Source organism: Urtica dioica, chromosome 2 (assembly GCF_054948205.1).
Source record: "Urtica dioica subsp. dioica isolate 48M chromosome 2, U.dioica_male_clone48M_v1_H2, whole genome shotgun sequence".
Taxonomy (NCBI): domain Eukaryota; kingdom Viridiplantae; phylum Streptophyta; class Magnoliopsida; order Rosales; family Urticaceae; genus Urtica; species Urtica dioica.
Window position 1 is genome coordinate 39,011,944 of NC_142757.1, and position 71,480 is coordinate 39,083,423.

Sequence of the window (71,480 nt, forward strand, 5' to 3'; positions counted from 1 at the left end):
ACCGAAAACCGTGTAAGAGTTCTTCCACTCTTGGTGGTTCGCGAGGCTTATGAAGAACTCGGGCCCCGAACCGACCCACGCCACCGATCCCCTTCTGATCTCCGGACACGCCTCGATCGGCATCTTCTTGAACGGGGTCCCCATCGCTTCCATCGTCCCTTGAATCAACGCAAAAGGCGGTCCCAACGAAGCCTGAGCAATATTTTTTGACAAGCAGATTGAGCTCAAAATGCTTCAAGTTTGATATATATATGGGGCCAAAGAGATATAATTATAAAAATAGTTTCGTACAAAAATAGGGCCCTTTGAGCTAGGCCGCCCCTGGGACCACTACGACAAGCTGGGGAAACTGAGAAAGGAATAAAAATGTTTTCGTCCAATATGTTTTTTCTTGTTTATCTCAGATTAATACCATTTTTCATTGAAAATAAAATATAAAAAATAAAAAATAAAAAAAAATCTCCCAACATAAACAAATGTCTAAAAAGAAATACAAAAAATAGCCTTAAGTTTATTTACTGGCCATTCATAAGAAGAAGAAAAAATTATCCTTTGCCCCCCACAAAATCAATATCCTGGCTCTGCCACTGAGGGTGTAATTGTGAAGTGATAAATATAAGTACCGGGTATTGGAGTGTGGATGGACTTGATCAAATATATACAACAAAATTTTAAATATATATATATATAAATGTATGTATATGTATATATATATATATGTATATATTACAGAATTCGAGTCCTTATTACCTTTTCAATGTGGTTTCCTTTTGAATCCCATGATTCTCCTCGGCCCTCAGCACGGTGAAATTCACAACCAGCACAATGCCGTAGTCCCATTAAGTTGAGGATGTATGTCACAGAATATGGGGCACAATCCGGGAAAAGCTGCCAAAAAAACAAAGGAGATAATAATCGCTAATCAAAATGGTGGAACTAAAATTATAGATTACCTAGTAATGTAAGAAATCGATATCGGCATCTTTCCGGTACAATAATCGAACAAAATTAAAACGAAAAGATTTTTTTTGTTGTATATTCTTTCTCCCGACATCAGTTCTTCTCGGATTTTCATATCTTGGAATGGTCAATAAAAAATAAAACAAATCATAGAGTGCAAAAATCATCTTCTTTTAGTTAGAACAACTTGGCACGAATTATTTTCTAGTAAAAGCACATTTTCTACATGTCAAGCTAGTTCACTTCTAAAATGATCGAATTGGAACAACCAAGCAAATGCCATAATGCCTTTCAATCCTCCTAACCATTATCCTAGTGCAATAGTTCTTGCTATCATTCTGCTCTAAACATTATATCACAGACAAGAGGGTCTAGCTCAGTTGGCAAAAACCGCCAAAAAATAAAAAGAATTAAACATTATATCACAAGCGATTGAGGTTTATTGGAGCTGAAAAAAAGTTACCTTTATATGAAGGGTTCCAAGTTTGGTTTCCAATCCAATGATACCCTGAACAACAACAAAAACAACAAAATTATATAAATAAAATGAATTTGGACATGTAAAAGCTCAAACAGAGAAAGGAAACATGATTCAAGGCACAGTTCTTTTTATTTTCAAACGTTAGAATCATTCTTGAAAAATGCCCAATTTTTTTCTGTCCGATGTTATGTCATGAGCATGTGGTCATACTCATGTATGTCGTATAAGAGAAAAGGGGAGATTATCCATTATATCATACACCAAAAATGTTGCCATCATTGAATGATGTGTTAAGTGTGAAAATATTCATCGCGACGAACAAGTTGAAACTACGCACATACCTCTCCTTTACCAAAGATGATCCCTGAAGTCCAACTCACTTTTTCCCCTTCTTCTTGCCGATCAGGAGCCAGGGAATCCTTTTGTTTCTTCAGCCAACACTGTCATGTGACAAATACACTCAGAGATAATATATCGAAAAGAAAAGAAAAAGAAAAAAAAAATCATTTTCCTTAGTAAATCCATAACGAAATCATGCGTATAGAGAAAATGTACAGAAGTGGCTTTCGAAACAGATCTGGAGTTAATAAGCATGGTCAATCTTGTTGAAAAAGTTAAAACGTTAAAAATCACCTTGCATATCAAATAGGGCTTAATGTTTATGTCCCATGAAATTATTAGTGTATGACAAACCGTAATTATGTAAACATCGTGCCCTTCTCAAAAACAGACTAATAAATCAATTCTAGTAGCACCTACCAAATCTTCCACCACATTAAAGTAATATAGCGAAACTACTTATAACTCGAATACAAAGTGAAGAACGTACAACAAAACGGGCATTTAATGCACAAATGAAAATGTGGAAATAATGGATTATGATTAGTTACGGAGTATAGTTCTTGAATTCAGTCCAGATAATTGTTTATTGAAATTATGTTCTTATTTTATTATGTCTCTGTTGAAACTCATAAATATCATAGAGACGGTTAGGTCGACACGGCCTGATCCCGAGAAGGCCGAAAGCAGTAGATCAATTCACATCAGCTACATCTCATCTCGAATGCCAGATCGTCGACATCCAAGCTCGATAAGTTCGATATTTTCTACTACAGATTGAAAGAGAGTGTGGAAATTACATATTAGGATTAGTTAAATTCTTTTGTATTCTATCTTATCTCTCTGTTTGAAACTCCGAAATTCATCGAGTCGGTTACGTCAAAATCTTGCCTCTACTGGGACGTGTATATTTTTCTGTGACATTCATTATTTGAGGAATAAGAAAATTCCCTCTTCCATTCTGTTCTCAGATAACTACACAAACAATACATGGTAAAGAAACAAATGTAAACAAACGAAAGAGACTCCAATGCAGCGGAAAAAAAAAAAAAAAAAAAAAAAACCCTCAACTCAAGAAGCACTAATCAAAATAAGCACATGACTCAGATCAAATTAAACTCCAAAATCAAAATCACTCCTTACCATACTAAGCATTTCCAACCAAATCAAATACCAAAATAAACATCAAACTTGATGACAAAGTAAGAACTAATCACCAATCAAGTGAGACACATCAAGCGGTTGACTAAAAAAACATAAAGAAGAAGAAGAAGAAGAAGATGAACTGACCTCGCCAAATTTAGAGCCACAAGCGTCCTTGTCCCCACAAAACACCCACGTGTCACACAAACAAGGCCCTTCGTTGCCGGTGCACATTGCCTTGCAAGCCTTGCAACACTCTTCCGACGAGTTGGACTTGAAATCCGAGCCCCACTTCACCGCCGTTCCCCAGAGCTCCAAGTTATCGATCCCTCTGCAGCACTCTCCGCCCTCCGAATCCATTCTATTCTCCGTCGCCGAATCCGAGGAAGATTGCGACAGCGACGCCGTGTAGAGCTCGCTCGGCCGGAGGAACACCGAGAGGACGCCGTAGACCAGCGCGCACGAGATCAGAGCCAGACAGGCCAGCGAGAGCGACGAACACTCGGTTTGTCTCCGACCCATTTGAGAATCGGGTGTGAGGATCGAGACCCAGAAAGCTTTTTTTTTTTTTTTTTTGCAAGGGATTTTTGTTTTTTCAGTTTAACCGGGCATCTTCGGAGATTGTCTTTAGTTGGCGTTGACTATGAATATAATTACAGAAGAGGAGTGGAATCAAAGATGAAAGATATTTAAAATGGGATTGGATATTTATTTTTCAATAATTTGTCTTTTTTTCTTTTTCTGCCTCAGCATTCAACGGTCTTGAATGGGGGTGAGAGCTTGTGGAGCTTATTTGCCAAGCAGCAGCGTGATGATACAAAAATAATAATGATTAAATATTATAAATTGAATCTGATGATCGCATTCAACATTTTTATTTTTATTTTTCTAATCAATCATTGATTTGTATATATTGGGATAAATAGTATTTTTCCACCCCAAAGATTGTCCGTGTTTCATTTTAACAGTCATTTTACCCAATCAAATATTCCATATGTTTCATTTTTTTTTACCCTTAAATATGAAAACAAGCACTTTTGTCGCATGACTTGAGTTTTTCTTTATTTAACCGGTTGATTTATAAGTTACCATGAAAAAGTAAAATACATGCAAGCTTTTTTATAAATAAAAAATACATGCAATTTATAGGTGGATAATTTTTTTTTTTTTTTTATAACTCAAGGGTCAAAGTGAAACACGGGAAACATTTAAATTTTACCCTTGATTTTAGAACTGCAGGACACTACGAACCAAGTATACATATGTGGTTGTAAGAGCTCGCCTCCTCACCTGTAAATCAAAATATTGAGCTCGAGGCTCACGGACGGATTAATCTAATTACATCTTCATCTCAAAGACAGTAGACACACTGTAAAAAAAAATATAAAAAAAAATAATAATAATTTGAGACACACTGAAACTGAATACTTCAACCACTCCTCCTTGGGCTTGCATGCGTAATGAAATAAAAATAAGAATCCAAAAGACACTATTACTGAGGTTATATAATTATTTCATTTATTATATTATAATATAAAAAAGAGTTATTTTTTTGTATAGAATTAACTTAAATAGGGTAAAGTAGGGTTATTATTAAGACACTTGATAAGATAGGGAGTGTAAGAGTATTTCAAATGCATCAAACTCTATAAATAGAGTAAAAACTCTATTAACTTTATAACTTCATATTTGGTGTAACTTTTACACTGAATAAACAATGTTGCACTAAATTTGGTGACATTGTTCATTTGGTGTAAAGATTGCACTAAATAATTAAACATTATTTTAATCTAATTAATTTATAATCCTTAATTAAAAGTTCATATTTTAATTAATCCAGATTTAATCAGCATATTTTTAACTGTTTGGAGCTTTATTTATAATCTAAATTAATTTATTCAATTAGTAATATGTAACTTTCAAATTTATGTTTTTTAATGATTTATTATTTATTCTCTAAATTATTATTTATGCAATGAAGTTTATTAATTTTTTACTTTTATTAATTAAATTTTTTATTTTTAAATAATTTATTATTGATTTATATTATATTTGATATAAAACGAGAGAATCGTGAAAGAGAGAAGGGAGATTTGAAACTGGTCAAAAAATGATTCTCAGACTTCGTATTATGGAGAGATGAGTATTTATACTCATTCAAATAAAGCAAGCCTTACACGCTAACTCAGCATACAGTTTACCAATTTTAATAACCAATCAAATGAAGAACAATTGACACGCTGGCGTACACACTTAATAGTCCCCCCCCCCCCATGGTCTATGAATCAGAGACGGTGAATTTGAGGCAGAGAGAAACAAAAGTCGAGCCATACAAAGGTTTAGTGAACATGTCTGCGATTTTCTCAATTGCCGGAAGATGTTTGACCCAAAGTAGATCTTGTGCAACTTTTTCATGAACAAAGTATAAGTCAAGCTCGACATACTTTGCTCGCGTATGAAGCATCGGATTTGTAGAGAATTGAACAACACTACTATTATCACACCAAATGTCCGGTGGGCGGGTTTGGTGGATTTGTAGTTCAAAGACCAACGCACGAACCCAAGTTATCTTAGACACCATCGCAGCAATGCTATGAAATTTATCTTCAGTGGAGCTTCGCGACATAGTATATTGCTTCTTCGCAGACCAAGACACAAGGTTAGAACCTACAAATACACAATAGCCGAAATTTGAGCGACAAGTATCGGGATCAGACCCCCACTCAACATCACTATACCCGATGACATTCATATGGGAAGAACAGCGAAGCAACAACCCTAACTCAGTATACCCGGCAAGATAGCGCATAATTCGCTTGACCATTTTCTAGTGAGATACATGTGGGTTATGCATAAATTGACAAAATTTGTCGCGGCGAAAGAAATTTTCGGGCGAGTGATAGTGACATACTGCAGCGCCCCCACGATGATCCGATACAGATGCAGATTTTCGACACTTTGACCACCATAAGCAGAAAGCTTAGTGCCACTCGCACGGTGAAGAAGATTCTAGACATACTTGGCCTGAGACAATAACATACCTTGAGAGATATAGGTGACCTTAATTCCCAAGAAATAACGCATGACTCCAAGATCTTTGAGCGTAAACATCTGTTTGAGCTGGAGAAGCACGTAATCAATAGCTGATACTGAGTTTCCGGTGACCAAAATATCATCAACGTACATCAATACGAATAGAGATACTGAACCCTCGTGCTTTAAAAAGAGTGACTGATCAGCACGCGATACCCGAAATCCGAGAGCAAATAGAGTTGTTTGGAGCTTCTCATACTACGCACTCGAAGCTTTGGGCCATATAAAGACTTGTGAAGTCTATAAATATGATGAGGGAATTTAGGATCTACGAATCCCGGTGGTTGGCGCATATACACCTCATCGTGCAAATCACCGTTCAAAAACGCGTTATCAATATCGATATGTCGAACAGGCCACCCAGAAGAGACAGCTTGAGCGAGAAGAACTCGAGTAATAGTGTGCTTCGCAACCGAACTAGACGTCTCTCCATAATTGCAACCAACAATTTGACTACAAACCCTAAGCAACCAAGCGTGCTTTTAGCTTCAAAAGAGAGCCATTGGGGCTCTCTGTCACTCGATAGACCCACTTGCAACCGACCAAACGCCGTTCAAGAGGGGAAGGAACCAAAGACCACGTCTTGTTCTTAGCAAGAACAGACAACTCCGATTTCATGGCATTTGTCCAGCCACGATGCTCAAGCTCCTCTTTGACATTATACGGCTCTATGTGTGTCATAAACACCCGTGGTTTTATATACGTCGAGTTCCGAACGGGTGACCATAGGATATACGTTCACAGCTGGTTGACCAAAACATGATGAAGAAGCGAGACTAGTCAATTCTGGATCCGGTTGTGGTGTATCAACAACTCCACAACTGTTCTACGACACAATCTCAACAGAGACATTATAGGAAACATGATTAGCATTATCAACAATATTGGTCAACACAGGAGACTCGTGGGGGTTGGACATAGACTGGATGACAGGAATTTAAGTTGGACACGGACTGATGTGAGAGACAGTGGAATGGACACGAGAAACTTTATGAGGAAAGTGACGTTCATTGAAAATCACATCACGAGATAGGTAAAGACGACCTATCGGAAGCAAGATACTTATATCAACAATGATTGAGACTATAGCCAATGAACATACACTCGATATACCTATACTCCATTTTATGATTGTAATACGGTTTGAGATTAGGATAGCACGCACATCCAAAAACTCTTAAGATTGAGTAATCCTGTGTGATGCCTTCGAGAACTTCTAAAGGATACATGTGATTAAGAGTGACCGATAAGAGACAATTTTACAAATACACAACTGTACGAAAAGCCTCATCCCAATAAGACATGGACAACCCGGACTGATAAAGAAGAGTAAGCCGTTTTCAACGATGTGACGATGTTTATGTTCAACAGCACCGTTTTGTTGATGCGTATGAGGACAAGACACTTGATGATAAATGTCTTGAGACATAAGGAAATTTTTAAAGGCTTGAAACCCCCCCCCCCCCCCCCCCCCCCCCCCCCCCCCCCTTAATCGGACTGTAGAGATTTGATTTTGTGTGAGGTTTGAAGTTCGACTTGGATTTTAAAATTTATGAACATTTGTAAGGCATAGGATTTGTGTTTTAACAAATAGATCCAAGTGAACTTTGTAAAAGCATCGATGAAGGCTACTATATCCACTCTTAGAAACGATATGTGATGGTCCCCAAAGATCAGTGTACACAAGTTGCAAGGGTGTATTATAGGCAGTAGAAGAACTAGGAAAATGAAATTTATGAATATTTCCCAAATAAAACAAAAAAATGAATCGTCTTTATTGATATTTGATACATTACATTTTGAGAGAACAGACTTAACAACTTGAGGACTCGGATGTCCAAGTCTATTGTGCCAAATAGAAAAATCAACACCCTTAGACGATCTGGATACACTAAGAATAAATTTACTTGTGCAGTTTGACTGAGAATGACTATTGGATGACACAAATGACGAAGACTTTACGATTGACAATTGATCGGGACTGAAGGTATAGAGATCGTTGCTAAGCGTGCCTTCCAAGAGCGTCGTATGAGTATTCTGATCCTTGACAAAACAACGAGATAAGTGAAACTCAAAAAACACATCATTATCATAGAAAAATTGTGACACACTATGAAGATTTTTTTGTAATTTCAGGAACGTGAAGAAGATTAGACAGACAAAGTTTTTTTGGATGTAAAAGGAGAGGATCCTTAACCACGCGTGAAGCCTCCTCGAAACTGACTCTAAGTTTGCGATCTGTACGAATCGTCGAACCTATAGAAGCAGTCAAGAGCAGCATGTCCAACAAACGTCCACACACTTGGCACACAGACTTGGATCTAGTGTTGTTCCAGCCGCCTCTTGCAGATCGTCATGGCCACGATGACCTCGAACAGATGTATGTGAGGATTCGTAGTTCACCCATTGATTTTCGTTCTACTCAAATTTATTTTTCTCAGAAGAGAGAGAGAGAGAGAGAGAGAGAGAGAGAGAGAGAGAGAGAGAGAGAGCATGTACTAGCCACATTAGCAAACTTCGATGAGTCTAATTCTTGGATCCAGTCTTCGATTCTTACTTCTTGAGCGAGAAGCAAAGATTCAAACTTTTCAACAAAGTAATCATTAGGTCTCACTGTTATAGAGAACATGAACGTATCATACTCCAATGTCAAACCAGTACATATCACATCAACATGGTCGCGAATGCTTGTCTCATGACCAATCATGCTTAGCAGATCTATCACGTTTCGTATCTTCAAAAGATATTCGTTCATTGACTGCGAATTCTTCTTAATATGTCTAAGCTGAGTTTGATACTGCGATACCTTGGCTTTAACTTGAGTTGTGAAGTAGATCACTAATGTTGACCACCTTAGAGCTCGTTTCGCAGTTGATCATTTGTCGAAGAACACTTTCCGTCATTGATGAGAGCAACCAGGACATGAGAAGCTGATTATGTTGCTCCCAATCGTTGTAGGCCAGATTAATAACATCATTCTCCTTATCTGTTCTAGAAAGAAACTTACGAGGTTCAGGTCTAGTTCCAGTGAGAAATCTGTGAAGCTTGTAGCCTTTGACTGCTGCAAGTACTTGTTTTCGCCAAACAAGAAAGTTCGTAACATTATCGAGATCGCATTGCTGAATGCGATTGGAATCACTTTGACATATTCTGTGGATTGATCACCGGAGAGAGTCTTTTGAGCTCTGTCATCCATTGTTGTCGAGAAATTTCCTTCGCTAGTAATACCTAGCCTCTGATACCATGATATGAAACGAGAAAATCGTGAAAGAGAGAATGAGGATTTGAAATGGGTAAAAAAATGATTCTTGGACTTTGTATTACGCAAATGAGTATTTATACTCATCCAATCAAAGCAAGCTTACTCAACATACATTTTATCAATTTTAATAACCAATAAAATGAAATACAAATGACATGCTGGCGTATACACTCAACAATATTTACACATAATTAATAAATAAAATACAATTATATTTTTATATATGTATTTAGACATTACAAATAACTAATAAAATTAAGACAGTAAATTCAAAAGCAATTTACATTAAAAGATTTAATAAAAAGATATATTATTAAAATATTCTCTTTAGTGTAAGATATTGTATAATATTATTGGGAAAAAAAAATATTTAGTGTAAAAATGACATCAAATATCCATCGCAGCAGATAATAACTACAAAGTGGGACAACTGAGATATTTCAGAGGACAAAGACAAACGTAAATTTACCCATTTTTTTCCAACGCGTCGGCGCTAGTGTCATCAGAGAAAGGAAACAACTAGGAAAGCAAGTATAGTTACCCAAAAAAAAAAAGGAAACTAGGAAAGCAAGTACATTGGTTTTGTTTCTGCATCTTTATATATAAAACCAAACCCGGCTCTTTCCACAACCTAACTTCCTATTCAACTCATAACACGGCATTCCATAAAGAAGTTCGAAGGGCTTGTATTTGAGAGAGAAACCCTAGCCTCCTTGGACTCGAAACTCGTTGAGTTGAACGGCACGATCATCGTCTGTGATTCCGATTCCAAACCCTAGCCTCGAAAAGTCCGATTCGTATCTCCGATCCCGAGATTAACGATGTCTCGGTGCTTTCCGTTCTCGTTTCCGAGCTCGAGCCTCGAGGCCTTGATTAAGGTTCGTTGGGCTACTGGCTTTTCCTTCTGTGCTCAACTTTCATGTTCGTTTGCTTTGGTACCACCGATTAGTTGATTAGATTATTTTTTAAGACACCCAATTCGGACTCATGTGTAACTCATGTTTAAATTGAAAAACAACTTGGTAATGAACATAAACCTTTTTTTTCGAAAATATCGTCAGAAAATTGTTGAGGTTTTTGGTTGTAGTAGTATTAGTAAGATTTCCAATGAGGCTAGAAGGTTTAAATTTGATTTTCAAGACTGGACGTATACGCTTTCATGGTATGTGTGACCATCGAAACACTTCGGTCGGATAATGATGAGGCTTTGTGGGTTTTAGTCTGTATCACTATGCCCATTTTATGGAATGTAATTTCTGGTGCTTCTGATAGGCCCAGAAAGAGGAAAAGGAAGAAAGAAAGACACTGAGGAGAAGAGAGAAAGATACGATGAAAAAGACGAGGAAACGCTACTCGGACAAAGCAGAGAAGAGGCGCAGAAATGTCTTCACCGATGCCAAAGCGTCAAATCCGATCAAAGCCACCTCGGGTGTCTCGGAGAGCTCGCAAAAGAGTGGTCTCACCGAGGAATTCAAACACGGGGAAAAGAGGAAAAGAAGGGGAGACTCTGTCGAAAGTAAAAGTGAGCTCTGTTTCAATTTCTTTGCCTTGTGGGTGTTTTGCTGGGAAGAAACTAATCCATGGTCGTCCATTTGGACTTAATATCATTATATAGGAACCGAACTTAGCTTCGTACCATGCCTAGACTCGACGAGGACTGAAACCCATGATACAAAGCAATCCGGTGCATCTGTAAAAGGCTCGAAGATGTCAATGTATTCGATGCTGATTGAGAGCTGGGTTCCTCGTGGTCTCAGCCCGCCAGAGCTGATCGAGTGTGATGACGAAGATGATTGGCTCTTTGGGTCGTCGAGGAAGAAGCAACAATGTGAACCGAACTTGAAGAGGCAACGAAGCGGTCACGATGAAATGTCTTGTTCAAGAAGAGGCACCGCTGATTTGTGGCCGCGAGCAAAGTACCTTTCGGAAGTGGACTTGTATGCATTGCCTTATGCAGTTTCGTTTTGATTTATTCATTTATTGTTCTTTCTTTGCATCAAACGCAAAGAAATGTTTTGCTAACCTGAATTAGCCTGACAATAGAAACTTCATTAACTCCCATGAAAGGGTATTGATTTAACCATTGGAATGGCTGCACAGTTTAGAACACTTTTGTTTTGAATTATTTGCTGTGCCAAATATTGTAAGCGACGAGTTTGATAGTCAATAAACCGAAGTGGTTCTTTTTTTTTTTCTTGGACGAGATTTTCCTTTATATGCATCAATAAATGTGAATCGGTTTTTCAATTGTGCAAAACAAATTTGATACATTAGGGTGTATCGATGATCAAATTTAACAACCAAAATGTGTAACTTTTTAGCGTTTCATGATACGTATGTGCTGGACTTTGACTACACCATGAGATCTCGCATGAAAGATTATAAATTTTCATAATTGGAGGAACTTATTTAGATGAATTGTAATTGTTCCATCATCAAGAGTTTATTCTTTATTGGCGGAATATGATTGTGAAGTGGTACGGATGATCTGTAACAATATTTAATATTAGACATGGCACATTATAAATATAATTGACTAGAATATATAAAGTAATTTATATTATATGAATTGAAATGGAAAATATCTTCCTTTTTATTTTCGGCTATCCGTATTATGTTTTTCTATAGATAATCTTTTTTTTTCCCCAAATAATAGTATGAATGGCTGCACAAGATTATGAATGGGTTAAGTATTTATTGTAGTGTTTTAGAATATCCCAAGAGCTGAAATCATGGTATTTGACGTCTCTTGTATGGTTGATATTTGTGATATTTGTGATGTTTTTATAAGATTTATCATTTCCTATAAAAACAAAAAAAAATTACCAATCTAAGAGTTGGACTTTCTCTTTGACTAAGTCAAAAACTTTATTACCTTTTTTTTAACACCCTCTCATGCTTTCTTAATCTCTTTTCCTCTCTTATTCTCTCTCTTCCTCGTCCTCTCTCTCCATTTTGCTAATTCTAATAAATAGTAAGACGTAGACAACGAGATGACGAAAAACGTCCAAGAACTCAAAATTCAATTTTAACGCTAGAGTTGGGAGGAAGATATAATTATAAATAATCACGTCACTCGTGCATCGTATATACATAAATCACACGCCGAGCTCACTAAAACATATTTGTATATGTATAATGGATGTAGATTAAACACATAGATCACTTAAAGTTATAATTTAAAAAAATTATACGGACCAAACCACTTGAAACATTGAGATTTAAAATAATCAACATTTCAAGGATCTTTAAAAAATAGCCAACTTTGATATAGATGGTAATTTTTACAAAATTCTATACCGAATTTATCACTGCTTATAACATGTATTTAAAAGAAAGTAAAATAGCTGACAGTTTTTACCCGTCTCTCTCCCACGTTTTAAATAAACATAATTAAAAAAAAATTAACAAACAATTTTAAAGGAAACAAAATAAATGACCTCAGCGATCAAATTTTCAAATCTCATGAATCTCGTATTGATAATAGCATGCAACATATCAACCAAATACCCATATTTATTATTATTTTTCTTAAATTAAAAACTCAATTCGTTCTCTTTCAAACTGCACACTAAATCCAACCCTCCCTCTCTCTTTTTAGCGGCCACAATCATTGTTAACCTCATCGTAGTTGAGTTTTCGTAGTCGCAATCACGCTTTTGACCGCGGCTGGCTCCACAGCCATCGCTGGACTCTTCGTCGTCAGAATTGGTTTTGTTGTTGTTGGTATTATTGCTGGAATTGGTGGTGCGGGTGCAAGTGAAGATGGACAAATTGGAGTCTTTGTGAACAAAGTGGTCATTAAAGGTTATGGTCAACTGATTTAATGACTCATTTTTTATTTTAATTATGAAATATTTAATGAATGGTATTTTGGGTATTTGATCCTCGTTAGTCAATAGTTATTTTGCAAAATTAATAAAATACTGATTATCTAGTAAAACTCAAATTTGTTATTGGCTAATTATTTATAGAGCTTTAATAATATTGTATTGGACCAACTATCTTGTTGTAACTTATTCATTACCACATTGAAATTTCTTAAATAAGTAGCGTTATAACAAAGCGGACGCAGATTTTTGGGCTAATACGAAACAAGAACACGAGAATTAAATGGTTTCGGGTGGAAAACCGGAAGATAATAAAAAAAGACATTGAATTAATTCAAGAGTGGGAAGAAACGCCGTTTTCTCTCTGGAACATCTCTAACCCTCTTTTGCTCTGCCCCGTTGACCTCAATCTTTGTCGCTTCCTGAGGAAGTACTGATTGTTGTGCTCCACGGGTTTGCGGGTAGTTGAGGAGGGTTGTTTTGGTTCCTAGGCGCCTGCTTGTCAGGGTTCACGGATAAAGTTTGCAATCAAGTGTCATCGCTGGATCTGGAAGATGAGGACGCGGAGGTCCTGTCCATCGCGGATGTGGACGTGGATCGAGGCAACATTCCCAGGGACAACATCCTGCTCGGGAAGCTCATCTGCAACAAAACCTTCAACAGGAAAGTGTGTAAGGGCGCCTGCTTATCAGGGTTCATGGATAAAGTTTGCAATCAAGTGTCATCGCTGGATCTGGAAGATGAGGACGAGGAGGTCCTGTCCATCGCGGATGTGGACGTGGGTCGAGGCAACATTCCCGTGGACAACATCCTGCTCGGGAAGCTCCTCTGCAACAAAACCTTCAACAGGAAAGTGTGTAAGGCGGTCATAGGAGGGCTATGGCGGACATCTAGAAATGTGGCGTTCAAAGATTCCGAGGACAGAGTGTTCTGCTTCACGTTTGATAACCCCCTGGACAAAAGAAAAATTATTGAAGCTGGCCCTTGGCTTTTTGATAGGTCTCTTCTTATCCTTTACGATCCTAAGGGACGAGAAAACGAAAAACCTACCTTTGGGTCTGCTGATTTTTGGATCCAAATTCATGGCCTTCCGCTCTTATCCCGGTCGTCGAAATTGGGAGAGATCATCGGGAAACAATTGGGAGTTGTTCTACGGGTTGACAAGGATAAATAATGGAGGTGTCGGGATTCTTTTGTTCGGGTCCGCATCACAGTTGACGTGACTAAGCCGCTCCGCCGTGGAATGTTCGTGAAACTGGGCTCGACCACGGATAAATCCTGGATTGATTTTAGGTATGAAAAACTTGCGGATTTTTGTTTTGATTGCGGGCTGTTAGGACATAGCTGGCGCCATTGCCCGTCGGGTTCCCAGGGGCTGTCTAATGACGCCAATGGCGGAGAGGGAGGTGCTGATACGGGCACCCATCGGTTTGGGCCCTGGATCCGAGCCGACGCTCCTAACCGTTTTGCGAACAATACTTTCAAAATAAGGGGATCGGAGGAGAGTAAGCACCGGAGCGTGGCTTACCCGACGACGCGAATCTCACCCAAGCCATCGGCGACTAACCAACCGGCAGCGAACACCTCAGCCACCGAAGCTGTTGACGGAGGGACGAATGAGGCGGTAGAAAAAGACCGCCGTCAGCCTGGCCTGGACTCTTCGCCGGTACCCATTTCACGTGTGAGTGAGCCGTTGGGGAAGGGAGGCGTGCATAGGGAATTGGGGAAGCCTGGAGATCGAACCGCTCGCCAAGCCAATAGACGGAGGAGAAAAAAGAATTTTAGGGAAGAGAGCTTGAATGGGAAAGTGAAACCTAATCATTCTTCTGCTGGGGAAGACGCGAGGAAGTCGACTGGCTTTGTTGACACGTGCAACTCGGTAGGCAGTGACGTGGCTCCAACATCTGCGCTCAGCCCGATGGCTTTGGAGGAATTGGGCCCGCCTACTAAGCCCAAAACTTGGCTCTTGCTGCGGACCTCTCGAATGGGCCAGGTGAGCCCTCTGGCCATGGGCCTTTCTTCAACCCGCCTCCTAACCTACCTGGGCCCGGCAATACCCAGAAAGGGAAGCTGAAGAGCAGTCTGGACGAGGGGTCGATGACGACCAAAAATTCCCCCTTGGCGAGCGACGGAGACGGGGGAGCATTGACACCGGGTACGACCGGAGAAGGACATGTGAACGACTCTACATCCACGGGTGGGCCGCGCGATATCGGAGGGGACCTTGTGGAGAGACCGAACCCCTTCTCGGCGCTTCGGGTCCGGGGCGATGGCACGAAATGGAAGAAATTGGCGCGTGAGGATTCAGGCTCGGGCGGAGGCGCTGTGTTCTCGGCTCATGCTGCTACCAGGTTGGTCCTTTCCTCTTCAGGGGTGGATGGCAAGATGGTCTCGGGGCAGACTTTGGTGTTCTCGACAAAGAGGAACCAGTACGGGGCGAGCCATAAGAAAAAGGGAGGTAAAGGTCAAAAGAAATCTAATATCCCCCTCATTTCCCCTGAGACTATTCCTAGTTGCTGTCCGGGAGGAAGGTGGGGGTCGGAGATGGTATGGGGCCGGTGGTGTAAATGGCCCGCTGCGACGACCCTGGGGCCGCCAATGAAGACACGCCGCCTCCTGTGGAAGTGAAGCCTCCGCAGGAGATACCCGTTTTGGCTTCGACCCGTTCCTTGTCTTCGTCCGTTTCCTCGATGGTGGATTCGGCCGGAAACCCCTTGACCCTTGAAGCGGCGCCCCTCAAAGTTGAGGGCCGCCGAACGCAATGATAGGCGTTTTCTGGAACGTCCAGGGGCTGGGCAGCCCCCGGACGAGGAGGGCTCTTCGCTCTCATTCGGACTCCCATCATCCTGATTTTATTTTTCTCTGCGAGACTAAAATGAGGAGCGTGGCGGCCGAGAGAGTGAAAGTTTTTTTGGGGTACGATAACTGCTTTACGGTCGATTGTGTGGGGCGTAGTGGGGGCCTCATGATGTTATGGCGTAATTCCATTGGCTTCTCGGTGAGATCCTTTTCGAGGTTCCATGTGGAAGGGTTGGTTACAGATGAAGATGGGCACTTCTGGAATTTCTTGGGTATTTACGGGGACCCGATCGCTAGTCAGAGGAAGCTGTCCTGGGAGCTGGTCAGGAGGTTGAAGCCGTGGCCAGACGCGCCGTGGCTCGTTGAGGGTGATATGAATGAGGTGGCGGTGAACTCTGAGCTTAGTGGAGACCATTCGAGAGGTCCGATGCTTCTTGAGGATTTCCGAAGGATGATGGAGGACTGTGATCTCAATGACTTGGGTCTCGTGGGAGACTATTTCACTTGGCGGCGCAGCGACGCTCCGGGAAGCAGTGCGAGTAGACTGGATAGGTGCCTGGGTAACCCGGGATGGCTTTCCTTCTATCCTCCGGCTTCCGTTTGGCACCTCGAGTTCAGGGGCTCTGATCACTGCCCACTTCTGCTTACTACGTCTGGTGATGAGAGGAGAGATAAGGGACGGGGCCATAGGCGCCGTTTCTTCTTCGAGGAAGCCTGGTGCCTTGAGGATGGGTGCGAGGAGGTGATTCGGCTAGCTTGGGATCCAACCTTGGGAGGCGATATCGGAGACCGAATGGAGCGCTCTCTTAAACGGTGTCAAGAGGAGCTCCAACGGTGGGGGAAGGCGAACTGGAGGACTATGAGGGATCGCATCGAAAGACAAAAGGAGGCCTTCCGAGCGGCGAGCGATAAAGACGGTGGCAACAATGTGGAGGATATTCGACGCGAAGAACGTCAACTTGATGCGCTGCTTGAAAAGGAAGAGGTCTTCTGGCGCCAACGTAGTCGGACCACGTGGATGAAGTGCGGGGACAAAATTTCGAAATTTTTCCACCGCAAGGCCTTGGCGAGAAAGAAGAGAAACACGATTGAGGGGCTCTTAGACGAGGCGGGATCCTGGATGAAAGGTATGCATAATTTTGAGAATATTATTTCTACTTACTTTTCGTCTCTTTTTTCTTCTATGCAACCTTCGACCGAGGCCTTGGAGATGGTTGGCGATGCCGTGACCCCGACTGTAACCTCTGAGATGAACGAGGTGCTTCTTCGGCCTTTCTCGAGCGACGAGGTGAAGCAGGCGGTCTTCGAGATGGACGCGATTAAAGCCCGGGGTGCGGATGGTTTTCCGGCTCTTTTCTACCAGAAGTTTTGGAGTGTGGTGGGCGACTCTGTGGTGGAGTTCTGCTTGAAGGTGCTGAACGAAGGATACTCAGTAAAGAATATCAACAACACGATCATCACTCTCATCCCGAAGGTAGAAAAACCAGAGAAGGTTCGTGACTTCAGACCTATTAGCCTATGCAATGTTCTTTATAAGATTATATCGAAGTGTTTGGTGGACCGACTCAGAGGCACTATGGCTAGCTCTATATCAGAGAACCAAAGTGCTTTTGTGGGGGGACGCCAAATCTTTGATAACGTTATGATTTGCTATGAGGCTATCCATACTATGTCCCGCAGTAGGTTTGGTAACGGGTCTTGTGCAGCTCTTAAGATTGATATGGCTAAGGCGTACGACAGAGTGGAGTGGTCGTTCTTGGAATTCATGATGTCTAAACTCGGATATGATACGAGGTGGATTGATAAGGTGGTGAGATGTGTGTCTTCCGTGAGCTTCTCCTTCAACATTAACGGGGAGGTTCGTGGTCGTGTTATTCCGGAGAGAGGGCTACGCCAAGGAGATCCGTTGTCACCGTTTCTCTTCCTTTTTTGCTCCGAGGGGCTCTCGAGTCTTCTCTGGAAGCGGGAAGCCCAGCAGCTCATCAGGGGGGCTCGCTTCGGCATGAGTGATCTTTGCGTATCTCACCTCTTTTCTGCAGATGACAGCATCATGTTCTTCAGGGCCAACAAGGAGGAGTGCGAAGAGGTTGCGCGGTGTCTTGCGATGTACTCGGCAGCCTCAGGTCAGCTTATTAATTATGCTAAATCTGACATTTGCTTTGGTTCGGATGTGGATGAAGGGCTAGGGGCGGAGCTTGCAGAGCTGCTTCAAGTGTCGGTCACCTCGTGTCATCACCGATACTTGGGGCTCCCCACGAAGGTGGGCAGAAAGAAAGCCGATATTTTTGCGTTCATCAATGAAAGGATCTGGGAGAGGCTTAGCTCATGGCGAGGACTCTCCTTTTCGCATGCTGGCAAAGAAACCATTATTAAAGCGGTACTCCAAGCCATCCCCTCTTATGTGGCGAGCTGTTTCCGCCTCCCTCAGGGATTGGTTGACGGAATTCATTCTGCTATCGCGAGTTTCTAGTGGGGGGACACGGTTCAAGCCAAGAAAATCCATTGGTGCAAGCGGTCCGAGCTTACGAGACACAAGTCCGACGGGGGACTCGGCTTTCGGGATATTGGTATCTTCAACCAAGCTCTGCTTTTTAAGAGTGTGTGGAGCCTCTTCAGACGTCCGGATAGCCTCGTTGGAAAGGTGTATCATCAAAGCTATTTTCTAAACGGGGACCTCCTCAACGCTTCTTGCAACTCGACCGCGTCCTTTATTTGGAGAAGCCTCTGTTGGGGGAAAAAGATCATTCTTAGAGGATCGAGATGGAGGATTGGAGATGGAGAAACCACGTCGGTCTCGTGCGATCGTTGGATTCCTCGGCCCCCGACCTTCATGCTTCGAGATGCGGGCCGAATTCCGGAGGAGATGCGGGTTTCTGAGCTTAAAGATGTCACCGGAGCTTGGAATATCCCGCTTATTACTGCAATGTTCCCCCTGAAGATGTTGAAGCCATTTTGAGTATTCCGGAAAGCAGAGGTGGCGGACCGGATATGCTTAGGTGGCACTTCACTAAAGATGAGGAATACTCGGTGAAAAGTGGGTATAGAGTCGCCTTGGAGGCGACCATTTTGGAGGGGCCGTCTAGCCCGTCAGGGAATATCACATGGTGGAATAAGCTTTGGAGCCTTAAGGTTCCTCCCAAGGTGAAGAGTTTTGTGTGGCGGGTTTGCAGGGGGTGGATTCCGGTTCGCACGCTGCTTGGCCGTCGCCATATCATCACAGAGACTAGTTGTCCGGTGTGTGGGGCTGATAATGAGACCATTTTTCACGCGCTTTGGGGCTGCACGTGGGCTAAGAAGGTGTGGAAGCTTGGCGGGTTCAAGGATATAGTGAGGAAGCTTCGGCCCGGGGACATCATCGGCTCTCTTCTCCTTGCCTCGACGACTCTTAAGGTATGTGATCTTGAGTTTTTCATTATTATAATGTGGGAACTTTGGAATCAGAGGAACAATGCGTGCTCGGGGAGGAATGTGTGGACACCCGGAGCTCTTCTTGAATGGTCCGGGGGATTTATTCGGGAGTACCGGGATGCTTGTTATGGGACCAAAGGCGAGCACAATCAACCTAAGTCAAAAGTTTGGGACCCACCGCCGATGGATGTGGTGGCTATCTCGGTAGATGCGGCCATCCGTGCGAATGAAAGGCGTATAAGTCTCGGTATCGTGGCTCGGGATGATAGAGGAGAAATTCTAGGTGCGGAAACTAAAATTATACATCTTGGGCTCTCTCCTCAAATTGCGGAAGCGTTGGCGATTCTCCAAGGTATGCTCTTTGCGTTGGAGATGGGGTGGTCTAACATTATTATTCAATCCGATTGCCTTGAAGTTATATCGACTATCCGACGACTCGTGGCGCCAACTACGGAACTAGGTACGGTTATTAATGATATCCACTTGCTTTTGCATAGATTTGATAGCTTGGTTTTTGTGTTTCACCCCCGTGGTTGTAATAAGGTAGCTCATGTTCTTGCTACCTATGCTCTTAATTTTGTTTCGGGTGCCCGGTGGTTGGGATCGGCTCCTCCTTGTGTTTGTCAAGAGGCCGTGAATGACCTTCGGAGTATTATCTCGTGATTGTAACCACGGTTTTCCTCCGCCACTTAAGTGAGAGCTTTTAATATATTTCTCCCGTGGTCATGTCTACGGTTCTTCAAAAAAAAAAAAAAAAAAAAGTAGCGTTATAACAAAATGTATTCTTCCGTATTGGGAAACAAATAAGAATAAATCCAAAATAAGTATCTGAAATTACTTGGAATGCAAAACCTCACTGAATTTCATAGACACGTAGAGTAGCAAAATGTATTCTTCCACTTTGGTCTTTGGGACAGAATTAAGTGAATAAATTCAAAATAAGTAACTGAAGTTCTTAAACAAGTAGAGCTACGAAACGTAGTCTTCCAATATTGCGACACAAATAAGTTAATAAATTAAATTAAAAACTAAAAGTAACTGAAATTACTTGGAATGCAAAACCATACTGAATTTCTGGAACTGGGACGTAAATGTGTGAATTACAAAAATAAAAAAGCTGAAACTTTTGTTTTGCGTCTGCCGGGAGTCGAACCCGGGTCTATTGCTTGGAAGGCAATTATCCTAACCGTTGGACTACAGACGCTTATTTGCTTATGAAGTTACCTTTTTAAATAATTATACTTTACTTTAAAACACTCAGTCCCATGGCTGATCATCCGAAAAGCCATTCAAAGACAAAATGAGAGGAGGTTTTAAGTTTGAGAAACACTTGAAAGTTGAAACAATGTTTTCCTAACACAGTCTCTTTGATTTTTGTACATATTTATCGCTAAATTATCTTTTAGTTGTATTTTTGCCGTTAATGTTTGTTTTTGGCATTTATCCTTAAGCTGTTGCTTCAGTGTTGTTAGTAAAAAAATTGCATGCTTTATACTTATATCTAATTTTTAATGTATAATTTAGTAATATAACTATGTTATGTTATTAAATATAGTACTAAAATAAGACTACCATTGATGTTTCCAGAAATTTAGTTGTTTATGTTATGTTTTAGGGATGAAATTGTTAAAAGAAAACGTTCGAGGATCACATTGTTAAACTAACAAAATTTAGGGGCTAGATTTGCCGATAGACAGGTTGCTATTTCTTTTCTCATGATGTGCCACTTGGCAACACCAAAAGAGAGAATAAGGTTTTTTTTTGTTTTTTTTTTTTTTTTTTTTTGTTTTTTTTAATGAGAGGCTTGCTTCTTATTATTTTTATTTTATATAAATTCTAGTTTATAAATTTTCTGATAAAAAATTATTAATAAAACTCTTATACCATGAATATTAGAATCTTATCAGGCTTGTTAGTGAAAGTGTGAAACCATTTTTCCTTGGAACAAAGGTAAACGAGTTTGGAGGAGAAAAGTTATCGTCCTATAATTGACTCATTTTTAGTGATTTTGTCAATCAATTATAATGAGTTTGCTATGTCATTTTATACTCGTTTCTTATATAGATTATTTAATTGATGGTATATAATAATTACCCATAATTATTTGCTATTACTTAATTAGCTCTTTATAATCTTAAAATTATATCAGCTCTCACCACCGGATCCGTGGCGCAATGGTAGCGCGTCTGACTCCAGATCAGAAGGTTGCGTGTTCGATTCACGTCGGGTTCAAAACTCCCGAAACGGAGCTACCTACCCGGATCACCTTTTTAATTCCTAATCTATTTTTTTCTTCCCTTTTTTTAAAGGATTGCCTGCCCACTTTTTCTTCATATTTATTTATTTCTTCTGTCGTCTTTCGCTTCACACATTAGTCTTCTTCACTTTTTGCATCGTATTATTAGTTTTGTCCAATTTACCAACAGTTTTTGTAAGGAATAAATAAAAATGCTCTTGTAGTCATGTAATACACATTTTTGTCCTTTTTCTTGGATAAATACCCAACCTTCGTTTGAGGTTTTGAAGAATGAACAAACTGCGATTTCCTAGATATTGACTGAGAAATTTTGTGCGCGCAAAGGATAAGAAAATTACGTCTAAATTCCTAGGCAATAGTTTATGCTCGGTGTTCCATAAATTTATTATTAAAAATTAACCATTTAATATATAGGGCATATCTTAATATTACTACCAGTTTTAATATGATATTAATTAAAACACTGGAGAGAATGTGTATATAGATAACACATCAAATTCACAGCAATCAATATACAACGAAGCACAAAACCTGTGTTCAAAAAGTCGTCATACAAAAAGGGAATATTTCCCGGGTAAAAAATTTCCCTCACAAACTCGATCTCAGTCCATAACTCTTATTTAATTTGTGGCAAGTAAACAGGCTTGCGCGTGAATCAGATTGGCTGTACAAGAACGTAGATCCATGGTTTTGAAAGCATTAGAGAAGCGATTTTCAAAGAGCTCCGACGTAATCGCCGCTGAAATCGACCTCGGGCTCGTCGTCCAGGTCAGAGATTGAAGCCTCGAGCTTGGTTCCTTCAACGGGCGTCTTTGCCTCTTGAATTATGCGCATTATCTCTTGGATGCTCGGCTTTGGTTGCTCGTCTTCGAGTTTCGAATGCTCGGTCCTCTCTACCTCCACAAGCTCCTTCGGTAGATTCCTTAGGAACCAAGGATGCTCTTTTATTTCCGGGATAGAGATCCTCTGCAATGGCCAAACTTTTTTCAGTGCTAAAAAGGGATTAAAAAAAAAAAAATTATCCAAGGTTTTGACAAATACTAAAAAAGAAAATCACTTTTGCTCTCTTTCACTTATCTCTAATTTAGATAGAAAAGACTTGCTAATTAGCTCAGTTTATTACCAATTAATTTTGAGATGGAACCTCGTGATACTTAATATGGTATAAGACCCCACGAAGCTCAAACTAGCGTGATCCACCCGGAATCAAGGAAGTTATGAGTTAGAATCGTGAAATAATAAATGTTAAAAATGTGTATGATTTTTTTTTCATTGAGCAAGGTGTTTATGGACTTGTTTAGGTTTTTAATTGGTTTAACGACATGTCGTGATTTTATTCGACCACGCGAAAAAAAGTGCCAGTTAATGTTGAGGGTCTTTCTTTCTACCAATATTGGGACAACATGGATATCTTTGATGAAATATGGTATTCAATAAACAGAAAATGAATTTGACTGATGAAAATGAGATTTTACGAGGTCGATATTGAAATCGGGGTTCACCTTAGCGGGATCGGCAACGAAGATACGAGAAAGCAGGTGTTTACAGTCCGCCGAGACACGAACATAGTCCGGGATCGAGTATTGAACGCCCATAATTCTCTGTTTCATAACAAAACCTCTCACTCGGATGATAAAAAAAAAAAAAAAAATCGAAGACATGTCGCAGAAACGAAACGACACTTACCCCGATGGTCTTTCGGAAATTTTTAGGATCTTCGGGGTCCTCAAAGGGATATGCCCCGACCAACATCACGTATAGCGTCACGCCACACGACCAAACATCTGCGATCTATTTGACCGATCTTAGCAATCAAACATTAAAAAAAATGGGGGAAAAAAATTGAAGCTCCTGAAAAAATACCTTTCCGTCGTATTCTTTTCGAGACAAAACTTCTGGTGCAATGTACGCCGGAGTTCCCACCGTTGATTTAGGTTGCGAGTGCAATAAAGCAGACTAAAAAGAGTACAAACACATTTTATAACTCAACAATTCGCTATCGAGGACTAGATAATCTTAATTTCGACCAACCTTGGAGTAACCGAAATCGCAAATTTTGAGACGGGGCGTCGGACTCCCATCCAAGAGTGTGTTCTCCAGTTTCAGATCTCTGTGACAGATTTGCTGCACGGAAAAGTAGGTTGATGTGACACAAATATAAAAATTAAAATTTAAAAAAATAAACAGAAAAACCAAAACCGAAACTGAAACACTCAAGACATTATACCATCGAGTGACAGTAACTGACTCCCGATATCAGCTGCTGGAAGAAAAACCTCGCCTGCGGTAAAATAAAAATAAAAAATACTTCAGAATCAACCTAGATTAAATAGTATTTTAATTAACTGAATTGCAAAGATGTGATATTCATATGAAAAACAATTAAATGATACAAATTAATAATTTAATAGTTCATATAATATTTTCGCTACAAAATCAATAGAACGTTAGTACTTGATGACCGATCAAGATCAAATTTTCTTTAAAAGAAACCAAAAACACTAACCTCGTCTTCGCTGAATCTACCAGCAGTACATATCCTTTCAAAGAGCTCACCACCGGCGGCATATTCCATGACGATCGCTAGATGCGATGGAGTCAAACAGACCTATAAAATAAGGAAAATTCTCTGACCCATTTTCTAAGGAAAAAAAGCTACTAACAAATAAGCCTAAGACTTCCCTATAGGGCTGGAATATTTACCTCCTTGAATCTGACAATGTTGGGATGCTTCAAGGACCTATGGTTAATGATCTCTCTTTGTACATTCTCATCAATCTGTAACAAAAAATAGGATCGAAGATGTTATTCACACTAAACATGGATACATCTTAACAAAGTGACAATATACATAACTACATGTTTTGTACCACATGGTTTATTTAATACTAAGCCGGCTTCTGCGTGACCTTCATTACATAGGAAAAATATGTATTTGAGTAGGCATACAAAACTGGAATATTATGCTAAAAATTTGAAAAAATGATTTAATAAATAAAAGATGGAAGAAAAAATGAATCAAGGGCTTCGTTAATCCGCATAAACACTTGAGAAATTTTATTTTAGCATAAGACTAAAGGATCAATATATGTTGGCATCATAACTTAGTCTAGAGTAATTCAAAGTATAAATAGATTAAAACTATTGCCAAAATACCATTCGCATACTTTTTTTTTTTATTATTCAAAATAAGAATGATCCGATTTATGTAACCACTCTCACAACCAATGAATCCCCTATTATAGCTAGCTTTCATACAAAAGCTTTTCAACTAAATGATTGCCTATATTTCTCAACCAACCCAAATTTCAAGTAAAACTCAGAGCAACCCTAAATCATTCCATATGAACATGAACATTTTGACCAATTTCTCATACACAAAAAGCTCAACATGTAAAAAATTTAAAGGAATATATATATATATATATATATATATATATATATATATATATATATACCTTCTTCCCTCTTTCTATGTATTTGACTGCGACAAGCTCTTTAGACTTCTTATCTCTGACCAATCTAGCCACTCCAAAATTCCCAGAACCAAGCTCCTTCAACGCTTCATACCTCTCTTCCATAATTTTTCAAAAAAAAAAATCCCAACAACCAAACACCCAAAACAGACTCCTTAGATTACACCCAAACACCCACTGCAATAGAGAAAACAAAGTTGTCTTTTTATTCTTCTCACCGAACTGGTCAAAGTATATAACGACGTAAAATAAAACAAAGGAAAAAGCGAACAACTTGTAACTTCTTCTTTGGGAGCCAATACAGTCCAACAAACAACAAATTTATAGGCCGAAAGTGAGTGGGAGAGAACGCAATCCGATGACGAGTTTTGTGTATCTAATGAGGAATGAGGAAGAAAAAACGGAAAAACATTAAATTTATAAAATATTAAACCGAGTCGGAAGAGAGAAGTAGTGCACACGTAAGCCAAAGAGAAAAGTGTCGCTTATAAGTGTCGCTCGGAGAAGAAAGGAAAGGAGTCTGACAAAGAGACTTTTTAGTTTTTTATTTGTTTTTATATGAGAGAGACTTTTCCTTTTCTTTGCTTTGGCCTTTGGGTGCTTAAGTCTGTGTCTGTTTCTATGTGTGTGTCACTCTCTCTCATCTAATAGTTCTGCCACGTGGATCTTGCTTTTGTGCTTAAAGTAGGTCCCACTGACTCAACTTGACCCATATTTGGTAAAATTTTATATTTACGTCTCCTGGGTCCCACGCCGTTTCTTGGCATAATTCTGTTGTTGGGTTCTTCTCAGATTTTTTGTTTTTTGACATTCTATTCATGCCTAAAGTTTACACGACTTTTGATAGTAAGAATTATAATTCCTCCTAAACAAATATAAATATCTTTAAAGTAGCTTGGATTAATTATGGGTCGCGACTAACTAGTCATTTAAAACTTTAACCTTGACAAAATAGCTAATTTTTACAATTTGAGACAAAATAGCTCAAACTTGAAAAAACTCAATAATATCCGTAGACCCAAACAGTAAAACATCAAACCAGAATATTCAAACCATTCAATCTTCAAAATACCCAAAGATAGATCAAATAGCTTCGGAGACACCAGACCTTCGAACTCATTGAATTGGAGCTCGAGATACTTCAGACGAGGAAGTGAAAGCGTCGACGTCGGAAAATCGTCGGCGAATCGGTTGTTGGAGAGATCGAGCTCTCGTGAAGGATTATCAGACTTCGCGAGAAGCTTCCGATCTCTGGGAATCCTTCTTGCTTGAAGCATTTTTAGGGTTCCGATTCAAATAGGAGGCGTCCATGGAGAGTTGAGCCTTGTCCGGAGATTCGTCGACGCTGCTTCGAATCTTCCGACGAGAGCGACGATTGTTGCGATTTTTACGCGCGCAAGTGCACGTGTCGCTCAAGTAATATAGTGTATTAAGTACGAGTGTCGATCCCACGAGGAACAAGCTTAATTAACAAACAAATCAACTAACACGAATTGAATTAAAGATGAGATGGAAAGATGTCACAAATTATTGACAAGTTCTAATGCAATTAAATAATAAAATGCTCAAATAAAAGTTGTAAGAAGAAAGAGAGGCTAAGGACCAAGGCTTCACGGGCTTATTCAACGGTTTGGATACACGAATTTGACGCACAATCAATAATCAACTCACTACTCTTTGCTAACCATACTCACAGAATAATATTGCTAAATCTCTCTCGAGCATCTAACAACCTATGTCAAAATTAGGAAAATCTTCTCTCGATCTCAATCCCTAACAACAACATGCATTAAGATTAAGAGCATTCACACGATTCTATGGCAACCTAACTATCTCTAGCCTAGGTATGCATCATAGTAATTCAAACCAAAACACTAACAACCTAATCTTTCTCAAGCATCAAGTTGAAGTATAAAATCATGAACAAGGTAGCTAATCTCGATCAAGCATTAAAACGGATTTGAATTAAGCAAAGTAGTAGAGAATGAAAATGGAACTTCAATATATTAAATCATATCCATAACCGAATCCTAAACCCGCTACGCCATAGTTCTTAATGGAATTAGTTCACGACGTAGCGAGAAAACAAAAAAGAAAATAAAAGAATAGGAAGAAGAAGAAACCATAAGTAAAAACTAAATTGAAAATTAAAATACGGGAGTTCAAGAGTAAATGAGAAGAATAAAACTGTGATTGATGCGAATTGATGAAGAACGGCTCTCCTCTTTTTTCTCTATCTCTCCCAAATACTAAGTGAAAACAATAAAAAAAAGTGTTAAGATCCCTAAACAAGAGATTGAGAGGTGTATTTATAGGCCTAGGTTGAAATCCTTGGGTTCCTCTTAATTTTCGGAGCAGACTGGGTAATTAAAAGTGGTCCAACGGCTCAGATCGACTCCAAATCCGCATTTCCTCTTTTTTTGTCTCGGCGGACCTCGCGGCGCGCGGTTCGAGGGTCGCGCCGCGAGGTTGACATCCCGGCGGACCTCTCGTTCCGCGCTTCATGCTCGGAGATCGATTTCGGCGATTTTCGGAACCTCGCGGCGCGACCCCCTTGGGTCGCGCCGCACGCTTTTTCTTCCTGCGCGCACCGGTTTTGTAACGGCCATAACTCCTAGCTCCGATGTCCGATTCTTGCAAATAAATATGCGTTGGAAAGCTAAGAGAGAGCTCTATCCAATCATTGAATTGGATCATCCAAAATATTTACTTCAAAATCTCAGAATTGTTCACAAGAGGACGCTTTATTTCTTCTTTGGTCTAACTTGGCGAAAAGTCTTCGAATCTTCTCAAAATTGCTCCATTGCTTCACATGATGCGCTATTAACCTTTTTTTTATACCTCATTGGTCTCTAAAACCTACAAGTCTCTCAAAAACACACAAATAAACATCACAAATACTCGAGAACAATCACGGATTTAGTCGGAAAAATAGGAGTTTTCCGCGTGATTAACGCACCTATCAAATACCCCCAAACTTAAACCGTGGCTTGTCCTCAAACAACAAAACAAATAACACAAAATAAAACACAAAAAAGAAATTACCTACACTAAATTGGTAAATCTCAATGCTTTAAGTAAAATAACTGACTCATATTTGCCTCAATTTCAAACTTTTAGACTTACATCGACACGGAAATTCATGGTTTTAAACTCTAAGTCAACTACCAAATGTAAAAGAATCCATACAAGTTCGTGTTAGCTCAAGCCGTTTGCAATGTTATTTTGTCTCGATTAGCTTTCGATTCCCAAGTCTCGTAGTCTTTCACAATCCTAATATGCGACAACAAGAATCGATTCTGTTGAATGATAAGTTATTCGATTCGACACACCATAAGCCTTCTCTTCACCCTTGATCTCCACTAATGCGCACATGTCATTCCTAGCTCGTCAATAGGTCTTAAAGGCTTGTAATGTTTTAGGCTAGGGTCAAAGGTATGGAATGGAATTTTTAGTGGCTCAAACATCGACCTTAGCGACTCAAATCTCTCACCAAAATCACAACCCTCATACAAAGCTCATTCACTCACCCATCCCCTCATTCTTGGCATTAAATTTTGCCTAACAAGAACGTTTTACTTAGTCTTTTATTTCTCGTATTTCCCCCTCAAACTTCAACTCAACAACAATAAGCAACGAGTCTCTAAAACAAAAAAACATAGAACACCACGCCAAAATAAAAATGTATGACATAAATAAACATTTTTTTTTCTTTTTCTATTTTTTTCATTTTTTTTTCTTTCTTTGTTTTTTTTCTTTCTTTGTATTTTTTTTTTTGCATAACGATATAAATAATCACCGGCGTGGTGTGTCTAGTGGACAATGTAATATGTAGAGACGAGTCGGAGAACATGTCATAAAATAGAAAAAAAATTCACTCAACAATGTCACTCAAGAGTCGCTAAAGTCAATGAGGTTCTTTGTGGGATTCCAAAATTATTGGCTTGGCTTTTTCTGACTAAGTATCGAGAAGGGTAGATCGTTCGACTTTTTGTGAGTGAGTTCTTATTGATAAATATTCTCGGGTTGGCTTTTTGGCTCGACGGGTTATTCCTAATGCCTATATCATTCTTACTAGATCAATGTGCGCTCAATTTCGCTTCGACTAGGGATCTGAAAAGGTTCTAAATGTGTTCGGTGGTCACTTTTCAGAACTTAGTTAGACTACTACTCAAGGTTGTCTAAACATCGAGACAAACATTATTCGGGCTTTAAGTGATTACACAAAACTCAACAAGATTCTTTTTCACTCGGTAATTCACTGATTTTTTTTCACATGTCTACGGCTTAAGACTATCCATATCATCGGCAAGCATTTATTAAGTCAGTTAAAGCACACAAAACACCAATTTCTACCAATTATCCTAAAACAAAACAAAAACAACTTAGATAATTAGCTACTAATGTACAAAAATCCCCCGCAAGACAAAGAATTATCCCCCCCAAACTTAAAACATTATTCAACAAGATTCTTTTTTCACATGTCGTCTAAACATCGAGACAAACATTATTCGGGCTTTAAGTGATTACACAAAACTCAACAAGATTCTTTTTCACTCGGTAATTCACAGATTTTTTTCACATGTCTACGGCTTAAGACTATCCATATCATCGGGAAGCATTTATTAAGTCAGTTAAAGCACACAAAATACCAATTTCTACCAATTATCCTAAAACAAAACAAAAACAACCTAGATAATTAGCTACTAACGTACAAAAATCCCCCCAAAGACAAACAATTATCCCCCCCCCCAAACTTAAAACTTACATTGACCCCAATGTAATTGTGCAAAACATGGATATAGGGACTTACCTTGCGGGGGTGGTCGAACTCCCCTACTCGTGACCACCGCACTCAAGCGGCAGTGGATCTTCATTTTCATTATGGTGCTCTGTTTTCTTCCACACCTCTTTAAACGATGTTGGCCATTGTCCTCGCGTCGGTTTGATTGGTGATTTCGGCGTCGCATCCTTTCTCTTGCCTTTTGTAGTTTTGTCCGGAGGAGTACGTGGTTGTGATGGGAGCGGCAGAGGTTTGACTTCGTCTGTCTTGAGGAAGACAACCTCTTCTTTCTCATTTTCGTGCTTTCGGGCTTTGTAGATCCCGAACGTCTCTTCCTCGTTCTTCACTCGCGTCTTCAGTTCACCTTTTGTCACGTCCATGAGAGCACCACATGTGGCTAAGAAACCTCGTCTCAAGAGTATGGGGATGTCGCGGTTCTCGTCCATGTCGATGATGTAGAAATAAGCAAGGAAAGTGAATTTTCCGACTTTGACGAGGATGTCTTCCGCGAAGCCGCGCGGACACCTTACGGACTGGTTCGCCAGTTGGAGAATGGTGCGCGTGGGTTTTAGTTCACCCACTTCCAGCTTATTGAAGATGGCCACAAGCATGAGGTTGATGCCCGAACCTAGATCGCACAAAGCGTTGTCGATGCAGATGTCTCCAATGGTGCATGGCAGCGTGAATTGGCTGGGATCCTCCAATTTTGGTGAGAGTTCTTGTTGTAGAAGCGCGCTACATTCCGCGCAAAGTGCCAGTGTGGTTCTTTGCGGGAGCGGATGTGGCGGCTCGTGGATTTGGACCGGCGAGGGTGGCTTCGGAGCTACAGCGATCGGGACAGCTTTTCCCTCATTTTTCTTCGAGTTTTCGACAGCTGCAACATGATGATGTGAGATAGCGTTGCAATGCTCTGTTGGGTTTACCTTGGAGGTGCTAGGATGTGGACTTTGGGTTCTCGCATGGAAATCCTTGGCTAGTTGCCCCACCGTCGTCTCGAGGCTCCGGATTTGCGCCTCTTGATTTGTCATTCGCGTTCGAGACTCGGTGATGAAGGAGGTGAGGAGTTCTTCTAGCTTGTCTTTGGGAACGGGCTGATTTTGTTGTTGGCGCAGTTGAAACCCTTGTTGTTGCCCCTGTTGTTGATTTTGGAATGCTGGTGGAGGCCGGTTCTGCAGGAATCCCTGATGTTGTTGTTGTTGTGGCTCTCTCCACCCGTGGTTGTATTGGTTGTTCCAGACTCCATTGTTGTAGTTGTTGGAGTTTTGGAACGGGGGCCCTGTAACATGGCTCCTGAGTTGTATGCCTGACATTCACGGCGGCTTTCATCTATTTCATCTCTCTCAACTCCTTTCGGAGATTTGCCATCTCTATCGCCATCTGTTGCATTGTCTCCGGATCGATCGTGGTCGCCGTGGCTTGAGCAGTGGCGGGACCGGCCTTCATGATTCTCTTCTCTATCGGGCATCGGTCGTTGGATCGCACTAGTTCTTCAAGGAGAGCTTGGAACTCTGATGGCGTCTTAGTTAGCACCGTGCCTCCCGCGGCGGTGTTAACTAAGGTCTTGGTCGAGTTGAGGAGTCCGTAGTAGAACGTTTGAAGTTGGACCGGCAACGTGACCCCGTGGTTAGGACATTTTCGGAGCATCTCCTTGAAGCGTGCCCATGCTTCGTGGAGGGACTCGCCGTCCATTTGCGTGAAGCTGTGAATGGCGTTTCTTAGGCGGGCCGTCTTCTCGAATGGGAAGAATTTGGCGAGGAAGGTATTGCATAGCCCCTCCCATGTGGTGATGGAATCGGGGGGAAGCAAGTTAAGCCATGATTTTGCCCGGTCACGGAGGGAAAATGGGAAAAGTCGGAGTCGGATGGCGTCCGCGTTGATGATGTGGATCTGGAATGTCCCGCACAACTCGTTGAAGTTGGAGATGTGCTCGTTCGGATCTTCATTCGGGGCTCTGGAAAATTGATTTTGCTGGATCATGTTGATCGTCCCCGTCTTGATCTCGAAGCTTTGGTTCCCTCCGATGGCTGGATTGACAATGGCCGGACGATACCCTTGAGTGGTGGGTAACACATAGTCGAGGAGTGGTCTCTCTTCGTTGGCCATGATCTCTTCTTCAATGACTTCCTCGTCTATGTTTTGCTTATTTTCCTTTCGATTTCTCTTGCACGTTTTCTCGATTTTTGAATCTATCGGAAAGAGACTCGAATCACCATTTTTCGCATCAACCTTCAAAAGAGAAAGACAACGCAAAAACACGTGAGACACAGAAAATAAAAGAAAAAATTCAAATTGAAATCTAGTTAATTGAGTTGCAATTAAAAACTTAGTTCCCCGACAATGGCGCCAAAAACTTGTTCCCCGGCAACGGCGTCAAAAACTTGTTGCGATTTTTACGCGCGCAAGTGCACGTGTCGCTCAAGTAATATAGTGTATTAAGTACGAGTGTCGATCCCACGAGGAACAAGCTTAATTAACAAACAAATCAACTAGCACGAATTGAATTAAAGATGAGATGGAAAGATGTCACAAATTATTGACAAGTTCTAATGCAATTAAATAATAAAATGCTCAAATAAAAGTTGTAAGAAGAAAGAGAGGCTAAGGACCAAGGCTTCACGGGCTTATTCAACGGTTTGGATACACGAATTTGACGCACAATCAATAATCAACTCACTACTCTTTGCTAACCATACTCACAGAATAATATTGCTAAATCTCTCTCGAGCATCTAACAACCTATGTCAAAATTAGGAAAATCTTCTCTCGATCTCAATCCCTAACAACAACATGCATTAATATCAAGAACATTCACACGATTCTATGGCAACCTAACTATCTCTATCCTAGGCATGCATCATAGTAATTTAAACCAAAACACTAACAACCTAATCTTTCTCAAGTATCAAGTTGAAGTATAAAATCATGAACAAGGTAGCTAATCTCGATCAAGCATTAAAATGGATTTGAATTAAGCAAAGTAGTAGAGAATGAAAATTGAACTTCAATATATTAAATCATATCCATAACCGAATCCTAAACCCGCTACGCAATAGTCCTTAATGGAATTAGTTCACGACGTAGCGAGAAAAAAAAAGAAAATAAAAGAATAGTAAGAAGAAGAAACCATAAGTAAAAACTAAATTGAAAATTAAAATACGAGAGTTCAAGAGTAAATGAGAAGAATAAAACTGTGATTGGCGCGAATTGATGAAGAACGGCTCTCCTCTTTTTCTCTATCTCTCCCAAATACTAAGTGAAAACAATAAAAAAGTGCTAAGATCCCTAAACAAGAGATTGAGAGGTGTATTTATAGGCCTATGTTGAAATCCTTGGGTTCCTCTTAATTTTCGGAGCAGACTGGGTAATTAAAAGTGATCCAACGACTCAGATCGACTCCAAATCCACGTTTCCTCTTTTTTTGTCTCGGCGGACCTCGCGGCGCGCGGTTCGAGGGTCGCGCCGCGAGGTTGACATCCCGGCGGACCTCGCGTTCCGCGCTTCATGCTCGGAGATCGATTTCGGCGATTTTCGGAACCTCGCGGCGCGACCCCCTTGGGTCGCGCCGCACGCTTTTTCTTCCTGCGCGCACCGGTTTTGTAACGGCCATAACTCCTAGCTCCGATGTCCGATTCGTGCAAATAAATATGCGTTGGAAAGATAAGATAGAGCTCTATCCAATCATTAAATTGGATCATCCAAAATATTTACTTCAAACTCTCAGAATTGTTCACAAGAGGACGATGTATTTCTTCTTTGCTCTAACTTGGCGAAAAGTCTTCGAATCTTCTCAAAATTGCTCCGTTGCTTCACATGATGCTCTATTAACCTCCTTTATACCTCATTGGTCTCTAAAACCTACAAGTCTCTCAAAAATCACGGATTTAGTCGGGAAAATAGGAGTTTTCCGCGTGATTAATGCACCTATCAACGATCGGTGGTGGTTCAATGATAGATCGACTTAGGGTTTGATTAAGATCGGATTTTATCGACAAATATGAGGACGAGAAGAGCGGCTTGAGATGCTCCGATTGACAATCGGAAAGTGGTTTCAACGTCGATCGTCATCACCACCATCTTCTTCTTCTTCTTCTTCTTCTTGTTCTTCTTCTTGGTTTATCGAAGAGTGAATTAAATTTTTTGAAAGCGAGATTACATTTTTTGACATCTTATCTTTCTTCGTCTTTTTCATCTTTTGGTTTATAGAATAGTGGATTAAATTTTTTAGCAGCATGATTAAATTTTTTGAAAGCGAGATTACATTTTTTGACATCTTCTCTTTCTTCTTCTTTTTCATCTTTTGGTTTATCGAACAGTGGATTAAATTTTTTAACAGCAGGATTAAATTTTTTGACATCATTTTCATCTTTTTTTTTTCTTCTTCTGATTTATCGAAGAGTGGATTAAATTTTTTGAAAATATGATTAAAGTTTTTTACATCTTCTTCTTTTTCTTCTTATGGTGTATCGAAGAGCGGATTAATACAGAAAGTGCACTGGATTAAAATTTTGGAAGCTTAGATTAATTATATTGAAAATAATTAAGGGTATATTAGTACTCGTACATTATAAGTGGCTAAAATGTATCAACTTGTGAAATCTTGGCCATTTTGCTAAACACTATGTTTGAAAGACTAGTTCATACAAAAATTCCATTAATTATTAATCTAATATTATCTTCAGGACTCCGACGAGCTATTCTGCGATCTTTGAAACCCGAACAAGCTATTCTATGGCCTCTGAAATATGGAAAAGTCATTCTATGGTCTCTGAGACCTCGACAAGCCACTATGCGGTCTCAAAACCCCGATGAACTACTTCGCGGTCTCTGGGATCCCGATGAGCCATTCTACGACTTTCGGGACCCGAAAGCCTGCTCTGCGATATAGAGACCCCGGGAATCACAATACGGCCTCCGGGACACCCCACCTTCCTACTCCACTAAAGGCTTGGAGACCAAGCTCCACTAAAAACTTGGAGCCCAAAAATCAAGTCTCCTATAAATACTCCACTCATCTTAGAGTAAAAAAGGACAATTAATTCAAGAGAGAAAAAAAAGCTATCAAATTGACATCACATTCTCTCTCTCTCTCTCTCTAAAAATACTAAAAGCTCTCACAACGTTCGACACACTCAAAATCCACAAAAAATAAAGTGAAAGAAGAAGACGAAGAGAAGATAAAAAATCAAGGAATCAAGACCAACAACAAAAAAGAACTCAAAAAAGGAACTCAAGAAGGAAAGAAAGTTGGGGCACTCTTTTTTTAATATATCCAAAGCATTCACACTCATGATATTGGATGCCTTTAGCTATGTTAGTATTGTTAAAGTTGTATTCGTCGTCGTTTCGACCATTTTTTAGCATATTTTTCCGTTTTAGAACTATTGTTGAGGAAAGTTGTCTCTGACATCTTGAGATGCATTCTTTCCAGACAGCATATTAATATCATCATCAGAGTCAGAAAATCCTGCTCTCCCTGATCAGAGATAGAGCTTTTGAGAGCCAGACCCTTGTGTTTCTTTTCAGACTTAGGAAAAGACACTTCATAGGTCATAAGTGAACCAATTAGCTCATCAACCTTCTTTTTGGACAAGTCGTGAACTTCCTCAATGACAGTGATCTTCATCTTGAGTCTCAGAGGGAGAGCTCTTATAATCTTACGAACAAGCTTCTCATCACTCATGGGAACTCAAAGAGAAAATGACTCATTAGTAGTATCTCGAAGACGCACATTGAACTCACCAATAGTCACTTCTTTAAACATGCTCAAAGCTTCAAAGTTTGTGGTAAGAAGTTGAAGCTTTAGAGTCGCGAACCTTGGCAATCCTTTCATATGCAAAAACAAGAATCGCTCATGCTTCCTTGGCGCTTGTACACGTGTTTATGATCCTAAATATGTTTTTTGTCAACGTCATTGTAAATAGCATTAAGAGCACGAGAATTACCCAGAGTAGCTTCATCTTCAGTAGGATCCTAATATTTCTCTGGTTTGAGACCTACAACGACACATTTACATTTTTTCTCGTAGAAGGAGACCAACCAGTTATGACAGCCTTGCATGTCTTTTTATCCACTAATTTCAAGAACGTGTACATCCGAGCTTTCCAATAGCCATAATTAGTTTCGTCAAGAACAAGTGGACAGTTAACAGATTGTCATTCCCTGAAACTATCCATCACAACAGAATTGATTAATCACACAAGGATCATACCCTCATATCTGGGTGCCCGCTCTGATACCAATTAAAATTTTGTTTAGTCAGAGACATGATGTCATACACAATGTAGAGTCAATGTATGCGACAATCTGTTATGATGCAAGTATGGATATGTAAAACACAGTGTATAAATATAAATGACACAGAGAATGGTAACTCAGTTCGGTGCAATGTCACCTACTCTGGGGGGCTCTCAGCCCAGTCGAAAGGATATTCAATATATCAATAAGTAGTCAATATTACAACAATGGACTTATATGAACAACACTGGTCTCAATGCCATTTTTTCTATTACTACCCGTGAATTCCAAATCAGGCTCCCCTAAATTTGAGACCCCTCTCAATTACACTCTTCAAACACTCTCTCGATATTTGGACGCCTTCGATGTCAACATTCATGAAACTTTCAATCACGAAATTACAAAACCCAACAACTCTCTGACACTCAGATCTCTGAAAATGTGTTTAGAGAATCACAACACACGCATCAAACAAATACCTTCTTAGTCCGCCAGTCGAGCACATCTAAGAACTCTAAACGTTTGATGAATGTGTCAAGACTACTAAGGGTGAAGCGCTTGGCTTTTATAGTATCAACATCTCTGGAAGTCGATCTAAGGTTTTGTTACCCATACACGCGTGAAGAACCAATGTAGAAAGTCTTCCGCGAATCATTATGTCGAAACAGAAAACTTGCCAAAATATAGTTCTGCACATAGTGTTCAACCTATCTCAACATATCCTGGAGCATGTTAGCCGACATCTTGCCAATCCAACTTGCAGTAACAGATAAGCCAATAACACACGTAACAACACTTTTAAATGGCCAAATTTATTTTAAGTCACATAAATAGATAAAACGTAAATAAATAAAGGAGTAATTATATTTTTGCCCGATCAACTCTGACGGGAATAATGATTTGCCCCCTAATGTTAAAAATCATACAAAACTGGCTTTGTAATCATGCATTGTAAAACTGGCCTTCTATAAAATTTATCATATTTTAAACCTATAATGCTTAAGTGGAGTAACATTTAAAGGTAAAATTGTAAATTCAATTTTAAGTTATTTTTTTTAATTTTTTATTCACACATATCACAAACACATTTAGAGCAACTCTAAAGGGGGTTGCTCGTGCTTAGGTGGAGTTTAGGTGGAAAACACCTTAAGTTGCTATTGCATTGTGGGTAACTTAGAATGTCATAATCATTAGGCCAATGGTGCTTATATATGACACCGGTGCTGACTAATATTTTATACAAAATAATACAAAATTGATATAAAATAAATAAAAAAGAAATAATATGCATTAAAATAATATTATAGTGGGCAACTTTTTTTTCACTTGTCACAAATTCCATAGAAAAGATTTCAAATTATAGATGGACTCGTGAGACTTAGCAGTTACACGGTATAAGATCTTATAAAGCTAAAACCAGCATGTTCCACCCGTATAAATTACGAGTTCGTATGGGGAAATAATTTATGTTAAAAAGTTGTGTAATTAATTCTACTAAAATCAAAGTGTATAAGGACTCGTTTCCTATTTGAATTGGTTTGACAACATGTCATAATTTTACTTTGCACGACGTGGAAAAAGTGCCTTATAATGTTAAGGGAATTTCTTCAATGAAATACGGTATTCAATGAAAACAAAATGGATTTTGGTATCGTTAGTCGCATCTTGTCTTGACTTATTTTTTGAAAAAAATCCAGTCTTCAATGTGTCGAACTAGAAATGAAAATCGGCTTTGGATTTGGCTGATGAAAATGAGATTTTATGAAATCAAAATCCAAATCAGGAGCTTACCTTAGCTGGATCGGCGACGAAGATGCGAGAAAGCAGGTTTTATAGTCCGTCGAGACACGAACATCGTCTGTGATGAGTATTGAACTCCCATAATCGTCGGTTGCATAATGAAGCCTCTCACGCGGATAACAAAAAAAAAAACATTCGAATAATATGTCACAGAAATGAAATGACACTAACGCCAACAGACTTTCGCAAAATCCTATGATCTTCGGGGTCCTGAAAAGGACATGCATTAACCAACATCACATATAGCGTCACGCCACCTGATTAAGCATTTGCGATCTATTCGATCGATCTTAACAGTCAAACATAAAAAAATAGGAAGAAAAAAAATTAAAAATTTGAAACATCCGAAGAAAATACCTTTCCTCCGTATTCTTTTTGAGACAAAAATTCTGGTTCAATGGTCACCGAAGTTGCCACCATTAGTTTGTTGGGAAACGAGGGGGGCTATCGGACACAAACGATTGCTCCGACACAACTCGTAGGTGAAGCATGTAGGATATCAGACACTTGTTGGGAAAAGTAAGTAGGTATCAGACATGAACAATCGCTTTAATACCACTTGTTGGAGAAGCACGAGCGGTATCAGACACGAACAATGCTCTAATACCACTTGTTGGTGACGAACGAATGGTATCAGACACAAAAAATCACTCTGATACCACTTTTTGTAATTATGTGCTCACCTTGATAACCTTATAAGTTGCAGAATAAATTAATTACACTAACAAGAGCTAATGTATGGTTATCTAACAAAATCTAGATTTATTTTATTAATTAAATAATGAAAGCATTCTAACATGTCAAGCAACCAATAAGAACAAAGAACAAGGTTCATAGAGAACTTACGGATTGAGCTCACGAACAGAAACTTCAAACTTTCTCAATCCGTCTTCAAACACCTTGATCTTCTTCTTCAAGCTTTCAGATCCTTGTCTTTGAACACCTTGATCTCCTTCTTCTAGCTTCCAGATCCTCGTACTCCTCTTGATGACACCGTAGTCTTCCGAAACGTAATCTTTAGACGAATAAAGAAATACGGCGTGAGACCACACTCTTTAATCTCACACGATCAAGAAACAAATGTTGTTTCAAGATCTCACTCTTATTTCTATGAACGGAATAGAGCAATTCCAAGGGAGAGAGAGAGAGAGAGAGAGAGAGAGAGAGAGAGAGAGAGAGAGAGAGAGAGAGAGCCAAGAGAGAGAGGGAGAGATCTTGGTCGAAAATTCTAAAGCACAAAAGTGTATTTATCTCTTCTCATGAACCCCCTATATATAGTAGTGGAAATAGTATATTCTTGGTAGTTTCCAAAATATATTATTTTCTTTTATTGTGTTCACACTAGTGAATCAAAGCTTGGCCCTTGGATCTCATCTCATGAATCCTACTTTCTCTCTTAGCCATCATATCAATATCTATGAGATTTTATTTTATGTTTAAATAAAGAATATTTAATTATGAGAGAATAAAGGAAATATCTTATTTCCTTTTAAATGTTATTCTCTCATAATATTCATGAGAGAGAATAAAAGACAATATCTTATTTCCTTTTAAATAATTTTATCTCTCCTTAATTTAAACAACTAAAGAGAAAATATTGATTACTACCAATATGACATGGATGAATTTTATGGCACACGGCCAAGGGTTTTTGCACAAATCCCAGTGCCTGAAACCCTAAAATTCGTCCACCTCATTTAGTGCAAGATTCAATTGCTTAAGCCAATTAATTATTTATTTACTTAGTCTAACAATAAACAAATAAGTAATTGATTAATTATTTACTTGATCAAAGAATAAATAAGTAATACCACCATAAATAATTATTTAATTATGCAAATACTCATATTTCAGAATTGATGATGTCAATCACAATTACAGCTAGTGAGATTATAATAATGAAACACATTATTATTAGAGGTTCTTCATTCGTCTTATCAAAGCCGAATCGGAGACTATGAACCTAGTAATAGAAGCTTAACAAATCCGATGAAACAAAAAAGTCCTTTCTCTTTTCCACATCGATTTATCTAATCTTGGCCAGACTCCACCTAGGTATGCCAAGACTAAACTCTCCTTTATACTAAAATTATATTTATTCGTCGTGACGAGTGTCCACTTATCTAGTCAGTACGTGATCAAGATTCTTCAGGTTCAACCCGTATCGAGAAAGGTCAATTAATCCGTTATACCTTTCTCGATACATATATACCCTAAGCAATGTTGTTTCCCCAGCGAAAGATTCTTTCGAACATACATACTTCGAAAGTGCCGGCAATCTATCAGTTCTGGAGTCAACCCTTAGGTGAGTGAATATTGACCTTCATTCAGGAAGGCTGGATTCCGAATCTGTCAACCTTCACTAGTGTTCCACATATATGACTTTAGATATAGATGTCCAGGCATGTATCAGTCATCGACCATGTTTTAGCAACACCGCCCGAACTCAGGTGCCCAACACGTGACTTAGTTTAATATAGAGGCTATGAACGATAGTTGTTATTGATTATGATATTCAAACCTCAGCCCACTAATCATATGATGCTAATAAAGTAAACCATTATTCTATTTAGTAATAATTTATTTATTATCTCTCGTGGGCAAGAATTCCTTACATAGTTTAGGTTGCGAGTGCAATTCCGCGGACCAAAGCACGTACAAATCAGTGTTATAAAGCAAATAAACATGATAAGTATAGATAAATGCGAATCAATCGATTCGCTATCGAGGACTAGATAATCTTAATTTTGACCCATGTTGGAGTCACCGAAGTCCCAAATCTTGAGACGGGGCGTCGGACTCCCATCCAAGAGTGTGTTCTCCGGTTTCAGATCTCTGTTATACATTTGTTGCAAAGAAATGTAGGTCAATGATCCAAAACTGAAATAAATGGTTAGAAAAAAACACAAAAATCGTAACCTTCGAGTGAAGTAATTAACTCTCGATATCAGCTCCTAGAAGAAATACCTCGCCTTCCATAATATAAAGATAAAAACGTACTTGAAGATCGATCTATATCAAATGCTATTTAAATAATTTCATTGCTAATATTTGACACTAATGTGAAAACATACTAAATGCTACAAAATAATTAATTTAATAGCTCATGGACTATTTTCATTAAGAGCATTGTAGCGAAATAGCCATTGACAAACATAGATTTTGCAAACTAACCAATATTTAGTTAATATTGCAATCTTGCTATTAACAAAAATAAGCAGCGGAAAAAAAATATCAGAATGCCCTTACGGTTTCAAGTTTATATTTATGGTTATCAACCCACGTTTAAAGGTAATTGAACAATAAATATCAAACCATTAAAAATGAAACAAAATTATTAACTTACCAATATTTGAATACCATTTTCATTTTTTGAATCCGCGGTTCCCATAATTAAAAGAAAACCCAATGTATCCCATTAATTATTTGCTTTTTATAAATAAAAAATATAAAATAAGAATTTGTTGCAATTAACCAATCTTCTAACTTCTTTTAAGATTCTAGTTAAAATTTCATTTTATTAATAAAATAGCCCACCAGGCCGGAGTAAATTGAATCAATTGTTTTAGTTAATGAAATTTATTTCAGCTTGATGGGCCATTTTGTTAATAAAATGAAATTTTGATTATTTTGTTAACTGATCTAATTATCCTAATATAAAAATCGGTTATTAAACACGTTATAAACATATATAAACACAAATAAACAAAAATAAACTCATGAATACTTCGAAATCACCTCATCAGTTACGAAATGAGGTGATTTCGTGACACATCTGTCACAAAATGATGTAATTTCGTGACACATCTGGCGTGAAATAACGTTAATTTTGTTGCTTTATATATCATTCTTATCAATAAACCTAACACTAATAAAGTTCTAAATATTGAAAATGGAATACATACCAAAACACAAAGGAAGTTCTAAACATTAAAGGATAAACAAGAAAACATAAAACAAGATACATGTCGAATTACAAACCAAACTAATGACCCATCCCTAGAGCTCTCCTTTCTGGTGGAATTGGGTTGCGGCACGTAGCTTTATTGTGGCCTACATCTCCACATCCGGAACATTTGCGAAGCGGGACATCAGATTCTCCCAGAGAGGGAATCCTTCTCTTCTTAGGTCTACCTGCCGGACAACCTAAGAAGTTACACGGATTTACTTTGATCTGTTTGATTTCGTCGGGAAAATTCCATGACGATTCACTTCCTTGAGGATGAATAACTGCTGCATACGCCGATTTCCAATACTCGGTCGTATAGTACTCTGCACAATAACTCTCAATAAGTAGGTTGCGTAAGCGACAAGCCGCAATAGCATGTGCATATAAAAATAAATTAGTTTGAAATTCTCGACATGAGCACGTGTTATCAATCAGGTTCACTGCCCATGGTGTTCCATATGTGTCTAAAACCTCAAATTCGTACACTGCAGAATGTCGGACTTAAAACATAAGAAAAAAAACTTTAAACATAAGATGTGTCACTAATTTATTTCACTTCGTGACATATGTGTCACGGACTATACGCATTCCGTGACAGATGTGTCACGGACTATGCGCATTCTGTGACAGATGTGTCACGGACTACATCGGGTTCGTTACAAACGTGTCACAGGCTAAAACATAACATAATAAACAAAATTAAATACCAAAGATACATATACCTGCATATTTGCTGAGACACCAAGTTTTTTTTTATCATTTCGTTATGATATTCCACTGACAGCATACTTTGAGTTGATGATGCCTTTTCTCTTCGTTGGTAGAACCAAACTTGCACACTCTCCCACAACAAATCAAGGCACTTTACTATTGAAAATGATCTTGCTTTGACGATTAGCGCATTCAAAGACTCTGCGTTGTTTGAAGTCATGATCGTATACCTTGAGGTCTTGAAGAAACAATGTGCCCACTTCTCATTTCCCGCTTCCTTCACAAGGTATGACCGTATCAACTGGTCTTCCTTGTCCAACATGCGCATAAACTTTTGATATTCAAATATAGTCTACGCCTTGGCTGCACCGTAGAACTTCCACTTGAATTTCTTGCCAAGTGTTTTGACTTTTTTCCTTGACGTTATTCTTCACGTGGTATGCGCAAAAACCATGTTCTACTCTTGGAAAAAAAAACTTTCTTCGCGGCTTTAATGATCCTGGTGTTTCGGTCATATACGATGACCATGTTATATCTCTCCTCTAATGCTTCCTTAAATTTGTTGAAGAAGTAAAACTAGGACTTTGAAGTTTCCGACTCACCAACACCATGGGCAAGCGAGAATATTTGCTCATTCGCATCCATCGCGGAAGCGGTATACATGCTACCCTTGTGATAGTTTGTCAAGAAGGTTGCATCAACAATAATGATAGGCCGACAATACTTCCATCCCTCTCTGAACGGAGCCAAGGAAATGAAAAAGTATATGAAATATTTATGAGGATCAGTTTTTAGGTCGATGCGAGAACCTGGATTCTTTTGCTCTAACATGTATTTGTATTTTGCAATTATGACTCATCCTAAGTCCCATATAAGGACGATATTGGACATTCTTTTGCCTTCCATGTTTTTCTGTATGAAATATTGAATCCAACCTCTGTTCGCATGTAATTCTGGATCTCTTTTGGGGTACAACTATGTATACTTGGATCAATAAATTTGTGTTTCACCCTCTCTCTAAGCAAGATTACAGTAGCTTACGGTTGATCTTTTTATCTGTCCTCCGTAGAACAAGTGTGCTTTGGATTATATCTTGAAACATAAGGATGTACACACGGTCAATTACATTTTGTTACTTTTTTGGTTGATTTCGTGACACATGAGTAACAAAATTGCCGAACTTCGTTACATAAAATGCATCCATTTATGACAGAAGTGTCACGAAATGAATCCATAAGTGTCGCGAAATGAATCCATTTCGTGACACATAAGACACAAAGTGCATCTATTTCGTGATAGATGTGTCACGAAATGCATCCAATTCTTGACACATAAGATACGAAGTGCATCCATTTTGTGACACATCAGTCACAAAATGCATCTATTTCGTGACTAATGTGTAACGAAGTTAGGAAATTTAAGATCAAATAAGTTTGAAATGATATGAAATTTGAGCGGAGATGAAATTTTACCTTCTAATTTCAAAACAGTCTGTGTTCTTCCGCTTCACTGCCCAAGCCGCTCAATCACAATTTTGACCCACACGAATGACATGAAGTTTGAGCGGAGATAAGTCCCATGCACATGACTCGGATATAGGACTCGACATGTTTGGAATGATCCTGGTTCGATTGCCAGCAAATCTACTCTCGTTTGTGTTTGGTGTTGGAGTGGATCCAACCCGTGGAGAAGAGGTTCCATTCATTTTTTATCCACAAATGTCTCTTGACTAATCTCAAGTACAAGATTCAACTTCGTCCGATTCAGTTGGTTCTTTCTCAAATGCAAATAACATCGTAAACTTTCATTGTTGTCTATGGTTGGCGGTATGAGACCGTCAGCTTCGTGTTTGACGACGATTGAATGCTTTGCAGGGTCACATTCAATGGAGCGTAGAATGTTTGCATCAAGCTTGGTAATTCAAGTTGGTAGGTAGCAAATGCGTAAGAGTACCACCCTCTTGGTATACGCCAGTTTGTACCCACAACCAGCTATGCTTAGTCTATAAACATATTCTGCCATCGTTGTATACATTCGGTCATATTAGATATAAGTATTAAAACAAGGTTATTGTTTACATCGAAATACATCCATTTCATGACACCTGGAAAACTCGCGAAAAAAAAAACTCCATTTTTGGTGAACTAATCACTCAGAAATGCTTTGGAACCACTTTCAAAATGAATGAAATCCCTTGAACTTGTTTTTATTTGTTAAAAAGACAACGAACTAACCAAAATATTGTTGATGTTGATTTTGGGATCGTCAACAATCACAAATTATAATATGATATAAATTTGATTTATTTAAATATGGGTCTCAGAAGACTTCGTATAAGAAACAAATATTTTAGCTAGAAGAAATGAATAAGGATGAGTAAAAGACTAGATAATATCTTTATTGATAAACGAATAAATTACAAATGGGCGAAGTGCCGATGTCGAGATGGCGAACTCAACAAAGATCAAAGAATTCGAATATAGATATTAAGGATTGAGTCTCCAATTATATGTGCGTCAAAATGAATACAACAATTACTATTTATAGGCGAAGAAATGAACATCTCTTGGACACGTGTTGATTAGCTCGCCCTCGCCACGTCATAGGTTAGTCAATTCTTAGATTCGGTCTTCTCGGAGATTACTCAGCTTGACCACGACTTCGCTACTCACTGTTTCAACGTGGGCAATATGTTCTCTTCGACGACTTGGGTTTGGGCTCCTTGCTCGGATCCGGGCTGAATCGTTTATTGGGCTTTGGAAACAAGGCCCAATAAATAATAAAGATTTAAAAAATTGTATACCCCCACAATTAACCCCCAAATATTTCCAAAATATTCCGAGTATTTTGAAAATATTTACCACGAAGAACTCAAACTACTTCGAATTTAAATAGGGAAATTAAATCTTTTTTGACACGTGGCGTCGCGTGGAGATGCGTTTCTTAACACGTGGCGCGATATGATCACACTCCAAAAGTCGAAGTCGAAGAGTCGCGGGCGTCTGTTGATATCTTCGAAGATATCAAGGGAATATTTTCGATTTGATTAGATTTTATTCAAAATTATTAGATTTTCACGGGATTCGGATAAACATAGAGTTGCATAAATAAGCGCGCCGAAGAGTCTCTTTCCTCTCATTTATATTCTTGTCATTCGCGGTAAAAGGTAATTCTTTCTTTTCTTTCTTATTTTGAACTCGAGTTCTCTCTCTAAGTCATTTGAATTTGTTTAGACTTCGGTTGTCTTTCGTTCTCAGTTTGACTAGCGAACTCAAACAAATTCATACATTTAAACACTTCGTCCTTAAGAACTTTAGTTTTAGATGTCGAGCTCAGGACTTCGTCCGTCAGGGTCTCAGCCCTTAGGAAATGAAGATATTCTTTTACCCTCTGCCGTGACCTCTGCCGACCTTAGGGGAATCCGTGAAAAATACCAAATCCCCCAAGAAACTCAAATCCTTCTTCCCCATCCCGGAACCAATACCAACACTGTTGTGGAGGGTTTTTTGTTGTATATACGAAATATGGTTGGAAAAATGCGGGCCGAGATTTCCGATTTATCCACTTTTGTTCGATTTCGTCCACGCTCTTGGGCTGACCCTGCCTCAAATGTTCCTGAACTTTGTTAGGATAGTATTGGGTCTAATAGTTGTAGCCTATGAGCAAAACGTCGAACTCACACTGATGGACCTAGTTTGTCTTTGTGTCGTTAAGGCGAACTTGAAATACGATCCGAAGTGTTTCTATCTATCAAAGGCTGTGGGCAGGGGAGTGATCTCGGACCTTCCTTCGAAGGACAAGTATTGGGGAAGACGATATTTTTACTTCGCCGCCAATGAGCATTCCCTCGGGAATCGAGCTCGTTCTTTCTCGTCGAAGTGGGCGAGCTCGCTGAATATGCTTGGATTCGTTATTTTACCCCTACTATTTTAGCAATTAGCAAAACGGGCTAAAGTTTGTTTATTTTGTTTTTCAGAAAAAATCAGGGCACCATCTCAAGGAGAAGAGTTCGCCGAGAAACTCTCAAAGTTGCAAGAGGGCCTTGGAGATTGTCGAGCTTCACCTCTTATCGATTTATTTCGGCTAAACTTTGGCCGCATCCCCCGACCGTTTTAGAAGGGGATCCGAGGAAGGTTAGCTCGTCCTTCTTCTTTTTATCTTTCACATATATGTATTTTCGCCATTTTGGCTAAGTTTTTTTTTAGACGTATGAGACAACATGAACACCCCAGTCAGTGCTCGCGAGGCAAGAAAAAATAAGAAGGGAGGCGTTGCCTCGACTTCGACCCCGGCCCCGTCGGTGCCCATCACTGATCCCGAGGTCGAAGTGACCAGGGTTTGGTGACATCCGAGATCCCGGTCGTCCCGGTGCCTTCGGATGAGTTGCCCGAAGCAGCCGAAACTACGCAAAAGGTCATCTGGGGAGCCGAAGCCCCTGAGATCGAGGCGGGTCGCATCGCTGGGGGTGCCGAGATCGCGGCGACACCTAAGAAGAGAAAGATGCCACCGAACCGAAATGCCGAGGGCGGAGTGCCCGAAGACGGGGAAAAGAAGAAGAAGAAGAAGAAGAAGAACAAGAAGAAGAAGAAGAAGGACCAAGTCCCGGACCCCGTCAGAAGGGACGAAGAGGAGCCCGCCCTTGAAGCCCCCCGGTCGTGGTGGCCCGGGCCGACAAGGGCAAGCCAGTTGCCGAAGGAAGCAGGGCCTCCTCGAAGTCGAGGGCTAGGGGACGAGCTGACTCCGCCCCGTCGGCATCTCGAAAGAAGAAGAATCTCGTCAACTTCCACTATGCGCAGGATCACATGTTGTGCGACGATATTTATTCTTTGGCGGGGTTTCTCCATCAGCTGACCTGCCCAGACATGGGCCTCCCTAAGGTGCCCGAGCTCGCCGAGGCGGATTGGTACAGGATGATGGCTTCAGTCATCCCCGGGGTAAGTATCTTTTTCGTGTATATCTCCCTCTTTTTTTAGTAGTCGATCTAATATACTTGGTGAATTTCAAACTTCTAGAATTATCTAGTCGTCGAACTGATGAGAATTTCATTATGTTTCAGCTTTCTACCCAGCTGAATCGGGGTGTGTTTCGTTATGAGAAACGCATTTGTGATACTAAGGCCGAGCGGGATCAGCTGGCCGAGGTTCAGCAAGGGACGGAGTCCCTCCAGGGCGAGCTCAAAGAGATGAACGACAAGTTCGTCATCCTTCAAGACGACCTCCTAGCCAAAGACGCTCTTTTGGAAAGGTCGAACGGTAAGATAGAACGTATCGGCGGAAAGGTTCAATTCTTATATGTTGACCTCGATGACAAGAAGGAGAAGATCAAGGGATGGGCGGCTCGTTCTGATGGCCTCCAAAGGGAGAAGGAGAAGCTGGCGGTTGAATTGGCCGCCCGGGACAAAGAGCTGAAAGATGCTCTGGAAAAGCTCGCACGGACGAAGAGGGTGGCGAAGGCGGATTGGGACCGGGCTGTTCACGCGGCGAAGAAGGCGACTTCTCTGAAATACCGGGAGTAGATATTCAGGTATCGGGCGCAAAAGGAGAAGACGGACGAGGCTGTCCTCGTCCTGAAAAAGCTCGTGTAGTGCCGGGGGAACAAGGAATTGATCTCGAAAGTCATGAAGGACGAGATCTCGTATTGGGCGGGCGAGATGAAAGATACTAAGGATGACATCGCTCAGTACGAGGCCGATTACGTGGCCATCTCCATCCCCGAGGTCGAGGACATCCATTTCACCCCTATTCGGATCGGTCTCCTACTAACGCCCCTGCGACCGAAGTCGAGGCCGCAGTCATCGACGAGCATGGTTCGATGCTCGATCGTACTAACGAGGTTCTCAACTTGATCCCGGAGGGGAATGAAGACGTGGCGGCGTTCACGCCTACTTTAGAGCAGCGAGATACCGAGGTCGAGCCCCGAGATCAAGCCTGAGCCCATCTTCATTCTCCGGCCATGAGTCCTTTTTTTTTGTTTCTTTTTGAAGTTATTATCATTTTTGTTTTTGGGGCCCGTTTGTTTTGGGCGAAATATCTATTTATTTTGAGACAATTATAGGGGGGCTTCGATACCCCTATCTTATTCGGATTATTTATTATTTTATGCAGTCTTCATTTCTTAAATTTTGCCAAGTCTTTTAGCTCGCCAAATTCTTCTATGAATGCGTGAATGTTTATATATCTTATCTAAATTGCTCAGGTCGTCCAACCGGTCTGAGAATTTTCACTGTATTATTTTATTCGATCTTGAGATAACCGAGACTCGCAAAAATCTATTAAGTCTTTTAGATCGCCGATAATCGATCCAAAATGTTTCCCTTAAGATTTTATGTCGAAGTCGTATATGAGAATTTTTCAAAGAATTCACTAAGTCTTTTAGATTGTCAGAAATCTAAAGCGTTTTCCTTAGGCCGAAGTCTCGTAATGGCTTTATGTTCAGAATCTGTCAAGTATTTCGGATCGTCGATGATATGAAACGTTTCCCTTTAGATTTAAAGCCGAAGTAAACAAATGAATTTAACCAAGATTTTGTTAACTCTTTTAGATCGTCGGAGATCTAAAAAGTTTCCCTTAAGATTCTCGGACGAGGTTGACTTTTCGGAGTGCGGCCTCTAATTCGGATCTTGCCACAGGCGTCGTGAGGTATTTGCATTGCTGGCCTAATCCGGGGTCGGGATTTTTGGCTGAGGTGCGAGCTCCGTAGCTCAAAACATTTTGTTTTTTTTATATTTCCTTTAGTCCTTATGCAAATATCAAGTCTGACGTACCCTTATGCAAATATCAAGTCCAACGTAGTTCAATTCTTACTGTGTTAGCAGTAGTATTTTTTTAGGTTGATTATGTTCCATGATCTCAAAACGGGAACTCCATTGAGCGTTTCGAGCTCATAGACCCCAAGGTCTGCTACTTTGGTGACCTTATAGGGGCCTTCCCAATTCGCACCAAGTTTTCCGGCATTTGCCTCAGCAGTGTTTTGGAAGACTTTTCGGAGGACCAAGTCCCCTACATCAAATCTTCTCGTGTTAACGCCTTTATTGTAGAATCTGACAATGGATTGCCTACAATGGGATAGCCGTACCAGGGCTGAATCCCGTTTTTCCTCTACAAGATCCAAGGCGTCACATAGTGATTCATCATTTTTTGGCCCATCCTCAGGCGCATGCATCACCCTAAGGGCTTGCACTTGGTGTTCGACTGGGATGACTGATTCGACTCCATGGACCAGAGAAAATGGAGTTTCCCCTGTCGGCCTTCGTGGACTACCCAGAGCACACCAGGTAACTCTTCTGCCCACCGTCCTTTCATAGCATCGAGCATTTTCCTTATGGAATCTACTATGGTCTTATTTGCTGCCTCCGCATGTCCATTCTCTTGAGGGTATCGTGGTGTTGACATCCTCACCTCAATGTTTTTGTGGAAACAAATATTCCTGAATTTTTTTATATGAACTGTGACCCGTTGGCCGTTATGATCTTGTGGGGAGTTTCATGCCGACAGATTATATTTTTCCAGATGAATGATGTGACGTCGACATCTTTTATCAAGACGAAGGCGCCTGCTTCTACCCATTTCAAAAAATAATCTGTTAAGATTAATAAAAATATTAGTCCGCCAGGGACGGCCGGCATTGGTCCCACGATGTCCATAGACCATTTCATGAATGGGTATGGCGCTGAGATGGAGGACAACTCTTCTACGGGTCTCTTTATGTTAGGTGCATGGTGTTGGCATTGGTTGCAGTGGCGCGAATGCGCCTCGCAATCTGCCAACATGGTCGGCCAAAAGTAGCCTTGCCTCTTTATATTGATGGCGAGTGCCCTTCCCCCTGCGTGACTTCCGCATTCTCCCTCGTGCACGTCTTCTAGGATTCGTTTTGACTCATCCGTTCCAACGCACTTAAGGTATGGTCTTACGAAGCTTCTTTTGAACAGATTTCCGTTTATTACGCTGAATCTTGCACTTCTCAGAACGAGTTTGAGTTTCGCCATTTTGTCGGACGGGACCATACCAGTCATGATGTAATGTATAATTTCATCTCTCTAATCCCCCTTCTATAGTTATTACTGCGGTGACGGTGATGGCTATGGAAGGTTGTTTGATTTTTTTGACTTGTATGATCCTTTTAAGGTTCGGATCCGAAGTGGACGCCAAAGCGGCCAGTGCGTGTGCCGAAGTGTTTTCACTCCTAGGGATTCGCGTTAGAGAGAATTGTCTGAACTGCACCGTAAAGTCTTTTACGACCTTTAAATAGGCTTCCATTCGCTCGTCCCGCGTCTCGTATTCGCCGGAGTATTGATTTGCTACGAGCTGAGAGTCGCAAAAAGCTTGTACTTGCTTAGCTCCGACATCTGTAACCAATCTTAGTCCGCCTATTAGTGCTTCGTACTCGGCCTCATTGTTGGATGCAACAAATTCGAGTCTGAATAATTGCTCGATGACCTCGCTGTGGGGGGATGTTAGGTGTATTCCTACTCATGCCCCTTGTTTTAACGATGCGCCGTCCACTTTTAGTGTCCAGGTGCCCTTGTTTTCGGTCATGGTTGGGTCTTCTCTTAGGATTCGATGAGGAAGTCCGCTAAAATCTAAGATTTAGCGCACGTCCTAATTCGATACTCGATGTCGTATTCGCTCAGTTCTACGGCCCATTTGGTCAATCTCCCCGAATGATTAGGGCTGTGTAAGAAACTTCTCAACGGTTGGGTCGTCATCACTATTATGGAGTGGGATTGGAAGTACGGCCGGAGCTTTCGTGCGACGGAAACAACAGCTAAGGCCAATTTTTCCATAATAGGATATCGAGTTTCTGCATCGACTAACGACTTACTCACACAATTGGTCCCCTTGCTCTTCCCTGACAAGCACTCCACTAACCGCCGCTTGGGATCCAGTGACGTATAGGTAGAGTGGTTCTCCTGCCACGGGCTTTTCCAGAATTAGGGGTTTTGATAGATATTCTTTTAGTTCTTTAAATGCTTTTTCACATTTTTCGTCCCATTCGAGTTTCTTATTTCCTTTGAGGAGTCGATAGAATGAGAGACATTTTTTTGTGGATCGAGAGATGAAGCGATTGAGGGCGGCGATTCGGCCTGTAAACCTTTACACCTTGCGCCTGCTTCAAGGTGAGGGCATCTCTCTTAGGGCATTCAACTGGTCTGGGTTTGCTTCAATTCCTTGCTGGGTGACTAAGTACTCGAGGAATTTCCCGGAGGACACTCCGAATGAACATTTGGTAGGGTTCAGTTTCATTTGATACTTATTCAGTACCTCAAAATATTCCTCCAAGTGTCTTGCATGGTCATTTTCTGTCATGGACTTGACGAGCATATCATCGATATACACCTCCATCGTTTTTCCTATTTTTTTCTTTGAACATTTCGTTAACTAACCTTTGATAGGTGGCGCCAGTGTTTTTTAGTCTAAATGGCATGACCTTGTAGCAATATGTGTCTCGGTCTGTTATGAATGCCGTTTTTTCTTGATTGTCCGGATGCATTAGGATTTGGTTATATCCTGAGAATGCGTCCATAAACGAGAGTACCTTATGTCCCGCGGTTGCCTCGACCAGTTGGTCAATATGCGGCAAGGGGAAGCTGTCTTTGGGGCATGCTTTGTTCGGGTCCGTGAAATTGATGCATACCCTCCATTTTCCATTTTTGTCTTTACGACGACAGTGTTTGCTAACCAATCCGGATATTTGACTTCGCGGATTGAATCCGCTTTGAGGAGTCTTTTGACTTCGTCGTTGACTACTGATGCTCTATCGGGACCGAGCTTGCGTCTCTTTTGTTTCACTGGTTTGAAACTAGGATCAACATTAAGCCGGTAAGACGTAACGTCGATACTAATCCCTGGCATATCTTCTGTCGTCCATGCGAAGGTAGATTTGTTTCATTTCAGGAAACAAATCAGTCCTCGCCGTATATTTCCCTTGAGCTCGGCTCCAATTCCTACGTAGTTTGAGGGATCGAGGCCGTCGAGCTATATTTGTATTGTCATCTTAGTACTTGGGGAGTCCGATTCTTCTAGCTTAGAGCTTTCTATCTTAGTTGTCTCTACGTTCATTAGTTGCTATTGTTTCTCATTGGCCTCTTTAGCACTTTTCTTGTGGCTAGTGAGATATCAGCTACGGGAGGTAGCCTGATTTCCTCTGATCTCTCCTATCCCTCCAGGCGTGGGAAATCGAATACACTGATGAAAGGTCGAGGGAACGACCCTCATCCTATGTATCCACGGTCATCCCAGGATGATGTTATAGGGGGATAGCGTTGGAATTGATCTAGGGTTTAAGAAAAAGTTTAACGTTTCGGTAAGCGGCGGAATTTTAAAAATTTTCTTTTGACAAGTAAAATGATTTTACTAACCTAGACAAAGAGCAAGCACATGTAAATAAAAACTATTATGAGCTTTAAAGATTACCAACCTTTTTAGAAGCTTGAACGTTGAGAAGCTTTTGGAAAGTTGCAACGTTCGTCTCCCCTTGTAGCACGTCTCTCTTCTTTCCTCGGCAACACGAGCAACCACGATGGTTTCTATCACAAGAATCACTCGAGAGAAAAGGAATTAGTGAGTGGGCACTTTTAAACACGACGACTCAAGAACAAGTCTTAAAGTCGAAGAGCTAAACTCGCTAGGTCAAATGTGGACCTAGGTGCCAAAACAAAAACGAAAAGAACTTAGAGAGAGAGAGAGGAGTGGGCGGCCACAATGTCTAGAGAGAGAGAGTCTCTCAATCTCTAACTTATGTGGGATGAATGAAATGAGAAGAATAAGGCCCCTATTTATAAATAGAGGCTTTACCTTCAATAAGTTAGTTTCCTCTTCTATAGAATATCACATATTCATGAGGAAATATTCCTTATTTCCTTTTCTCATTTGGGCGTGTAAGCCTTGGCTTCTAGAAGCAAATTTGTTTCCTATTTTGCTTGCCTTGGCCGCCCATGTCATTTCCTCCTAGAGGAAATTTGTTTCCTCTTTTTCTTTTGGCAAGTATCTTCATACATTAATGCACAAAATAAACTCTCTTTCACACTAAGGGCTACGCGAAATTTAGTCTCCCATTTCCTTGGGTTGGGCGGCCAAAAGGCTTCTAGAAAGCCTTTCTAGATTTTTCTTTACTTGTTCATGACAACATAAGAAAATCCCATTAAGAATTTTCAAGTAAAATTCTATGAAATGAAATTAATTCACAAGGCCCAATTTATGTCATCTATATGACCATGTCAAAAAAATTTATTGACATTCATTTCATGCCATGTCCAAAAAGACAAAATTACCCTTACGACAATTTTCGTAAAACTTGTCTCGTTCTTGTTTTGACTTAGCTTCTAGTTTAACTATTCCTACTCGATGTGATTTGTGACAGTGACCTCATGGATCCAAATCTTGAGCTAAACACTTGGACTCAAAAGTTCACAAACCTTTTCCAGGTTTAGCTTAATGTCAACTCACTCCACTAAAGAGTTGACACTGAGAATCTCTCGGTTCAAATGAATTTATTTTCTACCCAAGAATTCAACCAAATTATGATGAGCGGATCCACTGAATATTATCTATGTTTACCCTTCATGAATATCATTAGCTAGTCGGGATGTACGAAATTACTATTTTACCCTTCTAGCTGTTGATATTCATGAAGGGTAAACATAGATAATATTCAGTGGATCCACTCATCGCAATTAAGTTGAATTCTTGAGTAGAAAATAAATTCATTTGAACCGAGAGATTCTCAGTGTCAACTCTTTAGTGGAGTCAGTTGACATTAAGCTAAACTTTGAAAAGGTTTGTGAACTTTTGAGTCCAAGTATGTTAGCTCAAGCTTTGTTCATTTGGATCCATGAGGTCACTATGACAAGTCATTTCGAGTAGGATTAGTTAAACTAGAAGCTAAGTCAAAACAGGAACTAGACAAGTTTTACGAAAATTGTCTAAAGGGTATTTTTTTTTTTGTCTTTTTGGACATGTTTCGAAAATGTCAATAAATAAGTTTTTTTGACATTGTCATATGATGACAAACAATTAAACCACTCGACCATAACAAGAAATGTGGGCCCTGAGGATTAATTTCATTTCATAGAATTTTACTTGAAAATTCTTAATGGCTTTTCTTATGTTGTCATGAACAAATGAAGAAAAATCCTGAAGCACCTTCTAGAAGGTGTTGGCCGTCCAAACAAGAGAGAAAAAGAGAGATTATTTTTTGTATTGATGTATGAAGATACTTTCCAAAAGAAAAAGAGGAAACACATTTTCTCTACATGGAAAGAGAGATTTCGGCCAAGGCAAGAGAGAAAGCAAAAGAGAAAACAAATACAAGGCATTCTAGAAGCTTGTTTAGCCGTGTGAAATGAGGCAAATGAGAGAAAATATTTGCTGATGAGTATGTGATATTCTATAGAAGAGGAAACTACCTTTTTGAAAGTAATCATTCTCCTATAAATAGAGCTTTCATTCTCATTGTTTCTGATCCCACACAATTTAGAGATTGAGAGATTCTCTCTCTAGACCTTGTGCCCCCCCCCCCCCCCCTCTCTCTCTCTTCCCTTTTCGTTTTTTGTTTGGCACCTAGGTCCACATTTGACCTAGTGTTTTAGCTCTTCGACTCTAAGACTTGTTCTTGAGTCGTTGTGTTTAAAAGTGCCAACACACTTATTCCTTCTTACCTCAAGTGATTTATGTGATAGAAACTTTCGTGGTTACTCGAGTTCTCGAAGAACGAAGAAAGACGAGCTGCGTGGGGAGACGAGCGATTCAACCTCCACCAGCTTCTCAACGATCAAGCTTCATAAAGGTTAGTAAACGTGTAATCGCTCTTGGATAGTTTTTAATAATAACATGTGCTTGCTCTTTGTCTAGGTTAGTAAAATCGTTTTACTTGTTTAAAAGAAAATTTTTATTTTCCGCCGCTTGCTAGAAGCGTTAAATCTTACCCTGGATCAATTCCAACAAGGTTATGGCAGATTCGGGATCAACGTTAGAGATTTTTGAGAGAACGTCTTTGTAACGGACCATGTAGTCCTTCAAGGACTCGTTCTCCTTCTGCTGGACCCCCCCACATGTGTGCTACCGTGAGTTCGTCCTCTACGAACATTGAGTAATGTTTTAGGAATGCTACCGATAGTTTGGCAAAACTATCGGTAGAGTTAGGCTCGAGTCTGGAGAACCACTCTAAAGCAGCTCCAAACAAGCTTTCAGCGAACAGTTGGCAATATCCCGCCTCTTGTTCTCTCTCTGTCAGCATAGCCCGTCTCATTCCCATTGCAATTCTGAAGGACGAGATGTAAGCTTTCGGGTTCGAGTTCCCATTGTACCGAGGAAGGCAAACTCTCTCGGCATCTCCAATGAACACATCGGTAATGTTTTTAAGCGAAATGAGTCTTTCCTATTTTTGCAACGAGTCGGTCTATTTCGGGAGCCGAGCTGGTCGTACTGTGAAATTTTGAGTGGACTGCTTTCAGTTCCGCCGTCACCGATTCCTTGAATCTTTCGAACTCAGTCTGCTAGGTTCGCCCTCTTGAGAGGGACGAAGTCCCGTGCGCACTGGGGTGACTGTAATGACTTCGGTCTGGTTATACTGCGTCTGGTTCTGCCCGCCAAAATATTGGGGGTGAACGTTCGGGTGGTCATCAAAGGGCGAGGTCTGAAACTTGCTTGGAAGGATCCTGGGGGTGCTCCCGCTCGCGGGGACGGGGGCAATCCGGCTGGATCAATCGCAGCTTTAGTGGTGGCCTCTTCTGCAGTCCCCCCGAGCTATGAGCTCGGGCCCGGGGACTGATTTATCCCTTGGGAGACCTGGATCCCGGTGATGTCCAGGCGGACTCCAGGAGGAAGAACCTGGCTCGTCTGCGCGGCTGACACCGCGTTCCGAGCAGATTATGAGGCGGTCATTTCGCCGGATCTCGCCTGCTGATCAGGAGTATTCCGAGGGGTCAAGAAGGAATCCAACCGGGCATTAAGAACCCGGTTGGTTTCTTCCTAACTTTCGATTTTTTTTGTTAAGCATATCCAGGATTGCCCTGATCACCGGAGGGATTTCCTCTCCTGATTCATAATGAGTCGGGGTGGAAGACATGATATTTTATTTTTGTGAAAGCTGTTTCTTTCGACGTTGATCTTTCTGAAATTTCCCACAGACGGCGCCAAATTGTTGATGTTGATTTCGGGATCGTCAACAATCACAAATTATAATATGATATCAATTTGATTTATTTAAATATGGGTCTTAGAGGACTTCGTGTAAGAAACAAATATTTTAACTAGAAGAAATGAATACGGATGTGTAAAAGAATAGATAATGTTGTCGCAGTTTTTCGGACAACGATTTAGGAGTCGTAGACGGTTAGACCCGAGGCCGGACCAAGTGGTCTCGTCTCGACTCGAGCGTGTCGGACTTGGTATCCCAAGTCTTCCCTCAGCTGTCTATGGTATCTGTCTCGTCCAGGCACCTGAAAAGCAAGCAAAGAAGGTGTGAACTACAAAGGGGAAACAGAGGGGTTGCCTCTGTTTACCTCTCCGACGCTCAACATTAGTAGGATTGAGGTGGTTTGTAGAGGTTTTAGTGTTTAGAGGTCGAGACTTGAGAGAAACGAGCGAGGTACGAGTTCGACAGCGTTTCAGTACTCAAATTCGGATTACCTCGGTCAAGGGAAGGACCCTTGTATTTATAGGCAGCCAAGGGGTGGTTTGAAGACCCCTTGGCCGAGTGAACTTGCTTGGTTCGGCCATTGAGTGGCTGGGTCGGCCAATGGCCGAGTGAACATGGTGGTGAGGTTCACTCGACCATTGGCCGAGTGAGAAGCTTGGGCCGGCTGAGGTTCACTCGGCCAATGGCCGAGTGAACTGCATGGGCAGCTGAAAGGTTCACTCGGCCATTGGCCGAGTGAACTGCTGGAAGGTTCACTCGGCCAATGGCCGAGTGAACTGCATGGCCGGCTGAAGGGTTCACTCGGCCATTGGCCGAGTGAACTGCTGGAAGGTTCACTCGGCCAATGGCCGAGTGAACTGCCTTGGTGGCTGAAGGGTTCACTCGGCCATTGGCCGAGTGAACTGCCCAATGGCCGAGCGAGTCATTTGATCCAGCCAATGGCCGAGTGAGCCATTGACTCGGCCCATGGCTGGGCAAGGTGTTTGACTTGGCCATTGGTTTGGGCCGGCCCCTGGTTGAGTCAGGGTTTCGCCGCCCAAGACCTCGTACTAGCCACGTGGGTCGAAGAGATGCCTTTGTTCCCGTTGGCCCTAGACGGGCCAACAACATTAGCCCCCCGAGTTTCCGGTCGAGCGTAGGTCGAGTGGAAACTCAAAATCTACGCTTTTATGCGGATGCGGGATGAATGCTCTCGGGTTTGCATCATGAGGAATGGCCTTCGCGCGTCGCGAGGGACGGCCTTTGGGCGTCGCGAGGGACGGCTTTTTGTTTCGGGTTGATCGTGTGTGGCTTATTTTCTCGATCTACCAATGAGGGCGTGATCGATTAGCACGGCTTTATTGTGTTGTGCGCGTCTTATTTTCTCGATTTGCCAACGAAGGCATAATCGATTTGCACGTCTTCGTTGCGTCGTTGCGTTGTGCGCGTCTTATGTTCTCGACTTGCCAACGAAGGCATAATCGATTTGCACGTCTTTGTTGCGTTGTGCGCGTCTTATTTTCTCGACTTGCCAACGAAGGCATAATCGATTTGCACGTCTTCGTTGCGTTGTGCGCGTCTTATTTTCTCGACTTGCCAACGAAGGCATAATCGATTTGCACGTCTTCGTTGTATTGTGCGCGTCTTATTTTCTCGATTTGCCAACGAAGGCATAATCGATTTGCACGTCCTTGTTGCGTTGTGCGCTTCTTATTTTCTCGACTTGCCAACGAAGGCATAATCGATTTGCACGTCTTCGTTGCGTTGTGCGCGTCTTATTTTCTCGACTTGCCAACGAAGTCATAATCGATTTGCACGTCTTCGTTGCGTTGTGCGCGTCCTATTTTCTCGACTTGCCAACGAAGGCATAATCGATTTGCACGTCTTCGTTGTATTGTGCGCGTCTTATTTTCTCGATTTGCCAACGAAGGCATAATCGATTTGCACGTCTTTGTTGCGTTGTGCGCGTCTTATTTTCTCGACTTGCCAACGAAGGCATAATCGATTTGCACGTCTTTGTTGCGTTGTGCGCGTCTTATTTTCTCGACTTGCCAACGAAGGCATAATCGATTTGCACGTCTTCGTTGCGTTGTGCGCGTCCTATTTTCTCGACTTGCCAACGAAGGCATAATCGATTTGCACGTCTTCGTTGCGTTGTGCGCGTCTTATTTTCTCGACTTGCCAACGAATGCATAATCGATTTGCACGTCTTCGTTGTATTGTGCGCGTCTTATTTTCTCGATTTGCCAACGAAGGCATAATCGATTTGCACGTCTTCGTTGCGTTGTGCGCGTCCTATTTTCTCGACTTGCCAACGAAGGCATAATCGATTTGCACGTCTTCGTTGCGTTGTGCGCGTCTTATTTTCTCGACTTGCCAACGAAGGCATAATCGATTTGCACGTCTTCGTTGCGTTGTGCGCGTCCTATTTTCTCGACTTGCCAACGAAGGCATAATCGATTTGCACGTCTTCGTTGCGTTGTGCGCGTCTTCGTTGTATTGTGCGCGTCTTATTTTCTCGATTTGCCAACGAAGGCATAATCGATTTGCACGTCTTCGTTGCGTTGTGCGCGTCTTATTTTCTCGACTTGCCAACGAAGGCATAATCGATTTGCACGTCTTTGTTTTACTTTTTTTTTTTTGAGCGAACGAGCTCTAGTTTCGTTGATCATTGTTTTTCGTTGAGCATTGTTTCCCGTTAGCCCCCCGAGTTTCTCGTGTACTCGTAGAGGAGACTAGAAATTATAACGCAGCAAGATAAAGACTTCGAGGTGAAATGTGATACAATTATCATGCACAAATAGTCAAAAATTACATCCCTGGGCCATTGGCCTTATTGAAATTCGAGATTGTCTTAAAACCGGAAATAAAATGACATAATGAGAAATGGGGACGGGCTTCCGCTGCAGTGCCGTTTTCAGTAGCTCGACCGAGCTAGAGGATGGCGCTCACCATCTTTTCCTTCCCTTTCCCGTCCACGCCTTGGATGTAGCACATCCTCGCCATCGACTGGTCTCCCAACATGATGGCAATCCCCTTTTCAGTAGGGAACTTCATCATCAGGTGATAGGTAGACGTTATAGCCTTCAGCCAGTTGAGAGTCGGGCGGCCGATGATGATGTTGTACGCTGAGGGCTGGTTCACCACTAGGAAGGACACGATGCGGGTGACCTCGAGCCCCCCCGGAGTCCCGAAGGTGACCGGGAGGTCGATAGTGCCCTCCGTCATGACCCTCTCCCCGGAGAAGCCGAAGAGTGGGGTCGAGATTGGGGTCGGTTTCAGTCCGGTCAGCTTCATCCTGTCCAACGCTGATTTGAAGATGATGTCGGCCGAGCTGCCGTTATCAATCAGGATTCTTCGGACGAGATTGTTGGCGACCGGGGCCGAGACGACTATTGCGTCATTGTGCGGGTGGAGAACTCGTGTCGCCTCTTGGCCGGTGAAGAACACGGACTCGAACGGGGCTGGAGGGGGAGCCTCGTACGTATGGTTGATGTAGTGCGCAACTTTTCCTCGGGAAACCTCGCGCACGTACTTCTTCCTTTGCGTGGACGAATCCCCAAACTCCGGGCCACCCATGATCGAGCCCACGACATGCAGTTGTGAGCTCTCCGGTTCTTCAATCGCTGCCTGGTCCGTGACAGTCACCGTTGCTGGACCCTTCCTTCCTTGCCGTGGACGGCCTTCGTGCACAGCGGCCGTCCCGACCGTTCTCAGGACATACTCTTTTAATTTCCCGTCTTGAATCAGGGCCTCGATCTGACGCCTAAGATGATAGCACTCGGACGTCAGATGCCCGTGATCCTGGTGGTACTCACAGAACTTATTTCGATCCCTCTTCGCGGGATCCTTCGCAAGAGGAGCCGGACTTCCTAGCTTGTCGCGGTGCAGAGCTAGGATCCGCTCTTGTGGAGTGTTCAGTGGGGTGTACGTTGATAACGCTCGGAAGCTATCAACGTGCGACGATCTTGGATCGGAGAGGGGGCGACTGTTAGGGGCCCGGTCTCCCCTGCTCCTCTTCCTCTGAGGGTGGGGACGATCTTCGTCTTGTTCATCGCGGTGGCGACTACTTTGTCCTCCCGACTTTCGGCCATCGCGGCCATCGAGATAGTCCTCGATCCCCATATGTGTGCGGGCTCTCGTCATCAGCTCCGCCATGTCTCGTGGGACCTCCCCGACAATGGACTTGAGGAAGTCGCTCGTGCGAACTCCCTCGGTGATCGCTGTGATGGCGTCCTTGTCGTCGAAGCCCTCGACTTTGTGAGACTCCTCAGTGAAGCGAGCGAGATATTGTCTCAATGTCTCATCTCTCCCTTGTCGAATGGAGATGAGGTGGGTCTTCGACTTCTTTTGTGCCACAAGCGTGGCAAAGCGAGCGAGGAAAGCCTCTCGCAAGGCCCGGAAGGACGGGATGCTTCCAGGCCTCAAACTCTGGAACCACTCAAAGCCCGACCCTGTGAGGGTTAGGCTGAAGGCTTGACAGAGGGTCGCATCCGACTGTCCTTGCATTGTCATCCACGTCTCGTAGTGTTGGATGTGGAAGTTCGGGTCAGTCCGTCCATCATAGGGAGGGATGGACGGCAATCTGAAGTTCCCCACGCAAGGCTGCGCGAGGATTAGTGCGGCGAAGGGAGAGTATGACTCCTCGATCCCTCCATATGATCTTTGCCTCCCCGATTCCCTCATCTCGATGATTTGGTTTTGGAGGCTCTGGATCATTGTGACCATATCAAGCCCGTTGGCAGGGCCGATTGTCGGGGCCACGGGGGTCACCGGTTGGCGTTCGTTGGACGCTTGGTCCACGACATTGGCCTGAGGTCAGCCAAGAGTTGCGGCGGGGAGCGCGTCCCTTCGAGAATTTAGCCTTTGGCGGAGATCCTCCCCTCGGGAGTTTCTCTGCGCCGTCAAGCGCTCTCTAAGGTCCACGCTTGGTGCGTGACGAGGCGAGGTCGCCCTTGGTCGGGTCGTCCGGCGAGCGCTTCGGCTATCGGCTCCATCGTCGACCAGAGTCGCTCTCTCCTCGGCGAGGGGCCGTGTCCGGCCACCTCTTGAAACCGAGGGGGCGAGTCCCCGGGACTGTGACCGTGCATGTTGTCGCGCCGGGTACAAAGGATCGGCCAACGCACCATTGGCCCTCTCGGGTCGCGCTTGAGCGAGGCTAGGGGTGGCCTCGTTGGTCCTCGACTCCTCCACGTATTCGGGGTCGGAGTAATCCTGAGCAGATCGATCCTCGATGTCGTAGCCGAGGAGATCGGCGATGAGGGAGCCGTCAACGCCGGGACGGTCAAGGAGCTCCGCGAGCCGCCGGGCCGTGTCCTCTCGGAGCTCGGCCTCGGGGCCGTTCACCGGGTCTTGGGGCTGGCTCTCGCTATCGCGAGGTTGCCCTTCAAGACGGTGTGCGAGGAGTCGGAGACCGTACCTCGAGCTCGTCGCTCGAGTACCCGCGGAGGTAGTGGGTAGGTGACTCATCTCTCGAGAGTCGTAGGTGTAGTGAAAGTGTGGAATGGAAGGGAGAGCGTGCTAAGGTCGGTGGTCCCCTCCTTCTAGCGCCAAAATGTTGTCGCAGTTTTTCGGACAACGATTTAGGAGTCGTAGACGGTTAGACCCGAGGCCGAACCAAGTGGTCTCGTCTCGACTCGAGCGTGTCGGACTTGGTATCCCAAGTCTTCCCTCAGCTGTCTATGGTATCTGTCTCGTCCAGGCACCTGAAAAGCAAGCAAAGAAGGTGTGAACTACAAAGGGGAAACAGAGGGGTTGCCTCTGTTTACCTCTCCGACGCTCAACATTAGTAGGATTGAGGTGGTTTGTAGAGGGTTTAGTGTTTAGAGGTCGAGACTTGAGAGAAACGAGCGAGGTACGAGTTCGACAGCGTTTCAGTACTCAAATTCGGATTACCTCGGTCAAGGGAAGGACCCTTGTATTTATAGGCAGCCAAGGGGTGGTTTGAAGACCCCTTGGCCGAGTGAACTTGCTTGGTTCGGCCATTGAGTGGCTGGGTCGGCCAATGGCCGAGTGAACATGGTGGTGAGGTTCACTCGGCCATTGGCCGAGTGAGAAGCTTGGGCCGGCTGAGGTTCACTCGGCCATTGGCCGAGTGAACTGCTGGAAGGTTCACTCGGCCAATGGCCGAGTGAACTGCATGGGCAGCTGGAAGGTTCACTCGGCCATTGGCCGAGTGAACTGCTGGAAGGTTCACTCGGCCAATGGCCGAGTGAACTGCATGGCCGGCTGAAGGGTTCACTCGGCCATTGGCCGAGTGAACTGCTGGAAGGTTCACTCGGCCAATGGCCGAGTGAACTGCCTTGGTGGCTGAAGGGTTCACTCGGCCATTGGCCGAGTGAACTGCCCAATGGCCGAGCGAGTCATTTGATCCAGCCAATGGCCGAGTGAGCCATTGACTCGGCCCATGGCTGGGCAAGGTGTTTGACTTGGCCATTGGTTTGGGCCGGCCCCTGGTTGAGTCAGGGTTTCGCCGCTCAAGACCTCGTACTAGCCACGTGGGTCGAAGAGATGCCTTTGTTCCCGTTGGCCCTAGACGGGCCAACAACAGATAATATCTTTATTGATAAACGAATAAATTACAAATGGGCGAAGTGCCGAGGTCGAGATGGCGAACTCAACAAAGATCAAAGAATTCGAATACAGATATTAAGGATTGAGTCTCCAATTATATGTACGTCAAAATGAATACAACAGTTGTTATTTATAGGCGAAGAAAGGAACATCTCTTGGACACGTGTTGATTAGCTCGTCCTTGCCACGTCACATGTCGGTCAATTCTTAGATCCGGTCTTCTCGGCGATTACTCAGCTTGACTACGACTTCGCTACTCGACTGTTTCAACGCGGGCGATCTGTTCTCTTCGGCGACCTGAGTTTGGGCTCCTTGCATCGTTTATTGGGCTTTGGCCGAAACAAGGCCCAATAAATAATAAATATTTAAAAAAAATTATACCCCCACAAATATGTTGGAAGAATTTTTGATCGAATTTTTGGATCTTGACCCAAATCTCCTCAGCAACGAAGAAGACGAGTTCAAGGTTCCACAACGAGGAAGAAGACGAGCCCAACCCTGACCCACGTTGAGTCAATGACCAACAGAGAAAATGAGCATATTTATTTGGGAGATTGCACTTTAAAATGGGTTTAGCATTCAAACCTACAATTTTCAGAAAAAAAAAGCGTGCTCCAGCGAGCAAGATTCCGACGACTCTATGACCCTCATGAAGAAGGACTCCAGTGAAGAATCCTCCGGCGACCGAAAACTGAAGAAAGATGGAGTGATGAAGAAAGGTCGGTGATGAAGAACTTCAAATAAGGGATTTGAAATCAATACTGATGAAGAAAGAGGGAGAATATGTATTGATGGTAGTTGATGAAAAAATTAATTCTCTCACCTACTTCTAGTATTACTTATGTCAATTTTTGAGTTTTGAGCTATATTTGGTAAGTGACATTCATTTGATATTATTAGTGTCAATCTCCCATAAAAAATTATTTAATTATTTAATTACAAATTTATTTTAATTATATTACATTATTTAATTATATCGCTAAATTTTTGTTATTGGGTCCAATGACTATCTAGCCATATGAAACGTTAGAAATTTCGAAATAGCCAACATTTTGTTAATTTTTTGTAAATAGCCACGTAAATCTATTAACGCTATCAAAATAATAAAAACCGTAGAGTAAATTTCTAGTAAATACGACTATTTACAAAATATTTACAATAGTTTTTGGCTATTTACAAAAAAATTACAAAACGTTGGTTAAAACACAAACACTTATGTGTACGTGACTTAAATCGCTAAATTTTTGTTATTTAATTAGTAATATCCTTATTAGTAAGATTTTTAGTAAGATTGTTAGATTTACCTATAAATAAGTTTAGTGAAAGACCCAAACTATTTTAATGACGAATTTCTATTAGTTATGGCTCCCATCACGAGATGAGAGACGAGATGCATTAGAACGAAAGTGGGAGGCATGTGCATTAGAATTCCCATCACATGCATTATTTCTATATATTGGGGTTAGTTCATTAGTTTTTGTGATATATGTAAGGGATGTGAGCATGATTAGTAAATATGCTAGACGGTTGGCTAAAATACATCTCTAGGCTTGTTGGGCCGACCTTATGAGTGAACTGTTAAAACACTAAGGTTCTGTTTGGTTGTCATCTCCAAAACAGTTTTTGACTTTTCAAATGACAAAAATAAAAAACATAAAAAAAGCTGTTTGTTTCTTCGCTTAGAAATCTAAACTTGAGTTGTATTGCAATTATTTTTCATTTTTCTTCGTAAAAGCAGAAAAGTGTAAAAAGGTGTTTGCATTTTTTTTAACTCTTTTTTCAAAACTCCTCTTTCTCTCTCCCTGCCTCTTTCTCTCTCCTTGCCTCTTTCGCTCTCTTCTTCTTTACTCTCCACAGTCACCGAGCCAACCTCCACCGCGCCACTGCGAACCACCGTCTTCTCCGTTTCCACCGAGTCAACCTCTGTCGGTCTCCCCGCTCACTGCCTTCGCTGATCTCCGGTCATCTTCACGGTTGTCTTCTCCAATCGTCTTCTCCGGTTGTCTTCTCCGATCGTCGTCTCCGGTTGTCACTGAGTCAACCTCCGCCGCTCTCACCGTCTTCTCTGGTACGGCAAGAAGATATGGCAGAGATCGAGCGCGAAGCCGGGGCGGCTGGTCGCGGACCGGCGCGTGACGGGGTCGGTCTCGAAGTGGAAGCTGGCGGCGCTAGCGGAGACGCTGGGGGCGGGGGCGCTGGCGCTGCACTACGCGAACGTGGTGATTGTGATAGAGAAGCTGGCGGCGTCTCCGCAGCTAATCGGAGTGGACGTGAGGGAGGATCTGTACTCGATGTTACCCTCGGGGCTGAGGGCTCTGCTGCGGGAGAAGCTGAGGCCGTTCTCGAGGAGCCTGGCCTCGTGCTGCGACTCGGGGCTAGCCCGCGAGTGGACCGAGGCCATGGCCGCCATTCTCGAGTGGCTCGCGCCGCTGGCCCACAACACCATTCGCTGGCAGTCCGAGCGCAGCTTCGAGCAGCACAACGGCGGCTCCAAGGCCCAGGTCCTGCTCGTCCAGATCGCGGATCCGCCGGAGAACCGTCGCGAGCATCCGATGAGGCAGTTGAAGCTCCAGTTTTTTTTTTTTTTTTTTTTTGTCTGAAGTCTATTTTTTTTAATGTTAAAAAATGAAAACAAAATGAGAGAGAGAGAGAGAGTTATACGGTACCAAACAAGTTTTTGAAAATAACTACACAAATATTTTACACAACAATTACAGAAAACTAAAAAACAAAAGTAAAAATGAATTGAGTTGATTACCAAACAAACATGTCCTAAGCTACTCTTTTGGTATATTTTTGAAAATATAATATATAAATAGGTTTGACTTTTGTGAAAAAATACGTTTATAAATACAATAAGTAAAGTAATCGTTTATTTATAAGTATGGTGATTTAAATTTATTAAGCACTTATTAGGTTTAAATAGTTTATATTAATTTCTTAATTATAAATAATAGGCAAGAGATTAAGTCACGACGCTGAGCCAATTATATATTATTTAATAAATACCCTGAAAATTGAGTCATGTGACAAAAATTCGAGTCAAAATGAATATTTATCTCAACGAAAAAAATGGCGAAAAGCATAATTGTAACTCAACTTCGCTAAAATTGCCTGACATTTTAAATCTTGCATAATTTACATACAGCCTTCTATATTGTCTCGAAAAAATGTTATGAAAAACTTACCTTTATCTATCAGAAGCCGTACTCATGTCTAATCCCTAAGTGATATATTTTATATAATGGATGTAAAAATTGGTACAAATTTACTCATCGCCAACGTTGTCAAATACCATATTTACCTGAGTAAATATGAGATGATAAATATTTAAAGCAGTATATATTACATTATGAACGCAAAAAAAATTATAATTATAAAAAACCGACTAACCTATAAATTACCAAAAGAATTTATATACGTTTCCTTTAGGAAAATTGAGATTGGAAAACTGCCAGCGTATACGTTTCTTTTCCGTCCATTTTACGCTGATAATAAAATACAATTTCGCCGATTCGTGAGTATCGGTGGTGAATAAATAACACTATATTTTTTCATTACATTAAAACTGACCGGACAACGACATAGGAATTATGATAACAGTATTAAAAATGACTTCGATCAAAATATAATTATAAACAGACACAAAAATGATTTAATCGACATGATAGCGTTTCAGTGAAAAGTTATTTTGGAGAGGTTTAGTTCACAAAATTTAGACGGTAATCACATGTAATAACATTCTAGGAAAAGCCCTTATTTGCAAATTGCAAGGGCTATCACCGCGTAATTCTCTCTCTCTCTCTCTCTGTCTCTCTCTCTCTCTCCGACTCTCTGTTCTTGACCATAATCACGATTCACGACCACCGTTTCTTCTCCCGCTTGGTCTAACCGCGGCGGAGGAATCTCAGGCCCGATCTCCAGCCGTCGTGAGGACTCCTCTCGACCTCGTCGGAGCGGTCGAAACTCCCGGCGTTTGGCAGATTGGGAAATCTGATCAGGAAGAGGTTTCGATCGTGTGACTGTGAGTCATACGTTCAGGATGCAAGTGTAATCGCTGGAAATTCGACCAAAGGTGAGTTCTTGTGATAACTCGGACTCTGATCGACTCAGTAATATGAATTGTGATTGGAAATGTATTGTTAGGGCTGTAAGATTGAACGCAAATGGAAAGAGTCAACTGTGTTTTAAATAATGTTAAGTGGTGCTATATGTTATTTGAGGATTTAGATCGTCACTCGGAAATTTGGAGTGAGTTTTAGGTGTAAATTTTCCGGACGAGTTGTTATTACTTGCCGATGGCAAGGCTTGGAACGGGTTTTTAAGAACAAGAAAGGAATCTTTTGATAACTGTAATGGAAACTGGGACGGTTTTTGGGGTAAGATTATGTTGTTAATAGTTTTCAGAATTTCAGATATGAAGCTTGTAATCTAGACTGTTGAGTTCATTTCAGATTCTGACAAATGTACATAATACTGATGTTGGAATCTTCAAAATATCGAAGTCCGTGTATGAATTGATTTGATACCTTTTTTAGTAGGTAGTTAGATTCTCACCTATAATGATACAAGTTTGTAAGCTTCGCTGCTTGATTGTTGTGTGGATGGTTGTGAAGTTCCATGTAGGTGTGAAAAATGATCATTGTTTTCATGAATTTGTTTTAATCTTATGTAATTGCTTTTTTCTCTTAATTTGGCAATGATGCGGATAAAATGTGAATTGATGTTATTTAATATACTTAATGGTGCTGCTGGTTCATATCGAGTGAGATCGTGTTTTCACGCACTGTTTAAGTCACGTCTTTGTGCTATTGTGATTGTTGATGATGAGATTCATTTTTACTCCATGATAGATTTTAGTTTTAGTGATACTTACTAGTGCTTGGGGTGGGACCGTGGGATCTGGACTTCGGTAAATCAACTATACTTCCTCACCCATGTTCTTTTGGTCAGTGGGAAACCACAGCTCGTCGTCACTCTTGGTTGACCTCTAGAAAGTTATGCGCAAAGTATTTTAATTTGTCTGTAAAGTAGGTCGGAGTGCTTGCTTGATGTGAAAGTATCATGGGGTTCCATCTCAAAACCAATTGGTAATGACAGGAGTAACCCATGACCTTTATAAAATCTTGTTAGTTCCCATTCACTTTCAATGTGGGATTCCTAACACGCCCCCTCAAGATGGTGGCTCTTTGCGTTCACTCATCTTGGGCCGAATCCCAATGATTGGATCGGATACCCGTTTGGGTTTAATGGGCTCTGATACCATGTGAAAGTATCATGGGGTTCCATCTCAAAACCAATTGGTTTTGAGATGGAACCCCATGATACTTTCACACTTGACCATAGAAAATTATATGTAAAAATGTTTTGATCTGTTTGAAAAGAATAAAAAAGGTCCTGATCATTTTGGGCTCAACTGTATTTTGTGTACAAGTGCTGTATGTAATGTTTTTTTAAAAAAAATCAACTTAGTTAGTTTGGATTTCCTAAGTAAGCTTTGATTTGTGAAGCATAGTGGCTTGTTGGTGCTGGTCATGACTATGATCTGGTATATTTTCTAATTTTGCATGGACTATTGTTGTTTCCTCCAAGGTTAATCATTTTGGTAGAAGATGCATATGAGGCACGATGGTTCCTATATATATTCTTGATTTGATAGAATTTGTGGGAAAATAACACTTTCATCTCGTTTTTAAGTAGCGAGTGTAAGTTAAATCTCATTTTAAATTTTGGCACAGGATATATGATGCAGAGATTTCAAAACAGCAGCTGGCTCAACCGAAACCAAATCTTTGCTGTAGTTTAGGTATGTATGTTAATGTTTTTGGTTTGTACAAATCATGTGCTCGAACAACTAAATAAGCAAAGGAATGATAAAAGTTAAGGCTAACTAATCGTTACAGCTCCATATCACTGTGTCATCTGGTTCTCTTCATTTGGATTTCCTTTGCTATGGCCTATGTTTTGGACAAGCACACACTCTCACACATTTGTTGGTATCCTTAGACTGTGTTCACCATTCAAAACTCACCTTACCATATATATAATTATTTGTTGCACCTGTAATTAAAATCTTCATTTTATTATATTAAAAAATTTCATTGCTGGTTGTTTATGATAAAAAAAGGCTTATTGCTAGAAAAGGAAGTTTTATATTGAATAAAACTCACTACCTTCTAAAGTTTTGATGATCAACCACTATATTACATTTGACTCAAGCATGCTAGATTAAGATATATGTTCCCTGCTGTGATTTTACAAGGAAATTTTATTCGGTTACCTGAACAACTGAAAAATAACTCTTGATGCTCTATAATTACCACTATGACTCGAGTATGCAAAAATGTATTATAAGTTCTCTGTGTTATTGCATATTATATTCTGCAAGTTACACAGCTGAAGTTGGTGTGTCTATGGGGTGTCAAATCTCTTTTTCTTAGGCTTTTGGGCTTCCCTATGGTCAACTTTCTTTCATCTGCTCTCTCAGTCTTCGAAGCCCGCACTGAGTCTTCTTCATCAGCCTCTGCTGAATATAAACCAATTCGTTCAAGACTTAATGGGTGGACAGCTTCCATGAGTAAAACTGCGATAGCTGGTTCAATGAGAAGATTACATGAGCGAATCATGGGGTCCACTAGGACCGGTGTCTCTACCTCAACAAGTGACATATGGCTTCTTGGTGTATGCTATCGAATCACTCCTGATGACTCTTCCAGTGGATTATCGGCTTTTGAGCTTGATTTTTCATCGAGAATTCTAATCACATATCGTAAAGGTTTCTACTTTATCCTTATTTATATGTGTTGCCTTGGATTGGATCACTGCCGCTCGCTCACTATATCATCTCCAGGTTTCAGTGCTATTGGAGATACAAAATACTCTAGTGATGTAAACTGGGGTTGTATGATTCGAAGTAGCCAGATGCTTGTTGCACAGGTATTATGAAACAGGTTATAATGTATGATATGGCTCACAATCTCTCTGTTTTCCTTCACTTTGTTAAAATTGAAAATCTTTCTATATCATGTAGGCTTTGATTTTCCATGTGTTTGGACGATCTTGGAGAAGACCATTAGAAAAGGTAAGGTGGAACGTGAGATATCATAATTCACTCTTCTTTTTCTTCCTTTTCTCATTGTCTTTTTTGTTCGATGCTTGTACACAAGCAGCCATTAGACCAGGCGTACATTGACATCTTGCACCTCTTTGGAGATTCTGAAGGATCAGCTTTCTCTATCCACAATCTTCTCCAAGCTGGGAAAGCTTACAACCTCACAGCAGGGTCATGGGTGGGCCCGTATGCCATGTGTCGAACATGGGAAACTCTAGTTCGGTGCAAGAAAGACTGTGAGAATCATACACTTCCAATGGCAATTTATGTTGTTTCTGGAGATGAAGATGGTGAACGAGGAGGAGCCCCTGTTCTGTGTGTGGAAGATGCCTCTAGACTTTGTTTTGAGTTTTCGAAAGGTCAAGCTGATTGGGCACCGATTCTTTTGTTGGTACCTCTGGTTCTTGGACTTGAAACTGTGAATCCCAGGTTTTCTACACGTCTTTCCTTTATATGTTTTTATGAATAGTTTATCTACATGTTTAACAAATTGTCAAAATGGTCTATTTGTGTTTTTCCCCTATACTATAGAAAGTAGTTTGTTGTATAAAGAAAAAAAAATATATCCTTTTTCTTAGCATATTGGCCTGCAAATCATTCTTTCACCTAAAACTCAAGCTTATCGAGAAGCTCTCTCTTTCTGAGCTTTTGTCAAGTGAAAAGTGTCCTGTCAATACACTAACTGACTTCTCAAGAATTATATGATAATTTTGCTAGATTTTTTCTTCTTATCTGCCTTCTCCGATCTCTCACCTGAGATAAAGTCACATTCTCTTAGCTTAGTTGTCTTTTAAATTACTATATAACACTCTAGCTTTATGAAGAGAACCAATATAGAATGTGTATTTTAAATTCTTATCAGGTATATTCCATCTCTACGGGAGACATTCACATTCCCACAAAGCATAGGTATAATGGGCGGGAAGCCTGGTGCATCAACTTACATCGTAGGCATCCAAGATGATATAGCATTCTATCTTGATCCGCATGAAGTTCAACCGGTACAGGCCTGCTTTTTTTTTTTTTCAATATAAACTATAATGTAAAATCCATGTTTTGGAAATACAGGTTGTTTTAGTTGGAACACCTGAAACAATTAATGTCACAAGAGTAAGGTTTGGAAATATTCTCTTGAAAATAAATTACCAGTGTATTG

General features: G+C 41.2%; 4 protein-coding genes and 2 non-coding genes across 8 annotated transcripts in view; 3 read left to right on the forward strand and 3 right to left on the reverse strand.

Annotated features, from left to right (window-relative positions):
* Positions 1–3,718, reverse strand: part of LOC149404672 (peptidyl-prolyl cis-trans isomerase) — a 4,048-nt gene extending 330 nt beyond the window's left edge. The window contains exons 1-5 of the mRNA XM_089606920.1: positions 3,071–3,718; positions 1,783–1,881; positions 1,424–1,468; positions 751–888; positions 1–192 (exon numbers count right to left, since the gene is read on the reverse strand). The exon at positions 1–192 is cut by the window's left edge and continues 330 nt beyond it. Coding sequence (XP_089463046.1) covers positions 1–192; positions 751–888; positions 1,424–1,468; positions 1,783–1,881; positions 3,071–3,445 — 849 coding nt within the window. The 5' untranslated portion in view covers positions 3,446–3,718. The remainder of the gene's footprint in view (positions 193–750; positions 889–1,423; positions 1,469–1,782; positions 1,882–3,070) is intronic.
* Positions 3,719–9,835: 6,117 nt separating this feature from the next.
* Positions 9,836–11,471, forward strand: LOC149404673 (uncharacterized). Its single transcript, XM_089608026.1, has 3 exons — positions 9,836–10,156; positions 10,551–10,800; positions 10,894–11,471. The coding sequence occupies exons 1-3, from the start codon at positions 10,100–10,102 to the stop codon at positions 11,244–11,246; spliced, it is 660 nt and encodes a 219-aa protein (XP_089464152.1). The 5' UTR covers positions 9,836–10,099; the 3' UTR covers positions 11,247–11,471.
* An 8,976-nt stretch (positions 11,472–20,447) lies between these two features.
* Positions 20,448–20,519, reverse strand: TRNAG-UCC (transfer RNA glycine (anticodon UCC)). The gene has a single exon. It is a non-coding gene; the product is annotated as a tRNA-Gly (tRNA).
* Positions 20,520–21,475: 956 nt separating this feature from the next.
* TRNAW-CCA (transfer RNA tryptophan (anticodon CCA)) lies at positions 21,476–21,547 on the forward strand. The gene has a single exon. It is a non-coding gene; the product is annotated as a tRNA-Trp (tRNA).
* Positions 21,548–22,051: 504 nt separating this feature from the next.
* LOC149404676 (serine/threonine-protein kinase SAPK3-like) lies at positions 22,052–25,509 on the reverse strand. Its single transcript, XM_089604719.1, has 9 exons — positions 25,031–25,509; positions 24,276–24,350; positions 24,079–24,180; positions 23,800–23,853; positions 23,604–23,696; positions 23,436–23,528; positions 23,259–23,363; positions 23,075–23,173; positions 22,052–22,538 (listed from the first exon to the last, which is right to left on the reverse strand). Exons 1-9 carry the CDS (start codon positions 25,151–25,153, stop codon positions 22,287–22,289), a joined length of 996 nt encoding a protein of 331 aa, XP_089460845.1. The 5' UTR covers positions 25,154–25,509; the 3' UTR covers positions 22,052–22,286.
* Positions 25,510–66,958: 41,449 nt separating this feature from the next.
* LOC149404677 (cysteine protease ATG4-like) overlaps positions 66,959–71,480 on the forward strand; it is a 5,714-nt gene continuing 1,192 nt past the window's right edge. Inside the window, exons 1-7 of one of the 3 annotated variants that reach the window (XM_089606437.1) lie at positions 66,959–67,288; positions 68,952–69,019; positions 69,654–69,988; positions 70,064–70,149; positions 70,244–70,294; positions 70,383–70,753; positions 71,187–71,325. In XM_089606437.1, coding sequence (XP_089462563.1) covers positions 69,670–69,988; positions 70,064–70,149; positions 70,244–70,294; positions 70,383–70,753; positions 71,187–71,325 — 966 coding nt within the window. In that variant the 5' untranslated portion in view covers positions 66,959–67,288; positions 68,952–69,019; positions 69,654–69,669. The remainder of the gene's footprint in view (positions 67,289–68,951; positions 69,020–69,653; positions 69,989–70,063; positions 70,150–70,243; positions 70,295–70,382; positions 70,754–71,186; positions 71,326–71,480) is intronic. The other 2 variants (XM_089606422.1, XM_089606429.1) reach the window with 2 other exon arrangements.

Excerpts from the sequence above, each read along its gene's own strand:
- LOC149404673 (XM_089608026.1), top strand. The coding sequence starts at position 10,100 with ATGTCTCGGTGCTTTCCGTTCTCGTTTCCGAGCTCGAGCCTCGAGGCC. Across the intron at positions 10,157-10,550 it reads GCCTCGAGGCCTTGATTAAG|GCCCAGAAAGAGGAAAAGGA; the intron begins GTTCGTTGGGCT and ends TGCTTCTGATAG. Across the intron at positions 10,801-10,893 it reads AGACTCTGTCGAAAGTAAAA|GAACCGAACTTAGCTTCGTA; the intron begins GTGAGCTCTGTT and ends ATCATTATATAG.
- LOC149404676 (XM_089604719.1), bottom strand. The coding sequence starts at position 25,153 with ATGGAAGAGAGGTATGAAGCGTTGAAGGAGCTTGGTTCTGGGAATTTT. Across the intron at positions 23,529-23,603 it reads GCGATTTCGGTTACTCCAAG|TCTGCTTTATTGCACTCGCA; the intron begins GTTGGTCGAAAT and ends TACTCTTTTTAG. Across the intron at positions 23,364-23,435 it reads GAAAAGAATACGACGGAAAG|ATCGCAGATGTTTGGTCGTG; the intron begins GTATTTTTTCAG and ends TCGGTCAAATAG.